Source organism: Arachis hypogaea, chromosome 4 (genome assembly GCF_003086295.3).
Source record: "Arachis hypogaea cultivar Tifrunner chromosome 4, arahy.Tifrunner.gnm2.J5K5, whole genome shotgun sequence".
NCBI lineage: Eukaryota > Viridiplantae > Streptophyta > Magnoliopsida > Fabales > Fabaceae > Arachis > Arachis hypogaea.
In genome coordinates this window covers 16,961,115-17,033,203 of record NC_092039.1, presented here as the reverse complement: position 1 = coordinate 17,033,203, position 72,089 = coordinate 16,961,115, and the positions used below count along the sequence as shown (strand labels likewise).

General features: G+C 38.7%; 2 protein-coding genes and 1 non-coding gene across 3 annotated transcripts; 1 reads left to right on the top strand and 2 right to left on the bottom strand.

Annotated features, from left to right (window-relative positions):
* Positions 1-45,145: 45,145 nt before the first annotated feature.
* On the bottom strand, positions 45,146-45,253 carry LOC112798448 (small nucleolar RNA R71). The gene has a single exon (XR_003200059.1). It is a non-coding gene; the product is annotated as a small nucleolar RNA R71 (small nucleolar RNA).
* A 12,149-nt stretch (positions 45,254-57,402) lies between these two features.
* Positions 57,403-58,215, bottom strand: LOC140184060 (uncharacterized). Its single transcript, XM_072234343.1, has one exon. It carries the CDS (start codon positions 58,213-58,215, stop codon positions 57,403-57,405), a length of 813 nt encoding a protein of 270 aa, XP_072090444.1.
* A 10,609-nt stretch (positions 58,216-68,824) lies between these two features.
* On the top strand, positions 68,825-70,963 carry LOC112794698 (pectinesterase-like). Its single transcript, XM_025836678.1, has 2 exons — positions 68,825-69,863; positions 70,245-70,963. The coding sequence occupies exons 1-2, from the start codon at positions 68,825-68,827 to the stop codon at positions 70,961-70,963; spliced, it is 1,758 nt and encodes a 585-aa protein (XP_025692463.1).
* The last annotated feature ends 1,126 nt before the right edge of the window (positions 70,964-72,089 follow it).

Here is a 72,089-nt window from a genome sequence, read left to right as displayed (position 1 = left end):
CGTAACTCTCTGGACCAAACTTTAGGATCCTCCATCGAACCATGGTGCACCAGTTCTTCGGGTCGGAGTTCACACCCTTGACATGCGTGTAAGTCACTTAAGCATTGGCGTAAAACTCCCTGACCATCAGAAGACCTACTAAAGTCATGGGGTTGCACAGAATCCCCCAACCGCTCCTCTGAATCTGCTCTCGTATCTCTGAATACTCATCCGGCTGTAAATCAAATCCCACTTCCAAGATCACTTTCTTCTTGCTCACAATCTCATAAAAGTGATCCTCATGTATCTTGGAGTTGAACCGGTTGTTGTCAAGAGGACCGATTGCAGGAGCCTTTTTCTTTCTCTTCCTAGAGGAGGACTCGCCAGTGTTAGGTGCCATATGGATGATTTATAGAAAGAGAGAAGCGAAGCACCCCAACACCAAACTTAGAAGTTGTGCTCATCTCAAGCAAAGAGAGAAGAAAAAGAAAAATTTAGGAAAAAGATAAAAAAATAGAGAAGGAAATTAAAGAAAATAATTACGTGAAATAAAATTAAATAGGAAAAAGAGGAAAAGAAAAATAGTGGGAAGGGGAGTGAAAAGTAAAGTGTGGAGGTTGAGGGTTGCTAATAGAAAGAAGAAAGGGGAGATTGTAAATTGTGTTGTGGTAAAAAAGTTAAAATAAAAGGGCATTTATAGATGAGGGATGGGGGTTCGGTTGGTTTTATGGAGGGGTGAATGGATTAAATTAGAGTTATGGGGGTGGGGGGAGGGGGTTGGTTGGAGTTGGTTAATGGGAAATGAAGGAATAAGAATAGGGAAGGGAAAATCAAAGGAGAGGGTTAATGGGGGGTTAATTGTGTGTGTGTAAAGGTAAGATGAGAGAGAGGTGTGGGGAATGTGGGTCGAAATTTAAAACCCCTTCCGTATTGACCGTGTCTGCACTGCTGACGTAAACGCCAGCTTCGGCGTTTAGCACTGCAGTGTTTTCAAATTTTTTTGTACGAGGGCGCGGTGCTAAACGCTCAGGCCCACACTTAGTGCTGAGTGAACAAAAGCACTCACTCTTTTGTTGCAATTTCTGGCGCTATGCACCTACCCATGCATTTAGTACCCTACGAGGCAGTGGGCTTGTCTTGGGATTCGTGTACGCTGGCTTTAAACGTCCAGGTCTGCGTTTAGTGCTAGTGTCGACGTAAATGCTCCTTGAAATTCGTGCTCCTCGGCGCTAAACGTCCAGCCTGGAATTTAGCGCCACCCAATAGAGAGCTATCTTGAGGTTTGTGCCATTTCTAGCGCTGAACGCCCAACCTGGTGTTTAGCATCAGAGCATCGGAACGAACTCCTCTCCAGAGTATTATGATCTTCCTTCAGATTCCTCATGTTCCTGTTTTAAACACTTTGCATGACCACAAACATAAATAAACTAAAGAAAACTATGAATAAAAATCATAAATAAATGAAAATAAAAATGAACATAAAATCAAAAGATACTAAGGATTGGGTTACCTCCTAACAAGTTCTTTAACGTCACTAGCTTGACAGTCAGATATGCTAAGTAAGCAGATGAGCTGACCTCTGACGATCAATCTCGCCTCCAAGCTAATGCTTCAACCTCTAGCCATTGACAATGAATCTTCTATCTGAGTTTTCTTCCTGAAGTTCCACATGACCATACGATGACACTCTGGTTACCACAATGGGTCCTGACTACTCGGACTTTAGCTTCCCGAAAAAGAGCTTGAGCCTTGAATTGAATAGTAGAACTTTCTGGCCTGGCTCAAATACTCTTGTGGCTATTTTCTTGTCATGCCACAACTTGGTCTTTTCCTTGTAGAGCTTGGCATTCTCATAAGCAGAATTTCTGAATTCATCAAGCTCATTTAGTTGGAGCAGCCTCTTCTCTCCTGCAGCTTGGTATCAAAGTTTAGGAACCTTGTTGCCCAATATGCTGTGTGCTCCAACTCCACTAGCAAGTGACAGACCTTATCGTAGACTAACTGGTACGGCGACATCCCAACAGGAGTCTTGAATGCCGCCCGGTATGCCCAGAGACTATCATCAAGCTTCCTAGCCTAGTCCTTTTAGGAAGTACTAACGGACTTCTCTAGAATCTTCTTGAGTTCTCTATTGAAAACCTCCACCTGTCCACTTGTCTGAGGGTGATAAGGGATTGCCACCTTATGATGAACTCCATATCTATGTAAAAGTGAGTCCAACTGTCTGCTACAAAAGTGGCTCCCTCCATCACTAATTAGTGTCTTTGGGACATCAAACTGACTGAAAATATACCTCTAGAGAAAGCTCAGTACCACTTTAGCTTCATTAGTGGGTAAAGCCACTGCTTACACCCAGTTAGACATATAATCCACTGCCACCAAGATGTAAGTATTTGAGTATGATGGTGGAAAAAGACCCATGAAATCAATGCCCCACACATCAAATAACTCAGTCTTTAGAATCCCTTGCTGTGGTATATCATGATTGTGGGGAAGGTTCCCTACCATCTGGCACTTGTCACAATTCCTCACAAATTTTCAAGAGTCTCTAAAGAGAGTCGGACAATAAAAACCGCTCTGAAGGACCTTAGTAGCTATCCTTTCACCACCAAAATGGCCTCCATACTCGGAACCATGACAGTGCCAGAGAATCTACTGTGATTCCTCATCTGAGACACAATGCCGGATTATACCATCTGATCATCTCTTAAAAAGATAAGGTTCTTCCCACAATTAATACTTAGCATCATTTAAAAGCTTTTTGACTAGTTGTTTAGTGTATTCCTTGGGGATGAACCTCATGACTTTATAGTTTGCAATATCCGTAAACCACGGAACCCTCTAAATCATAAAGAGATGCTCGTTTGGGAAGGTATCAGTCACTAAAGTGGATTCTTGCTCTCCTTCGTCAGGCTCAATTCTTGAAAGATGGTCAGCTACTTGATTCTTTGACCCCTTCCAGTCTCTTATTTCAATATCAAACTTCTGAAGAAGGAGCACCCACCTGATCAATCTTGGTTTAGAATCCTACTTGGTTAGAACGTACTTAAGAGCAGCATGGTCAGTATAAACAATAACCTTGGAACCAATTAAATAGGATCTAAACTTATCAAAAGCATAAACTACAGCCAGTAATTCTTTTTCTGTAGTTGTGTAATTTTTTTGAGCGTCATTAAGTACACGACTAGCATAGTAAATGACGTGCATAAGTTTATCTTGTCTCTGTCCCAATATGGCTCCAATAGCATAACCACTGGCATAACACATTAATTCAAATGGTAAATCCCAATTGGGGGAGCTATAATGGGAGCAGAGACAAGCCTAGCTTTCAGAGTTTCAAAGGCATGCAAACAATCATTATCAAAATTAAAAAGAATGTCCGCAACCAAGAGATTGCTCAAAAGTTTAGCAATCTTAGAAAAATCCTTTATAAATCTCCTATAAAATTCTGCATGTCTCAAGAAACACCGGATTGCCTTAACATTAGTGGGTGGTGGTAATTTTTCAATTACCTCCACCTTAGCTTGATCAACTTCAGTTCCTTTACTTGAAATCCAGTGCCCAAGAACGATACGTTCAGTGATCATAAAATGACATTTTTCCTAATTTAAAACAAGATTTGTTTCTTGGCACCATTTCAAGGCTAAGGAAAAATGCTTAAGGCATGAATAAAAAGAATTACCGAAATTAGAAAAATCATCCATAAATACCTCAATAAACTTTTCAACCATGTCTGAGAAAATAGAGAGCATACACTTCTGAAAAGTTGCTGGGGCATTACAGAGTCCAAACGGCATCCTCCGGTAAGCAAATACTCCAAAGTGATATGTGAATACCATCTTCTCTTGATCTTGAGGGTCCACCATAATTTGATTATAGCCAGAATATCCATCTAGAAAATAGTAAAAAGCATGGCCGGCTAACCTCTTAAGCATATGATCAATGAAAGGTAGGGAAAAGTGATCCTTTCTTGTAGCATTGTTGAGCCTCTTGTAATCAATACATATGCACCATCCCGTGACAATTCTTGTGGGAATAAGCTTATTCTTCTCATTCTTGATCATTGTCATCCCTCCTTTTTTGGGAACCACTTGCACAGGACTTACTCATGGGCTATCAGAAATAGGATAAATAATCCCGGCTTTCCAAAGTTTCATTACTTATTTCTGGACCACTTCTTTCATGGTTGGATTTAGTCGCCTCTGTGGTTGCACAACTGGTTTATCATCATTCTCAAGCAAGATCTTGTGCATACACTTGGCCGGACTAATCCCCTTCAAATCACTAATGGTCCACCCAAGAGCCATTTTATGACTCTTGAGCTCTTCAAGTAATGCCGCTTCCTCCTCATACCTCAGAGAGGAGCTAATAATCACTGGATAGGTAGCATGCTCACCTAGGAATGCATATTTTAGAGAGAGAGAGGCAAGGTATTCAACTCAAGCTTCGGGGGCCTTCCTCAGTACTAGGCGTGTGAGGCTTTTTCTCTTGAGGTGCTGAATCATCAATCTCAAACAAATCATCCTGAGAAGGGGATTCCAGAACATCTTCAAGCTCTTTTGCTTCAAATTCCTCTTCAATCAAAGGCTCAATTAGATCAACTCTCATGCACCCTTCAGAATCATTAGGGTGGTGTAAAGCCTCTAGCACATTAAGGACTAATTTCTCTTCATTGACCCTCAAAGTTAATTCACCCTTTTGAACATCAATAAAGGCTCTTCTTTTAACTAAAAAGGGTCTCCCAAGAATAATAGAGGCATTTTTGTCCTCTTCCATGTCTAGTATGACAAAATCAGCAGGAAATATAAATGGTCCTACTTTCACAAGTAAATTCTCAACAACTCTGAGAGAAAATTAAATGGAATGGTCTACAAGTTGAAGAGAAACACGAGTGGATTTTACCTCATCAATCTGGAGCTTTCTCATCAAAGAAAGTGGATCTTGCAATGAATAGTGATGTCTCCAATGGTGCAAGGAATAAAAAAGCTCCCTGGATCTTGCATCTTCTCTAGGAGATCCTGTTGTATAATTGCACTGCATTTCTTTGTTAGCACCACAGTTTTACTTTCTTTCTAATTCCTCTTGTTACTCAACAACTCCTTCATAACCTTGGCATAAAGAGACATTTGCTCAAGGGCCTCTGCAAAAGAAATATTGATCTGAAGCTTCCTGAAGACCTCTAAAAATATGAAAAATTATTTGTCCTTGGAAGCCTTCTGAAATATCTGAGGATATGACATCTTAGGCTTGTACTCAGGAGCCTTAGGCAACGCCAGATGTGTCTCAAGAGTGATCGAAAAGGAGTTGTCTAGGTGTCTAGAGGGGGCGTGCTCTACCTCTTCATTCTTCTTCTCTGGGGCTCTTTTTTCAATCGGATCCTCACTAATCTTAGCTTCTGAACCCGCCACCTTACCACTTCTCAAGTGTATGGCCTTGCATTTTTCTCTTGGATTAGGCATTGCGTCACTAGGAAAAGCATTAGGAGGCCTTTCAGGTGCTTGCTTGCTCAACTGACATACTTGAATCTTCAAGTTTTTTAGTGAAGCTCTGGTTTCTTGCATAAAACTATGAGTATTCTTGGAGAGTTTTGCAACTATAGACGCCAAGTTAGGAGAATTATGAGACTGAGAAGGTGCTTTCTGTGGCTGAGAAGGCTAAAACTAACGATTGTTAAAGTTGTTCTTATTAAAATTGCCCTGAGAATTATTGTTGAAATTCGGTTGCTTCTAAGGTTGATCTCTCCACCCAAAGTTTGGGTGATTCTTCCACCCTTGATTGAAAGTCTTGGAATAAGGATCATTGTTGGGATTTCTAGAGGAATTTCCTATGTAATTGATCTGTCCAGGAGAAAATTTAGCATAATCATAACTCTCACCTTGAGGGAAGCCACCACTCATATCATAGGATATATCTTGAGTATTAACAGCTGAGACTTGAATTCCACTCAAGTGCTGAGTAATAGCATTAACCTGTTGAGACATGGCCTTGTTCTGAGCAAGAATAGCATCCAAAGCATCTAATTCCATAACTCCTTTCCTCACAGAGGTCCTCTCATAAGAATACAAGTACTGGTTGTTAGAAACCATTTCAATTAACTCCATAGCCTCATCAGGTATTTTTTTCATGTGAAGAAATTTGCTTACAGAATTATCCAGAGATATTTTGGCAGTCTCAGAGACTCCATCATAAAAAATCTGTAACTGAATCTAGTCTGAGAACATATCAGGAGGATATTTCCTGAGCATCAACTTATACCTCTCCAGTCTGAGAATTCACCCTCTCTTTGCCTGAAAGTCTGAACATCCATCCTTAGCTTTGACAACTTCTGAGGTGGAAAGAACTTGGTCAAGAGCCTATTGACCACCTTATCCCAAGTATCCAAGCTTTCCTTGGGTTGTGTGTAAAGCCACTACTTTGCTCTAACCCATATAGCAAATGGAAAGAAAAGCAACTTATAGACATCAGGATGAACTCCATTAGTCTTCACAATGTCACAAATCTGCAGGAAAATTGAGATAAACAGGTTTGGATCTTTCTGCAGGAGTTTGTGAAATTGGAAATTCTGTTGCACTAGAGAAATCAGCTGAGGCTTCAGCTCAAAGTTTTTAGCAGCCATAGGGGGTATAACAATGCTATTTCCATAGAAACCAGGGTTAGGAGCAGTGTATAAGCCAAGTGTTCTCCTAGGTTGTTCAGGCATATTTGGAGGATTAACAACATTAGGATTAACCACATTGTTATTGTTACACTCTATAGTGGACTCTTCAACTTCCTTTTCAAGGTTGTCCTTGAGGTTCTCGGTAGCTTTATAAGCTCTAGCCTGCTGTAAACGCCTTCTCAATGTCCTCTCAATATCAAGATCAAAGTTAAGAAGAGGTTCTTTGTTCCTGTTCCTACTCATAAACAAACAGAAAACAAGAAAAGGCGGGATTCTCTACGTCAGAGTGAAGAGAATTCCCGTTGAGGTAACTTGAGTAAAAGAAATAACATAAAATAACTAAATAAATTAAATAGAAATTTTGAACAACTAATAGGAAAAATGGAACACAAGATTCAAACTTAATAAGGGAAATAACCAGGAAAAAAAATAAAATGACTAAGGGAACACCAAATTTAATTTCAGAAACTAAGAAAAATTTTAAAGAACTTAAGACTTAATTTTTGAAAATTAAAGAACAAGAATAAATAAAAATTAAAAATAAGAATGCTTAATCTAAGCAATCAAACAACGGATAGTTGTCAATCACAGTCAATCTCCGACAACAGCGCCAAAAATTTGGTGTGGATTTCAAAACCACAAACTAACCGGCAAGTGTACCGGTTGTACCAAGTAATACCTCAGGTGAGTGAGGGTTAATCCCACGAGGATTGATGGACCAAGCAACAATAGTTGAGTGATTCACGTAGTCAGACAAGCAGACAATGGTGTTTTGAGGTTCAAAAGCATTAAGCAGAGAATCAGGGATTTGGAAAGCAAACAGTAAATGGGTTGTGAGAATTATGTGAGAGAAGAGTTAAGGTTTCAGAGATGTTTATTTTTTTGGATTTATATTTCTTACCAACTATTTTAAAATATGCAAGATTCAATTCATGGCAAACTGTAATTGACTAAACCCTAATTCCTTAGTAATTTAGTCTCCTCTAACCTAATCAACCGCCAATTCCTTGGTCACTTAAAATAGATTAAAGGTTAGGTTCAATTCTAGTTTACTAGCCACAAAAACCCTAATCACCCAAATATAAGAGGATTATATGTCACGTATCCCATTAAGTCCAGGCAATTAGTGATTTAGGAGAAATTTACTTTCAAGCTCATATTCAGGTGAGATAACTTTTCTAAGAATCAATAAGAATTCATGTAGAACAAGAGTTATTTTCCAATATACTCAAATTCATAAAATGAAGAATGAAAGTAATCCTTGAATTTAAATCAATACATTAATTAAAATAGAGTGACAATAGTTTTATTCCATAGAATAAATAGAACTCCTAACCTTAACAATGAGGTTTAGTTACCCATGGCTCAGAGAAAAGCTAGGGTTTCAAAAAATGTGTGAAAACTAGAATGAAATAGAAGAGAAAAATGAGCCCGAAGGGATAAATCTTTTTCCTTTTATTTCTAACCTAATTTGATTTGAAAATAAAACAAAACAATAATTATTAAAGCCCAAAAGATTGTGTGTGGGAATAAAAATAACCAAAACGAATTAAAATATAATAAAAATAACCCAAATCTAACTAATGAAGCCTCTTCATAAAAGTGGATCCGTGCTTGATCACTACTATTTTGTGGTACATCTTGTGCTTAATTGAGTGGATTTTATCCACTATTCTCACATTTATTCATAGAATTCGCATGTTTTACATACATTTTCCTTCCTAATTTTGTGCCATGATTGAAAACATGCTTCTTTGGCCCTAAATTTGCTAATTTTAATCCTCTCTTATTACCATTTGATGCCTTGATATGTGTGTTAAGTGATTTCAGGGTTTATAGGGCAGGAACGGCTTAGAGGATGGAAAGGAAGCATGCAAAAGTAGAAAGAATACAAGAAATTGAACGAATTGCAAAGCTGTTGGTGCACGAAATTGTGATCATCAATGGTGCCATCAACATGGTACACTCAATTGCAATCTCAACTCTTTATCACAACTTCGCACAACTAACCAGCAAGTGCACTGGGTCGTCCAAGTAATAAACCTTACGCGAGTAAGGGTCGATCCCACGGAGATTGTTGGTATGAAGCAAGCTATGGTCATCTTGTAAATCTCAGTCAGGCGGATTCAAATGGTTATGGAGGATTAATAATTAAAAGATGAATAAAACATAAAATAAAGATAGAGATACTTATGTAATTCATTGGTGAGAATTTCAGATAAGCGTATGGAGATGCTTTGTCCCTTCCGTCTCTCTGCTTTCCTACTATCTTCATCCAATCCTTCTTACTCCTTTCCATGGCAAGCTGTATGTTGGGCATCACCGTTGTCAATGGCTACAGTCCCGTTCTCTCAGTGAAAATGTTCAACGCGCTCTGTCACAGCACGGCTATTCATCTGTCGGTTCTCGATCATGTCGGAATAGAATCCAGTGATTCTTTTGCGTCTGTCACTAACGCCCCACAATCACGAGTTTGAAGCTCGTCACAGTCATTCAATCCCTGAATCCTACTCAGAATACCACAGACAAGGTTTAGACCTTCCGAATTCTCAAGAATGGCCGCCAATAGATTCTAGCTTATACTACGAAGATTCTGATTAAGGAATCCAAGAGATACACACTCAAGCATTGTTTGCATGTAGAACGGAAGTGGTTGTCAGGCACGCGTTCATAAGTGAGAATGATGATGAGCGTCACATAATCATCACATTCATCATGTTCTTGGGTGCGAATGAATATCTTAGAACACGAATAAGCTGAATTGAATAGAAGAACAATAGTAATTGCATTAATACTCGAGGTACAGTAAAGCTCCACACCTTAATCTATGGTGTGTAAAAACTCCACCATTGAAAATACATAAGAACAAGGTCTAGAATTGGGCTTCTGTAGCTCCAGAAAATCCACTTCGAGTGCAGGGAGGTCAGAATCCAACAGCATCTGCAGCCCTTTTCAGCCTCTGAATCAGATTTTTGCTCAGGTCCCTCAATTTCAGCCAGAAAATACCTGAAATCACAGAAAACACACAAACTCATAGTAAAGTCCAGAAAAGTGAATTTTAAATAAAAACTAATAAAAATATAATAAAAACTAACTAAAACATACTAAAAGCATACTAAAAACAATGCCAAAAAGCGTATAAATTATCCGCTCATCAGTTGTCAAGCCTGACCTCTTCATACTAAATCAGACATAACTTGAGCTACAGAGGTCCAAATGAGACGATTTTAGTTGCGTTGGAAAGCTAACATCCGAGGCTTCGAAATGATATGCAATTTGCCATAGTTGCCTTGTTGTTAGGTGACACGTACGCGTGGATGACGCAAACGCGTGGATAGTGCGGCAGACAAGTGATGCGTATGCGTAACGGAGCCACGTGCTGGACGTATCAGAAATTACTGGGGGGATTTTTGGGCTGTTTTTGGCCCAATTTCAAGCCTAAAAACACAGATTAGAGGCTGGGAGTGGAGTAGAATCAATCATTAACTTCTCATTATTCACAATTTAGGTTTTAGATGTAGTTTCTAGAGAGAGAGAGAGAGAGAGAGAGAGAGAGACTCTCTCCTCTCTCTAGGTTTTAGGGTTTATCTTAGTTTTAGATTTATTTCTTCTCAAATCCACGTTCAATGTTCCTTTAATTTAGTTTTCTTCTACTTTTATTTATTCTATTACTTTAGTTTATCTTCTTCTCTTGTTAATTTCCCTTTTCCACCATTTTTATGTTTATGATCTCTTGTTACATTTGGTTTCTTTTAATGATATTTATGTTCTCTATGTTTATTGTTATTCTCTTTAATTGTTAGTCATTTATGTTTGCAATTGGTTGTTTAGATTTATTTTCCTTGTTAGTTTTCTATGCTTTTATTTTGTGCCTACCAAGTGTTTGACAAAATGCTTGGAAGGATGTTAGATTAGATTTTTCTCCTCTTGGCTTTGGTTGAGTAATTGGTGACTCTTGAGTTATCAAACTCCTTTGTTGATTGATAATTAGAAGTTGCTAATTGATTTGAATTCTACTAAAGCTAGTCTTTCCTTAGGAGTTGACTAGGACTTGAGAAATCAAATTGATTTATCTACTTGACTTTCCTTCATAGTTAGAGGTTAACTATGTGGGAGCAATGAACAATTCTCATCACAATTGATGACGATAATAAGGATAGGACTTCCAATTCTCATTCCTTGCCAAGAGCTTTTCTAGTTGTTAGTTTAATTCTTGCAATTTACTTTTCTTGTTTCCTATCTCAAAACCCCAAAGATACTTCATAACTAATAATAAGAACACTTCGCTACAATTTCTTGAGAGACGACCCGAGGTTTGAATACTTCGGTTATTATTTTTAGGGGTTTGTTACTTGTGACAACCAAAATTTTGTATGGAAGGATTATTGTTGGTTTAGAAACTATACTTGCAACGAGAATTTATTGTAAAACTCTAGACCATACAAAAATTCGTTCATCAAAATGGCGCCATTACCGGGGAATTGCAAACGTGTGCCTTATTATTGGTTATTGTAAATATTTGCTTTTTGTTTGTTTGTTAGTTTTTAGGACTTAGTTGTTTATTTTTATTAGTTTCTGTTTTTATTTGCTACTATGAATTCTCACCCCCTTGGCTATGAGAGTGGTTACAATTATGTTGTAGGAAGTGAAGATTACAATAAAGGCTTGTATCAAGGATGGGACAATCAAAGATGGGAGGAGCCTCAAGCATATGCTCAACCTTCTTGGCAACAACCCCCTCCGGTCTCATATAGGTACAACTCCAATCCTAATGCATACCAATCTAATGGATGTGGTAGTCCTTCTTGTACGTGTCAACAACCACCACCACATGCCTATGAACTACCTCCTCAACATAGCTTTGAACCACCCTACTGACAAGCCCCTTTTTACCATTCACCTTCATATGACCCCAACTCATATCCATCATACCAACCACCTTATGAGCCATATGAACCATACATAGAACCACCACTTCAATATACACCATCTCCATATCCTTGCCAAAATGAACACCTTCGTATCATGAACCCTTCCTCCCAAGTAATGAACCCTCATATCCACCCCAATCTCCAACGAATGAAACCCTTGGTGTACGTCTTCAAGGGCAAGAAAAGATTAATAAGAAGGTACTAGAATTCACGGCTACCTTGACCGAGATAGTAAATCAATTAGCCTCCCAATGCTTGAATATTCTAGATACAACCATGGCCACTAGTAGAGAATCAAGTGAGGATGTAACACCCTACCATATAAAGTCTTATGCTTAAGTCATAATTCAGAGGTGGCAAGGTATTACGACCTCTAAAATAAAAATTTAGTACATATAGTAGTAGGAATGATTGATTATAACTAGGAGCCTTTGCAGAAAAAGGGGTAAACAAAAACCATCGCAACTCTAAACGCAACACTCCGATCGATAACGTAACGAACAAGGATAACCAACACGTAATTATATATATACAAAGGAGTGTCAAAAACAGGAATATCAAGACTCAATATCCGGCTGCGAAGATAACCGGTCCGAGCATAACAATATATACATATGATAAAAATAAGGAAAACCCCAAGGAAACCCAAAGGGACACCAAAACATAAAACCTATTCTCCAAAATTCCCCCATAAGAGGAGTCATCACAGTTTGTATTATTTAATGGAGATAAAAGTATCTAAGCAAAACATATAAACCAAAACATAGCCCCGAGAACAAAGGATCTTCGCAAATCTAGAAGTCTCCAGCATGCATCAGCGGGACACCTCACGTCCTGCATCTGAAAACCACAAAATCCGCATGGGTGAGAACCAGAGGTCCCCAGCATGGTAACAGCTTCCACATATATAATACATAATAATGGAGGAAAGCCAAAGGCAATCCTAGAACTTCCTCCAGATAATATCAAAGCTTATAAACAAGCTAAACCATAAAAGGGCATCTGACTAAAGATACTTCAGTCTAACTATTACTTCCCTTTCCAATTCCTTCAAACCTCCCAACCACCAACAGGAGTATAATGTAGCAAACACAGTTATATCAAGCAAGAAATATACAATTAGGAACAAGTAAGGCATTTAGACAATTAGCAAATAATATGCAGTCAAATAGGCAATCTCAAACAATTCATATAGTATGCATATGATGAATGCCTGTCCCTAGTGGCTGATGATATCATCTTGTCGGTTATAGAGCCAACCCGACAAGTCCTGGTCGCTAACCATTAGACTGTCCCTCTGTCATGCATCCCCAACTCGAGTTATACTCGTCATAAACTTGATCATAATCATGATCTATATCCATCACCTTCACTGGTGAATATATACGGGGGCGAGCTCATCCGGGTCTTTCACAGTGCCCGGCCACACTTACGACATAGGGTCAGCAGAGTATCAAGTCTCAACCTGGAGCACGTGGTGGCTAGCCACTGCTACTACCCAGGGAAACTCGTATCTCAGATAGTGGAAGTGCAAATCACAATTATCAATAATTCAGCATAAACATGCATGAATTCTCATCCATGGATCAACATCCATATCAGCCATCCGGCTCACGGTTAAATCCATAACCAGCCAATATTCATAGCATACACAGCTATTCCGGCTCACGGTTCAATCCAGAACCAGCCAATATATAAACAATTACGGCCCTTCGGCCAATGGCATAACCAGCACTTCCACAACCATCCTCCACATCTCACATAATCATCAATGATCCTCATTGATTAATCATTTTCCCTTGCTTCACTCGTAAGTTACCACATCCACTAGCTCCTTCTCTCATAGCTAGGCATATCATAATGGTTTAAGATATAAGTGGTGAGATCGGAGGCTTAGAAGTATGAAATTTGGCTTTTAAAACTCAAAAATCAACTTTGGGATGAAAACAGGGCCACGCGTACGCGCACTCCACGCGCACGCGTGGATGGCCTCAAAAACTTCATTGACGCGCAAGCGTCATGCACGCTAACGTGTGGATTAAACATTTGCCAATCGGCGCGTACGCGTCAACCACGCGTACGCGTGGGCGTTCTCGTGCCCCAGGCACAACACTGGCACAGTTCTGGCATAACTCTCTGGAAAATGGCTGGGCATTGGGTGCAGCACAATCGGCGCGCCCGCGCACATCACGCGCACGCGTGGGTGACGCTTTCTGGAAGATCGGCGCATACGCGCCAGGTGCGCCCACGCGCAAGGGGTCATTCTGCTAAAAATTTTCTAAGTTAAAATCTGCAGAATTCACATATTTAGACCCCAATCTTCCGACGGACATAACTTCCTCATTTTAAATCATTTTTCGCCCGTTCTTTGAACGGCATGGACATCCCGGATCCAATTTCATTTCTAAATAGATTTGGCACAAAACCGAGATCCGTAGTCCAAGTTATGTCCCACCAAAGTATGCCCAAAAACCATATTTTTTATAAAAACCACAAAGTGCCATTTTTAAAACAAGTCATTTCCAACCCTTTTCAAAATCAATCAAAACATGCCATTTTCATCCCTTTTCTTTGAAATCAATTGCCCCACCCATGAGTAAATATTTCGTAGTAGCCTCATTAGACCGTACATCTTTCTTGGTATATCCAGAAAGTAGATAGGAGCATAGACTGAAACATTCTGGAGCTACAAAGATAGTTATTAAATCGTTAGCGCCGCATAAAAACATTCCTCCTAGAGTAGCTGTTAATACGAATAACAGAAACTCTGTTAGAGCCATTTCTGTACATTCGATGTACTCTACGGATAGAGGAATACATAGAGTTGAACATAGTAAAATAAGAAATTGAAAGATTTCGTTGAAATTGTTCGTTTGGAAATTTCCATTTTCCGCAAAGTGGTGACGAAGGGTATAACTTGTACAAATCTTTCCATTTTCCAATTCGATTCGATCCATTCGTTCGTAGAGCTATTTACTCGATCGCAGACATTTCGGGAACACCTCTAACAGAGGGACAAATAGTCAATTTTGAAAGAACTTATTGTAAACCTCTTTCAGATATGAATCTACCTGATTCAGAAGGGAAGAACTTGCATCAGTTTTTATCGAAAATGAGTAACCGCGGAACCCCCTTTAACACCCCTTTTCCCTTTTTTCCCCTCTTTTCAAAGTTGGATTTCTAAGTTCTTTATTGAACTCATTTATTTGCAATCATGGTTAAAATGTAAAAAAGATTGGGGTTGACTACCAATCTTTTCAAAATACAGAAAAAGCTTCTCGTAGAAACTACCGATCATTTGTTAACTATTACAACTATTCCAACTATTTAATCAATTACTTCTTGGAAATGCTAAAAGTATCAAAATATATCAATTTCAACATCAAGCCTCCTCAACTCACACATTGACACTTTACCACAATATACAAAATCACTATCTCATCATTCTAACCCACTTCACCCAAGTGGCTCAAACTCAAATATATTGACATATCATATACTCTTACTCATGCCAATTCTCAACAACACCAATTCCAATAAATCATCATTGTACACAATCAATATCATACTCACCATCAACATAGTTCAACCCATAATTTAACCATAACCAATCATCAAGCATATACCACAACATGCATATTTCTCATACATCATACCATCAAGGCATCATTAATCATCATCACATATATGACCACATCATATATCTCAATCATTCAACAACATCAACCATTCAATGCCTATCTTAGGGCCTCTAGCCTAAGTATTTCCTACCACATTACATATTAGATACGGGAAACCGAATCCATACCTTAGCCGATTTTCCCAAGCTCCACCGGAGCACTTCCAAACCACTTATCCACAAGCTCTCAAGGCCTCAATACCTCCAAGAACAGATTTTTCACCACCAAATTCCTTTTTCAAGCTTTTCAAAATCACCAATCAAGCTCCAATATCCACACACACACAACCTAAGCCACAACCATCATACCCATACACAACATCTCAAAACCCAAACATCATAAAACAACAAAATACACTAGGGTTGAGAATCTTACCACACCCAAGGTCCAAGGAGACAAGATTAACCTTCTCCTTCAAGAGAGTTGGATCCTATAACATCAAAGAACCCAAAATCTCAACATTTCACCCATGAAACTCGAAAATAAGGGCTGAGATTTCGAACAGAAACACGTGGCTTACCTCAAGATTGGTTGTATGGGTTTTGTAGAGCTCTCCACGGTGAACGCGTGGCCGCAAACGGAGCGGCAATCGGAGCTCTAGATCAAAAGTTATGATGGTTTGAAGATCAACCAAGGGAGAGAACTTGAGAGAATGTTCTTCCTCCCTTTCTCTCTAATTTCAGCTTGTGTGTGTAACAAATGAGGAGAGAGAGTGCTGAAAATTAGGGTTTTGGTTAAGTTATGTTGGGCCAAGGGCCCACTTTGGGTCCAATTGGCCCGGTTTGGCCCGTTCGGTCCAATCTTGGTCCGAATTCTATAAAATTGGTACCAAAATTCTCGTCTCAATCTCCTCTATCACATTTAGCCATAAAAATCACATTTTAGGCTTTCTAGAATAAATTCTCATTTATGGGTTAATTAGCCGTTAATTAACCGGGTTTTACATTCTACCCACCTAATTGGGAATTTTGCCCACAAAATTCAAATGCAATTACCTGAGAATAAATGCGGGTAATCCGTTCGCATCTCCGACTCAAGTTCCCAAGTGTGTTCCTCAACACCGCCTCGACTCCATGCCACTTTGACTAATGAAACCTCTTTTCCACGCAACCGTTTGATACTAGTATCATCAATTTTGACCGGAGCCACTGGAAGCGTCAAATCTTCCCTTAACTGAACCGACTCAGGTTCTAACACATGGCTAGCATCAGGGGTGTACTTCCGAAGCTGCGACACGTGAAACACATCGTGCAGATTCGAAAGATGAGGTGGTAGAGCCATCCGATACGCCACCGGCCTAATCCTTTCCAGGATCTGAAATGGACCAATGTATCGAGGATTCAACTTCTTTGCCTTAATCGCCCTACCTACTCCCGTGGTCGGAGTAACCTTAAGGAAAACATGATCTCCTTCCTCAAATTCTAAGGGCTTTCGCCTCTGATCGGCGTAACTCTTTTGACGACTCTGCGCCGTAAGCATCCTATCACGGATTTTCTTGACTTGTTCAGTAGTCTCAGCTATCATTTCCGGCCCCAACAAGCTTTTCTCTCCAGTTTCATACCAACATAGCGGAGATTGACATTTCCTCCCATACAAGGCCTCAAACGGAGCCATTCCGATGCTCGCATGATAACTATTATTGTATGCAAACTCCACTAATGGCATATACCGATCCCAACTCGCCGGTTAGTCCAAAACACAAGCTCTCAACATATCCTCCAGTGTTTGGATCGTCCTCTCGGATTGACCATCTGTTTGAGGATGGTAAGCCGTGCTCAAGCTTAATCGGGTTCCAAAAGCTTTCTGAAATGCACCCCAAAACCTCGAAGTGAAACGAGGATCTCTATCAGAGATTATAGTAGCAGGTACACCATGAAGTCTCACAATCTCCTTTATGTATAACCGTGCTAGCTCCTCAAGGGTGTAAGTCATACGAATGGGTAAAAAGTGAGCTGACTTCGTCAGTCGGTCCACAATCACCCAAATAGCATCAAAACCAGCCCTAGTCCTTGGCAATCCCGACACAAAGTCCATTGCAATACTTTCCCACTTCCATTGTGGAATCTCTAAAGGTTGCAACATCCCGGAAGGTCTTTGATGTTCAATCTTTACCTTTTGACAAGTTAAGCACTTTGAGACATATTCCGCCACATCATTCTTCATTCCCGGCCACCAGAACATTGCCTTTAAATCATGGTACATCTTAGTACTTCCCGGGTGAATGGAGAATCCGCTTTTGTGTGCCTCCTTTAAAATGTCTTGCCTCAAAGTGCCAACATTCGGCACAATGATTCTACCCTTGAATCTCCATAACCCATCTTTTTCTTCCGACACTCTCCACCATTTTCCTTGCTCAATAGCCGGTAACACCTTCCATAACGCTTCATCATTTTGATGAGCCTTTAGGAGTTCGGACTTAAAATCACTTGAGATCTCTAATCGGCTCAAACACAAAGTTCCGGATACTTCTTGAGCACCAATTTTCAGACTCTCGAATCCCTTGAGCAACTTCTCCTCTTGAAGCATCATCCAAGCCGCATATAACGACTTCCGACTTAACGCATCCGCCACTACGTTCGCCTTTCCCGGATGGTAATGCAACTCAAAGTCGTAGTCTTTCAACAATTCCATCCACCTTCTCTGTCTCATATTAAGCTCTTTCTGATCAAAGAGGTACTTCAAGCTCTTATGATCAGAGAAAACTTGGAACTTAACCCCATAGAGGTAATGCCTCCACACCTTCAAAGCAAACACAACCGCAGCAAGTTCCAAATCGTGCGTAGGGTAACTAACTTCATGAGGTCTCAACTGTCGTGAGGCATACGCCACCACATTACGATGCTGCATCAGCACGCACCCTAGACCCTTTAATGAGGCATCACAATACACCTCAAATGGCTCATCCGGCTCGGGTAACACTAACACAGGTGCAGTGGTCAACTTTTTCTTCAATGTCTGAAAGCTCTCCTCGCACTCAGGAGTCCAAACAAATGGAGTGTCTTTGCGGGTTAACTTTGTCATTGGCAAAGCTATCTGTGAAAAGCCTTTGATAAACCTTCGGTAATAGCCAGCTAAACCCAGAAAACTCCTTATCTCTGTTACGGTGGTTGGTTGCTTCCAATCCATCACAGCCTCCACCTTAGTTGGATCTACGGCTATTCCCTTCTTACTCACCACATGGCCCAAAAACTTCACCTCACTCTTCCAAAACTCACACTTCGACAGTTTGGCATAGAGTTTCTTCTCTTTTAGAATCTGCAACACGGTCCTCAAGTGTTCCGCATGCTCTTCTTCAGTCTTGGAATAAATCAGTATGTCATCAATGAAGACAACAACGAATTTATCCAAAAACGGACGGAAAACTCTATTCATGTAATCCATAAACACTGCAGGAGCATTCGTCAACCCAAAAGACATTACAGTGCACTCGTAATGACCATAACGAGTCCTAAAAGCGGTCTTAGGGATATCCTCACCCCTCACCCTTATCTGGTGATAACCGGATCGCAAGTCGATCTTGGAGAAAACTCCAGCTCCTTGTAACTGATCCATGAGATCATCAATTCTCGGCAATGGGTACTTATTCTTTATTGTAACCTTGTTCAGTTGCCTGTAATCCACACAGAGCCGCATACTCCCATCCTTCTTCTTCACCAGTAACACTGGAGCACCCCACGGAGAGACACTTGGTCGTATAAAATTCTTTCCCAACAAATCCTCTAATTGAGACTTTAGCTCGTTCATCTCTAACGGTGACATCCTGTAAGGAGCACTTGAGATTGGTCCCGCTCCGGGCACCAATTCAATAGCAAACTCAACCTCTCGGTTAGGTGGAAACTCATCAATATCATCAGGAAACACTTCCGGAAACTCACACACAACCGGAATCTGTTCCAACCTTTGATCATCACCCGAAACACCCGCGGTTAACAACATGATACCCTGACATTCGGTTCCGGAACAGTTCACCATCATCGAATTCAAGTAATAATTATTCACCACGACCGGCCCTTCAGTATCTTCCGGCATAAAGTACACCGACTTTGTAGAACAATCTAGCAGAACATGGTTCTTAGATAACCAGTCCAATCCCATGATAAGATCAAGACCAATCATCGGTAAGCAGACTAAATTATGAACAAAATCACGCTGCTTGAACCTAAAGGAAACTTCCGGGCATCCTAGCCTAGTTACCATGGCTTCATGGGTAGCATTGTACACTCTTAGATCATAACCTAAAGTTACAATCTTCAGTCCTAACTCATGGGCTTTCTCAAATACAATGAATGAATGTGATGCTCCCGAATCAAATAAAGCATTTAAAGTTTGTCCAGCCATTTCACAGTTACCTCGAATAAGTGTCTCAGATCCCTCAGCTCCTACAGCTGAAGTGGTGAACACCCGACCAGTCTGTTGTGCCTTTCCAGCACCTTGTTTCTGCTTCTCAGGACAATTTGCGGCTTTATGCCCTGCCTTTCCACAAGTGTAGCACAAACCCCATCCGGCCTTGCATGGTGCTCCCGGATGGTGACCCCCACATCTAGTACAAGCTTGATCATTCTGAAGCTGCTTCCCAAACTTCCTCCCTTGGGAGTTGTTGTTGTTGTTGGGCCTCCTAAAAGAGCTTCCCTTCTTGAAAGACGGACCTCTAGGTGCAAAGCTCTTCCCTCGGTTCTGTGGGAATGATCCTTTTTGACTCCCTTTCTCAGCGGTTGCCCTCTTCACACACTCTTCAGTAACCCTACACTTGTTTACCAACTCGGAGAAAGTCCTAATCTCCATTGGTCCCACTGAACTAAAAATATCGCTCCGGAGTCCTCCTTCATACTTAACACACTTCCATTCCTCATATTCCACCGGAGTCCCTTGGCACATACGAGAGAACCTGAATAGCTCCTCAAACTTGTCAGTATACTCTGATATGGACATAGTACCCTGTTTCAGCTGTAACAATTCAAGTTCCTTAGCCGTCCTAGCAGAAGTCGGAAAGTACTTCTTATAGAACTCTTCTTGAAAAACATTCCAGGTGATATAGTCATCACCCTGCTGCAGAAGACGTTGGATACCTTGCCACCAATGGGACGCTTCACCGACAAGCATATAGGTAGCAAACTCGACACGTTGCCCTTCAGGCACCACTTGTGCTTGCAGCGCTCGCTCTATAGCCTGAAACCATGTATCAGCCTCAGTCGGACTAGTAGTCCCCTTGAACCTAGGTGGATTAACCTTTAAAAAGTTTGCCAGTGTCATCGGGCCCTGAACTCCACCTCCATCATTACCATGGTTGTTCATCTGTTGACCAAGAGCCTCAGCAGTGGCTTGCATAGCAGCAGCCATGTTCTCCAACGCAGTCATAAAGTTCACCGGGTCATTAGGGTTATTCTCCGGTGCACGAGCATTCGTACAACCTCTCACACTACCTCTACCGCGTCCACGAGGCGCCATCTGGTCCCTATACATACCAAACAATCGATATTAAGTTGATCAGTCTCAATATCGGAAGTCTAGTACTTCAAAGTCCCAAATGCATGCTCATGAATGTTTATGCCAATTATATCAAGCAGATATACTAATAGCACATAACACACACACAGAGAATGCACAAAAGCATAATCAGTCCATTCCTCAGGCTCTACAGGAACGAACTGCTCTGATACCATAATGTAACACCCTACCATACAGAGTCTTATGCTTAAGTCATAATTCAGAGATGGCAAGGTATTACGACCTCTAAAATAAAAATTTAGTACATATAGTAGTAGGAATGATTGATTATAACTAGGAGCCTTTGCAGAAAAAGGGGTAAACAAAAACCATCGCAACTCTAAACGCAACACTCCGATCGATAACGTAACGAACAAGGATAACCAACGCGTAATTATATATATACAAAGGAGTGTCAAAAACAGGAATATCAAGACTCAAGATCCGGCTGCGAAGATAACCGGTCCGAGCATAACAATATATACATATGATAAAAATAAGGAAAACCCCAAGGAAACCCAAAGGGACACCAAAACATAAAACCTATTCTCCAAAATTCCCCCATAAGAGGAGTCATCACAGTTTGTATTATTTAATGGAGATAAAAGTATCTAAGCAAAACATATAAACCAAAACATAGCCCCGAGAACAAAGGATCTTCGCAAATCTAGAAGTCTCCAGCATGCATCAGCGGGACACCTCACGTCCTGCATCTGAAAACCACAAAATCCGCATGGGTGAGAACCAGAGGTCCCCAGCATGGTAACAGCTTCCCCATATATAATACATAATAATGGAGGAAAGCCAAAGGCAATCCTAGAACTTCCTCCAGATAATATCAAAGCTTATAAACAAGCTAAACCATAAAAGGGCATCTGACTAAAGATACTTCAGTCTAACTATTACTTCCCTTTCCAATTCCTTCAAACCTCCCAACCACCAACAGGAGTATAATGTAGCAAACACAGTTATATCAAGCAAGAAATATACAATTAGGAACAAGTAAGGCATTTAGACAATTAGCAAATAATATGCAGTCAAATAGGCAATCTCAAACAATTCATATAGTATGCATATGATGAATGCCTGTCCCTAGTGGCTGATGATATCATCTTGTCGGTTATAGAGCCAACCCGACAAGTCCTGGTCGCTAACCATTGGACTGTCCCTCTGTCATGCATCCCCAACTCGAGTTATACTCGTCATAAACTTGATCATAATCATGATCTATATCCATCACCTTCACTGGTGAATATATACGGGGGCGAGCTCATCCGGGTCTTTCACAGTGCCCGGCCACACTTACGACATAGGGTCAGCAGAGTATCAAGTCTCAACCTGGAGCACGTGGTGGCTAGCCACTGCTACTACCCAGGGAAACTCGTATCTCAGATAGTGGAAGTGCAAATCACAATTATCAATAATTCAGCATAAACATGCATGAATTCTCATCCATGGATCAACATCCATATCAGCCATCTGGCTCACGGTTAAATCCATAACCAGCCAATATTCATAGCATACACAGCTATTCCGGCTCACGGTTCAATCCAGAACCAGCCAATATATAAACAATTACGGCCCTTCGGCCAATGGCATAACCAGCACTTCCACCACCATCCTCCACATCTCACATAATCATCAATGATCCTCATTGATTAATCATTTTCCCTTGCTTCACTCGCAAGTTACCACATCCACTAGCTCCTTCTCTCATAGCTAGGCATATCATAATGGTTTAAGATATAAGTGGTGAGATCGGAGGCTTAGAAGTATGAAATTTGGCTTTTAAAACTCAAAAATCAACTTTGGGATGAAAACAGGGCCACGCGTACGCGCGCTCCACGCGCACGCGTGGATGGCCTCAAAAACTTCATCGATGCGCAAGCGTCATGCACGCTAACGCGTGGATTAAACATTTGCCAATCGGCGCGTACGCGTCAACCACGCGTACGCGTGGGCGTTCTCGTGCCCCAGGCACAACACTGGCACAGTTCTGGCATAACTCTCTGGAAAATGGCTGGGCATTGGGTGCAGCACAATCGGCGCGCCCGCGCACATCACGCGCACGCGTGGGTGACGCTTTCTGGAAGATCGGCGTGTATGCGCCAGGGGCGCCCACGCGCAAGGGGTCATTCTGCTAAATATTTTCTAAGTTAAAATCTGCAGAATTCACAGATTTAGACCCCAATCTTCCGACGGACATAACTTCCTCATTTTAAATCATTTTTCGCCCGTTCTTCGAACGGCATGGACATCCCGGATCCAATTTCATTTCTAAATAGATTTGGCACAAAACCGAGATCCGTAGTCCAAGTTATGTCCCACCAAAGTATGCCCAAAAACCATATTTTTTATAAAAACCACAAAGTGCCATTTTTAAAACAAGTCATTTCCAACCCTTTTCAAAATCAATCAAAACATGCCATTTTCATCCCTTTTCTTTGAAATCAATCAAAATATATCAATTTCAACATCAAGCCTCCTCAACTCACACATTGACACTTTACCACAATATACAAAATCACTATCTCATCATTCTAACCCACTTCACCTAAGTGGCTCAAACTCAAATATATTGACATATCATATACTCTTACTCATGCCAATTCTCAACAACACCAATTCCAATAAATCATCATTGTACACAATCAATATCATACTCACCATCAACATAGTTCAACCCATAATTTAACCATAACCAATCATCAAGCATATACCACAACATGCATATTTCTCATACATCATACCATCAAGGCATCATTAATCATCATCACATATATGACCACATCATATATCTCAATCATTCAACAACATCAACCATTCAATGCCTATCTTAGGGCCTCTAGCCTAAGTATTTCCTACCACATTACATATTAGATACGGGAAACCGAATCCATACCTTAGCCGATTTTCCCAAGCTCCACCGGAGCACTTCCAAACCACTTATCCACAAGCTCTCAAGGCCTCAATACCTCCAAGAACAGATTTTTCACCACCAAATTCCTTTTTCAAGCTTTTCAAAATCACCAATCAAGCTCCAATATCCACACACACACAACCTAAGCCACAACCATCATACCCATACACAACATCTCAAAACCCAAACATCATAAAACAACAAAATACACTAGGGTTGAGAATCTTACCACACCCAAGGTCCAAGGAGACAAGATTAACCTTCTCCTTCAAGAGAGTTGGATCCTATAACATCAAAGAACCCAAAATCTCAATATTTCACCCATGAAACTCGAAAATAAGGGCTGAGATTTCGAACAGAAACACGTGGCTTACCTCAAGATTGGTTGTATGGGTTTTGTAGAGCTCTCCGCGGTGAACGCGTGGCCGCAAACGGAGCGGCAATCGGAGCTCTAGATCAAAAGTTATGATGGTTTGAAGATCAACCAAGGGAGAGAACTTGAGAGAGTGTTCTTCCTCCCTTTCTCTCTAATTTCAGCTTGTGTGTGTAACAAATGAGGAGAGAGAGTGCTGAAAATTAGGGTTTTGGTTAAGTTATGTTGGGCCAAGGGCCCACTTTGGGTCCAATTGGCCCGGTTTGGCCCGTTCGGTCCAATCTTGGTCCGAATTCTATAAAATTGGTACCAAAATTCTCGTCTCAATCTCCTCTATCACATTTAGCCATAAAAATCACATTTTAGGCTTTCTAGAATAAATTCTCATTTATGGGTTAATTAGCCGTTAATTAACTGGGTTTTACAGAGGAGCGTAGTATGAAAGAGATATTAGAAACTCTGGTGGAAAATGAGGATTGTGATTTTGTACTAGAATAATTGGAGGAAGCCGTAATTATCGAAGAAAAAGAAGTGGTTAAAGACCTAGGAGATCCTAATTTTGTGCCATGATTGAAAACATGCTTCTTTGGCCCTAAATTTGCTAATTTTAATCCTCTCTTATTACCATTCAATTTCTTGATATGTATGTTAAGTAATTTCAGGGTTTATAGGGCAGAAATGGTTTAGAGGATGGAAAGAAAGCATGCAAAAGTCGAAAGAATACAAGAAATTGAAGGAATTGCAAAGCTGTCAAGCATGACCTCTTCGTACTAAATCGACATAACTTGAGCTACAGAGGTCCAAATAAGGCGGTTCCAGTTGCGTTGGAAAGCTAACATACGGGGCTTTAAAATGATATCTAAGATGCCATAGTTTCCATGCTGTTAGGTGATGCGTACACGTGGATGACGCGTACGCATGGATAGTGCGGCAGACAAGCGACACATACGCGTGGGCGACGCGTACGCGTGACGGAGCCACGTGCTGGACGTATTACAAATCGCTGGGGCAATTTCTGGGCTTTTTTTGGCCTAATTTCAAGCCCGAAAACACATATTAAAGGCTGGGAGTGGAGCAGAATCAATCATTAACTTCTCATTATTCACAATTTTGGTTTTAGATGTAGCTTCTAGAGAGAGAGGCTCTCTATTCTATCTAGGTTTTAGGGTTTATCTTAGTTTTAAATTTATTTCTTCTCAAATCCAGGTTCAATGTTCCTTTAATTTACTTTTCTTCTACTTTTATTTATTTTATTACTTTAGTTTATCTTATTCTTCTCTTGTTAATTTCCCTTTTCCACCATTTTTATGTTTATGATCTCTTGTTACATTTGGTTTCTTTTAATAATATTTATGTTCTCTATGTTTATTGTTATTCTCTTTAATTGTTAGTCATTTATGTTTGCAATTGGTTGTTTAGATTTATTTTCCTTGTTTAGATTTATTTTAGTCATTTTTATGCCTACTGTAAGAACCCGCATTTTCACGTAAAATCATTTTAATAAAATAATTTTAGTGCCCGAAATAGATTTAAAATTTAGACATTTTAATTAGAAAATATAAATGTGAAATTTGGTTTCAGTGAAATTTTCTGAGTCAGAAAATGTATTTCTGAGAAAAATCGAGAAAAGCCGCGAACCGATAGCCGAACCGGTTTAAGTCTGTCCGGTGCTATGTTTTTAGAAAAATAAAATTTTGGAAAATTGTTTTATTGTTTTGAAAGGACAAAAAATAATTTTGGAATTTGAAACCGGGCACTAATCTTAAAGGTTTTAATCCAAAGTAGGCCAAAAAGACCAAAAACGCTAACGGGTTTGACTCGGCCAAAATCGGGCCCAAGACCCAACATATATAAGCTCATTTAATGACCTTTGACTTATTTTGACCTAACTTGAAAGAGGGGGCCGCGGTTTTGAGATAAGAGGAGAAGAGGGGAGTGGTTACTTTTCACCTCCACTTTCCGGGAGCCATAACTTTTGATCTGGAGCTCCGATTGACGAGCCATTTGCGGCCACGCGAAGCTCTTGACGAGCTCTTCCTTTATATCTAAGTTTTCTGGTAAGAAATCGCTGTTCACTCTCCAGTTTTGTGCCCTAGCAGTTCTGCATTTTTAAGTTTAGTTCTTGAGCAAATTTTGTGATTTTGCTTATTTAGGTGATCTCTAGTAGCAAATAAATATTGGATTTTACCTCTAATCACATTGGGTAAAGTAAGGTTTCACTAAACCCTTGTGTTTAGTTATTTTGTGTATCTTAAATTTTGATATTGGTATGTATATGTGATACTAGATTGAGTTTTAGTGTTTATTGGAGTTGATTGAGGCTTTGGAACAAGCTTGGTGGCTTTGTTTTGATGTTGAACACATTTTGGGAATCGGTCAAGGTATGGTTTCGGTTTTCTTTATGTAATATGTAATGTTCATGGACACTTAGGCTAGTGGCCCATAGGATAGGATTGAATTGGATGTATGGTTGTTTGAATTAATATTGTGGTGTATGCATGTTGATGGGGATTGAAGAAATTGTATATGTTGAAGTGGGATTTATGTTAACTGATGATTGATATTGATTATTGTGGTTGATGAGGATTATTGGGAATTGTGGTGTTAATGAGTATTGATGATTAGTGTTGTTGATGAAGTTGTTGGTATTTAAGGATTGATGATGAATAATGATATTGTTGGTATTCAATGATTATAAAGGTTGATGAGGAATATTGAGTGTGGTAATATGAATATGGATAATGACTGATAATGTTGAGATTAAGTGACGGGAATTTGAAGTAGTTGTTGATGTTTGAGGTTGGTTAAAGATTATTTATGATGGTTTTGGATGTTGATGAGTAAGGAATTTGATGGTATTGAGTAGTGTAATTGGGATTATGGATGGTTGAGTTGAAAAAGGAAGGGCGTGGGCATTTACGTTATTTTGGTAATGTTTGGGTTGTGGTTGGTTTGGTTTGAATTGTGAGTTTTGGAAATTGGAGTTTTGAGGCCTTTGGTAAAAATGAATTTTTGGTGAACTTTGTCTGATCATAACTTTTTCCTCGGTTTTCAAAGTCTGATTAAACTTGTCTAGGATTAAAGATCTTTGAAACCCATTAAATCGATATAAAGTTTGTGAAATTTCGAATTCTGTAGAGGAAGTTACGATCATTCAAAGTTGGTGTTAAAAATCTGAAATTCTGTAGAGTTGCAGAATTTCAGGATTTTTCTTATATGTGCGCACGCACAGCCTTGTGCGCACGCATAACCCTGCGAAAAGTTAGACCTGTGCGGGCGCACAGACCTATGCGCATGCACACGCAAGGGAAGACTTACTATTTTGAGCGCTGGCATGACTAGTGCGCGCGCACATCAATGAAGGATTACGACCTGTGCGGATGGACAGCCCTGTGCGCATGCACAAGTCGGGAAGAAACGTCTGTTAGGGGCGCTTGCACAGCTTTTGCAAGTGAACAGATTTTATAAATTTTAGTACATGTGCGTGCGCACACCCCTGTGCATACGCACACCCCTGTGCATACGCACACTTTCAAAATCTTCCTGGGCGTGCGCACGCACACACCTGTGCGGACGCACACGCCCTATTTTATAATTTTAAATTTTGTTTTCAACTATTTCACCTTCCCGACAAGGTTGTAAGCTTCTATAACACTATTTCAAGACTCTTGGGCTTATTTTTAGAGCATTGATATATGGGAAAGGTCATAGGGGTTTAAGTTAGGTTTTCCTTTGAAAAGTTAGCAAATTGAGGTTTAGATTTCTGGTGTATTGCGGATGAGTTAGTTGAGGGAGAAGGAAGAGTAATGCATATAGTGATTGTTGACAATGAATTGGGAAGTTGATGAACTAATGAGCTCGGAATGGAAGTGATGAATTGATGATGGTTATGATGAGTTGAAGACTCAATGAGGAATGATGAACTTTGATATTTGAAAAACTGAGTTATGAATGGACAGTGGTTAAGATGAGTCGAGGACTCGGATTGAGATGATGGATTTATGTATACTGAAAGTGTTTTCTAAAACCACTGATATATTGTTTTTACTGTGTTTATGAGACGCTATGTGCCCGGCAGGGACGGTGGTTAATCCTTCCTGTCAAGGTAGCGGCGGTGGTGTAAGGACGGTGGTTAATCCCGCTTGCGCTTAGATGTGAGGACGGAGGCAAGAGATCCCGCTCGCATCCCTTCGGATCTATAGGCCGTGCAGGCACCGGTACCTGGACAGTGATCTGAGAACTATATCTCGGGGGTTCCCATATGAGAAAATTCGAAAGGCGATGTCTCCATGGAGATGTATCGGGTTGGCAGTTGAACCGACAATGTGATATCACAGCCAGTAGGGCAGGCATTCATCATATGCATTTTCTATCTGTTTGTATGCTTTGTTTACTTGTAATGGTTTGCCTAATTGTATACCATGCCTATTTGCTTACTTGAACTACTTGCTTTATATGCTTCTACTTGTGTTTTACTTGTTTGTATTAACTATGATTGACTGGTGCTTAGGAGGTTAGGTAGGCGGTGGTGATGGGATCACACGGAAATTAGGTTGGCGAAGGCTGTGGGATACAGCGGTGTGATTAGTATTAGTTAGAATCCTCCTAAGTTTAAACAACCCTGGTTTATGGTTTAAGTTCTTATTATATTTATTTATTTTGTTCTAAGCTTGAATATCAGTATGTGATGTAGAGTTCTAGGATTGCCTTTGGCGTCCTGGGGCCTTACATCTTACATCATTGGGCACTGTTACCATACTGAGAACCTCCGGTTCTCATTCCATACATTGTTGTTATTTTTCAGCTGCAAGTTGTAATCTACTTCATTGAGATTGTGGACATGGTGACAGAGTGGAGTATGGTTCGTTCCTTGTTTATTTTGGTTTTACTTTTGTCGTAGTAATCTCTCATCTTTTGTATATTTATCTTTATGGCCTTAGAGGCTTACTTGAGAGATAGGTGTATAAGCTGTTTTGATTCTAAAACTCTGTATCTCTCTATTTGTAACTAGTCAGCTTAAACTCTGTAAGCTGCGGCTAGTTTCCTATGTTTATATTACTATATCTATACATTTGTTCTATTCTCTTGCACCTATATCTTGTATCTTGTGCTTTAGTTTCGTGTGGACATTTCGCACTTCTGAAATACTATTTTTGAGCTCACTCATTCATCAGGCTTCTAGATAATATTATTTCTTTCTATATATAAATATGTATAAACCCTAGAATTGTCGTAACCTCTGATTAACCTTTGCCTTACCACTAGAGGTAAAGCTTAGGGTAATTGGGCTGTTACATTTAGTGGTATCAGAGTGGTTCGTCCTCGTGAGCCAGAGGGATGGACCGATTGTGCTTCAATTGCATACTCTGAGTGTTTGTCATGTATTAGGTCTTGTCGAATGATGAGAATTAGAGCTTTATGCACATGACGGTCTATTGTTTAATGCCATTAGTCTTGCGTTGTGTAATTCCTGATATTAAGTTTGGCCGGCTTAATACTAGTGAATTATGTATATGAAAGCACTGATGAGTTATCATAGATGATACACGAGTCTTGAGTAAAGTAAATTGCGGGTTTTGAGAACATTAGAAACTATTTCTCTAGGTTGCTCAGTTATGTGCTTTGGATTCTGTTGGATGTCATGTGACTTATTGTTTCTTAACTTATCTTGATGTTCTTGTTGCCATTTCTTTTGGGGAGCAGTTTGGTGTTTTCAATCCTATTTTTCTGTTCATATGCATTCTTCTTTGATCCTTAATTGCATATGTGATGCGGTTTTTATTAGCCACACTTACTAACCGGCAAGTGCATCGGGTCGTACCAAGTAATACCTTACGTGAGTAAGGGTCGATCCCACGAGGATTGATAGATTAAGCAACAGTTATTGAGTGATAAGCTTAGTTAGGCAAGCAGAAATTGGTTGTGAGATGTTCAAAAAGTTTAAGTGTAAATTCAGAATATCAAAGACAGGCAGATAAATAAGTTGGGAATAAAATATTTGAGAAAACAGTTAAGGTTTCAGAGTTATCTATTTTTCCGGATTTATTTTCTTACTAACTATTTTAATCATGCAAGATTTAATTTCATGGCAAACTATATATGACTAGATCCTAATTCCTTAGACCTTCCTCTAGTCTCCTCTAAAATTCATTAATTGCCAATTCCTTGGTCAATTAATTCCAATTAGAGGGTGATGATCAATTTCTAGTTTATATGCCAAAAGAATCCTAATTATCCACAAATAAGGGGATTATATGTCACGTATCCCGTTAAATAAAAACAATTAAAAATTTAGTATAATATGTTTTCAAGCTGTTGTTCAAATAAAGAGCTTTTCCAAGTTTTACAAGAACTCAATTAGAATATGGGTCATATTTCCGTTCCACCCATATTCATAAAATAAAGAGCGAAAACAATTATTGAAATATAAATCTAAACATGGATTAAATTAGAAAGATCAAACGAATAAATCCATATAGATAGACAGAGCTCCTAACCTTAACAATGGAGGATTAGTTGCTCATGATTGAGAGGGAAAATAAGGATTCTGGTAACAATGTGTTCCCCTGTCTAAATGTACAGAGTTTCTATTTATAACTAATCCTAATAAATCTAAAATCTAATTATCTAAAACTAAAAATAATATCTTTTCCTAAAAGATAAGATTTGAATTTAAAATTGAATTAATTAACAGATCTTCAGTTGATGGGTGGGGACTACTTGATTTGTCCATTCTGTAGCTTCTAGTCTGTGTTTTCTGGGCTAGAAACTGGGTCAAAACAGCCCAGAAATTGCCCCCAGCATTTTCTGTATTTTTGCAGATCGCGCATGTGACGCGTCCGCGTCGTTTACACGCTCGCGTCATTTGTACAGATTCCAGTCCATGCGTTCGCGTCAGGCACGCGATCGTGTCATTGCGATTTCTCCATTCCGCGCGGTCGCGTGAGCCATGCATCCGCGTCTGTCTTCGCTGGTCATCTCTTTGGTTTCTTCTTTTTCTTTGCATAAACTTCATCAAATCCCTCCGAATGCTACCTAAAATAAATAAAATTTTCACAAAACTCAAAATAGCATCCATAGTGGCTAAAATATAATTAATTCTTAATTAAACTCAACAAATTAGATGCAAATTCACTAGGAAAAGATAGATAAGATGCTCACGCATCACAACACCAAACTTAAACTGTTGCATGTCCTCAAGCGACCAAAACTAATATAAGCTCAGGATGTGAATTTGCATGAGAATGAGAGTTCGATTAAGCTCATGTCTCTTTTCATAGTGGGGTTTATAACTGTAATCCTGAATAGGTTTGGAATCTCACTCTCCTTTGTATCAGAAGAATGTTAATGTCATTCGGAATTAGAATTCGGATAATATTATGAATTATCTGATCTTTATATTTCAGTTTAATCCTTGAACACAACAAAATTTACTTTGATTTGTTTTTCTTTAGTGCTTTGCACCTTGAGCCTAGCCATGACTTTAAATGTTTTGTCTCAAGAGTTACTTGACACAAAAACACCACAAGCACTTAATTGGGAAACTCTCTTTGAGTTCTGATTTTTCTTTCCGTTACTCCCAGATAGTGGTGCTCAAAGCCTTTAGCATACTCTGTTAAACGTGCTTGGTCTCGACTTTAAGTGTTCTGTCTCAAGGATTACTTGACACAATCACACCACAAGCATATGACTAGGGAAACAACTCTTTGAGCTTTTAATCATGTCTGACCTCCCTAGTCATTGATGCTCAGAGCCTTGGACTTTGCTTTTATTTATTAATTATTATCTATTTAAATTTTTTTTGCTGTTTCTTTTGCTTCAAGGATTAAATTTTTCTAAATTTCAGAGAAGTCATAATAATTCTCTAAATTCCTGCTCCTTATACATCAACATCCCTTGATTCAAATTCAAATATGCACTATTCAGATCATGCATTCAGAATTACCATTAATACCACCACATTTAAGTAAATAAGACTATTCTTAAAATTAAACTCAATTTCTTATGCAATACATCACTTCTTTTTCTTTTCTTTTTAGATTCAAGTTCAGTGAGTGGTACATGAAACATCTTTTCAGCATTAAAGCAATTAAAAGAAAACTAATCCTAGGATTCTAACTAATAAAAGATCATGCAACATACAAAGTAAAATAGCAGAAAACCAGAACATAACATAGAAAAAGAAAGGAGGAATAAAAATGAAAGGAACTCAACCACCTTAGTTATCCTAGTTGTCGCTTTATTCTTCAGGTTGTGCTCCTCAATGAAGATGATTTGCCTCCCTTTTGTGCCAGAAAACCAATAAGCGCAGCATCAACACCAAACTTAAAGGTTTGCTTGTCCTCAAGCAAAGAAGAACTGAAAATAGAAGAGACAAATATTATGAGGAGAGAAAAATAAAAGGATAAAAGAATAAGAGAGAATTAGGATTAGGAGAGAGAGAGAAAGAAAACTGGGCGGCGCAAGTGACGCGTACGTGTATGGCACGCGTACGCGTGGGTCGCGCATTCTTCATAAGGACGCGTTAGCGTCAGGCACGCGTCCGTGTGCCCTGGTTTTTGTGCAATTTGCGCGAAGCCTGCCGCGTACCCATGTGACTCTCTGTTCACATGGCTTTGGAGCCAATTATTCATACGACCCGTTCACGTCATGCACGCGCTCGCGTGGATGGCCATATGTGTGACTGACGCGAACGCGTCAGTCACGAGTCCGCGTGCCCAAGTTTGTGCTTTTAGCACACTTCCTGCCCCAAACCAGCACAACTCTCTGCCCAAACACTCTTTTACATCGAATTTATAGGTCACGCATTCGCGTCAATGACGCGCCCGCGTGAATGGCGAAAATCACAAACGATGCGAACGCGTGGGGTACGCAAATGCGTGGGATCGTTTGTGCGAAAGGCTCCATTATGGCGCCACTCCTACGCAACTCTCTGTTAAATTTATTTTTTCACTCACACATGATCGACGCGTTTGCGTTAGTGACGCTTGCGCATCATATGCGCTCTTTTTTTCTTTTTTTTTTCTTTTTTTTTGAATTATATATAGAGCTTGAGGTGTTCGGTTCCTGTGATAAAATAGCAGCATGATCAGAAAATTAGTAAGAACCCAATAAAAATCAAATAAGAAAATTACTACTACGAAAATTAAAAATAGCTTAGGATACGAAATTATCGGGTTGCCTCCCGACAAGCGCTTCTTTATCGTCACTAGCTTGACGGTCAGCTCCTCTAAGGAGGAGGATCATAGGGGCTCAGCTCTTCACCCCTTACTTGAACTTTTTTCCTGTATCTCCATAACGTAGCTCAGTATGCTCCAGAGAGAGGATTCTGATTACTGTATAAACCCATGCTGGATTGCTGGTCAATACTACCTTCATTCCTGGGGAGAAACCTTCAGTGGGGATCTTTTTGTTTCTCCATCCTCTGGGTACTTTCTTCTTTTTGGGAACCTCTTCCTTGGTAGATGATGCATTCCCAACACCAAACTTAGGTTTGATGTCAGGAGGAATTTTATTGACTGTTACCAAGGGAGGTTTGAGTTGCAGATTCTGCTGTGTATCATCAGGCGGTTTTTGAAGGTTTGAATCAATAAGGTCAGCCTGCATGCACCTCTCTTCTTCACCTGTTGGATGTATATCTTTGAAGACATGAAAGATCAGTTACTCATTATGCACTCTAAGCACTAATTCACCCACTTCTACATCAATCAGAGCTCTTCCAGTGGCTAGGAATGGTCTTCCTAGAATTATAGAGGCATTCTCATCATCCCCTGTGTCCAGAATCACAAAGTCTGCTGGGAGAAAGAACTTACCCACTTTGACCAAGATATTCTCCACTAATCCCTATGCATGCTTCATAGATTGATCTGCCATCTGCAATGCTATCTTTGTGGGTTGTGCCTCTTGGATTTGCAGCTTCTTCATCACATATAAGGGCATTAGATTTATGCTTGCCCCCAGATCACATAGGGCTTTCTCAAAGGTTGTGCTCCCAATGGTGCATGGAATTTGAAAGCTCCCTGGATCTGGCATCTTCTTTGGTAAGTTATTCTGAATTACAGCACTACATTCCTTAGTCAGGACTACTATCTCATCTCCCTTTAAACGCTTTTTCTTTGACAACAGCTCCTTCATGAATTTGGCATAGATAGGCATTTTCTCCAAAACCTCAGCAAAAGGAATATTGATTTGTAATTTTCTGAAGATTTTCAAGAACTTTGAGAACTGTTTGTCCTTAGTCTCCTTTTGAAGTCTCTGAGGATATGGCATCTTAGGCTTGTACTCAGGAGCCTTTGGCAGTGTAGGATAAGTGTCAAGAGAGTCTGGGAATGGGTTGTCTGCACGCTTTAGAGGGGCGTGCTCTACTTCTTCCTTCTTCTCCTCTGGAGCATTCTTTTCAACTAGCTCTTCATTGACCTTGGTCTCAGAACCATCTACTTTACCACTTCTTAATTGAATAGCCTTGCAATTTTCTCCTGGGTTCACCACTGTATCACCTTGAAATGTACTTGCGGACCTCTCAAGTATTTGCTTGCTCAGTTGACCCACTAGCACTTCTAAATTTTTAATGGAGGCTCTGGTTTCCTGCATAACTTACGCTTCTACACTTGCCACTTGTCCACTTATCACAGTGATAGCCTTGCATTCCACTCTTGGATTTGGAATTGTGTTACTAGGAAGGCTATTAGTGGTCCTCTGATTAATTTCATTAACTTTGGTGGCTATTTGACCCATTTGAATCTCCAGGTTCTTGATGGATGCTCTGGTTTCCTGTCTAAAACCTGTCAATATTGCTTCCAAATCATTGTTCTGTTGGAAACCGCCCTGAGAATTATTGTTGAAGTTCTGAGGTCTCTGAGGTTGATCCCTCCATCCAAAATTTGGGTGATTCCTCCATCCCTAGTTGTATGTCTTAGAATATGGGTCATTGTTAGGATTCCTAGGACCACTCTCCATGTAATTCACCTGTTCAAAAGAAGGTTGAGCATAATCATAATTATCATTTTGTACAAAATTACCTGCCATGTCATAGGAGACTTCCTGTGGTGGATTTTGGGTGTTGATAGCTGAGACTTGCATGCCACCCATCTGTTGAGTAAGTAGATTTATTTGCTGAGACATCAGCTTGTTCTGAGCAAGAAGAGCATTAATAGCATCTACTTCCAACACGCCTCTCTTTTGAGGGGTTTCAGAATTCACAGGATTCCTGTTAGAGGAGTATAAATATTGGTTGCTTGCAACCAATTCAATCAGCTCAATAGTCTCCTCCGGTGTCTTCTTCTTGTGCAATGAACCTCCTGCAGAATTATCTAAGCACATTTTGGACATTTCACCCAAGCCTTCATAAAATATGTCTATTTGTGTCCATTTGGAGAACATGTCTGGAGGGCATTGCCTAGTCAGTAGCTTGTATCTCTCCCAAGCTTCATACAGAGTCTTACCATCCTTCTGTCTAAAGGTCTGAACCTCCATCCTAAGCTTAGTCAGCTTCTTTGGTGGGAAAAATTTTGTGAGAAATTCAGTAACCACCTTGTTCCAAGTATCCAAACTGTCCTTGGGTTGGGAATCTAGCCATAACTTTGCTCCATCCCTCAGAGCAAACTGGAAGAGCATGAGTTTGTACACATCTGGGTTCACTCCATTTTTTTCACAGTATCACAGATTTGCAGGAAGCTAGAAATAAACTGATTTGAGTCTTCGTGGGGAAGACCATGATACTAGCAGTTTTGTTGCACTAGAGTGACCAATTGAGGCTTCAACTCAAAGTTGTTCGCAGTAATAGGAGGCACCACGATGCTCTTTCCATACAAATCTGCAGTAGGAGCAGAGAAAGAGCCAAGGACTCTCCTTTGTTCATTCTCATTCGGGTTTGCCTCATTGATATTCTCAGTATTAGTCGGATCCATAGTGGATTCTGTAGCCTTATAAAGTCTTGCTTGTTGTAAACGCCGCCTGAAAGTCCTTTCAGGTTCAGGATCAAAGCCTAAGAGATGTTCTTTGTCTCTGTTCCTGCGTATAAACAAACAGAAAACAAGAAAGAATGGGAATCTCTACGTCAGAGTGCAGAGAATTCCCAGTGAGATAACCTGTGTAAAGAGATAAAACTATTGAATAAAATAAATAGAAGAGAAATAATAAATAGTCAACACCAAACTTAATTTCAGAAATTAAGAACAATATTGGTGCTATTTATTTAAAAAAATTTTTTTGAAAATTTGAAATTTAATTAAAATATTTTTATTAATTTTTTTTAAAATCAAGTAATAATAAAAAAAATTATTAGAACAAAACAGGGGGAGGGTGCTGAACGGAAAAGAAGAAAAAAATTAAAAAAGGAAATAAAATGAAAAGAAAAAAAATAAAAAAGAAACGAAAGTAAAAGAAATAAAAAGAAAAAACGGGGTAGGGGAGGGTTGAACAAAAACGAAGAAAACAAGGAAAATTTTTAATTTTTTTTAAATAATTAAATAATGTTTAAATAAAATTAAAATTAAAATTAAAATGCCTAATCTAAACAATCAAACAATTATTAGTTGTTAATCACTATTAATTCCCGGCAATGGCGCCAAAAACTTGGTGCGGTTTTTATTAACCACACTTACTAACCGGCAAGTGCACCGGGTCGTACCAAGTAATACCTTACGTGAGTAAGGGTTGATCCCACGAGGATTGATGGATTAAGCAACAGTTATTGAGTGATAAGCTTAGTTAGGCAAGCAGAAATTGGTTTTGAGATGTTCAAAAAGTTTAACTGTAAATTCAGAATATCAAAGACAGGTAGATAAATAAGTTGGGAATAAAATATTTGAGAAAACAGTTAAGGTTTCAAAGTTATCTATTTTTCCGGATTTATTTTCTTACTAACTATTTTAATCATGCAAGATTTAATTTCATGGCAAACTATATATGACTAGACCCTAATTCCTTAGACCTTCCTAGTCTCCTCTAAAATTCATTAATTGCCAATTCCTTGGTCAATTAATTCCAATTAGAGGGTGATGATCAATTTCTAGTTTATATGCCAAAAGAATCCTAATTATCCACAAATAAGGGGATTATATGTCACGTATCCCGTTAAATACAAACAATTAAAAATTCAGTATAATATGTTTTCAAGCTGTTGTTCAAGTAAAGAGCTTTTCCAAGTTTTACAAAAACTCAATTAGAATATGGGTCATACTTCTGTTCCACCCATATTCATAAAATAAAGAGCAAAAACAATTATTGAAATATAAATCTAAACATGGATTAAATTAGAAAGATCAAACGAATAAATCCATACAAATAGACAGAGCTCCTAACCTTAACAATGGAGGATTAGTTGCTCATGATTGAGAGAGAAAATAAGGATTCTGGTAACAATGTGTTCCACTGTCTAAATGTACAGAGTTTCTATTTATAACTAATCCTAATAAATCTAAAATCTAATTATCTAAAACTAAAAATAATATCTTTTCCTAAAAGATAAGATTTGAATTTAAAATTGAATTAATTAACAGATCTTCAGTTGATGGGTGGGGACTACTTGATTTGTCCATTCTGCAACTTCTAGTCTGTATTTTCTGGGCTAAAAACTGGGTCGAAACAGCCCAGAAATTGCCCCCATCGTTTTCTGTATTTTTGCAGATCGCGCATGTGACGCGTCGTCCACGCGCTCGCGTCATTTGTGCAGATTCCAGTCCATGCTTTCGCGTCAGGGACGCGATTGTGTCATTGCGATTTCTTCATTCTGCGCAGTCGCGTGAGCCATGCGTCCACGTCGGTCTTCGCTGGTCATCTCTTTGGTTTCTTCTTTTTCTCTGCAGAAATTTCATCAAATCCCTCCGAATTCTACCTAAAATAAATAAAATTTGAACAAAACTCAAAATAGCATCCATAGTGGCTAAAATATAATTAATTCTTAATTAAACTCAACAAATTAGATACAAATTCACTAGAAAAAGATAGATAAGATGCTCACGCATCAATATGCCGGTTGATTTCCTTGGTGTATCTGTCGTCCTCTGTTTGAACTCTTTTTCTTGATCCATGTAATTTTTTGACATGACTTTGAACTTGTCTTGATGCAGTGTGCCCTTTTTATGTCCTTACTCCTAGTCCCTTTTTTTTAAAAAGAAATGGATTCAGTTTTTCTCTTAATTGACTATATTTATAACCAATTTTCAAACTTTTATAAAATTGTTTTTGATTTGATATACACCTATCTATATAAAACTTTGAAAATTCCTTATGCAATTTAAAAACTATTTATTTCTAATACCTCTCATGTTCTTTTACTGGTTTACAGAACTACACTTACTTTAAGTACAATTTGACTTTTCAAAATAATTTTATTACAATTCCTATACATAACTCTACTTGATTATGTCTTAGGTATTTTTTAAATTCTTAAAGGAAAGGCTTTTCGCTTTCATTCCAATTAGTTTTCGTTTGACAAATTGACTTTAATTTAGCATGATGCATTATTTACGCATTTGTTGTTCTTTTGAAAATATTGGGTTCATACCTTTCCTCTCAAGTACGGGCTAGTTCTTTAAGCTTTTGTTTCTATGGTTGTGATACTTGATTTTGTTTTTAACTAATCTTTTTCTTTTATGAACACCACCAGTAGTCTCAGTTTTCCTTCTCTTGTGAATTTCATACTCCTCTAAGTCAGCGTGGATTTGTTTCTATCTAGTGTGTTGTTTGTCCTCTTAAATGTCCTTCTTTAGTCAAAGGTTTCTTCTTGAAACTTCACTGTCGATTGAGTTGTCTTTCCTTACGAGTGTTGCATTCTTTTGGACCAATGGAAAACTTGTTTGGTGTCCCATGCTTCGTGGATCTCGTTTGAACTCCCTTTATTTAAGATCTTTTCTTGTTTGGTCTGATTTCTTTTAAGTACATCTTAAATATTCTTGAATGTTCTTATGTGATGGCAATTTCAAATGTATTCTTAGAGTTTTGATGTGAACTTTTGAAACAAGTTTTGGATTCTCTTAAGAAAATTAAATCAATTCTTCTTGCTTAAAATTGCATCCATAGCTATTCTTTAAATTGACAAAGTTGTTTTGAAGTTAGCATGCACTATTTTAAATAAAGTTTTGAAATCGACTGATAAGCAAATTTTTACCTCGAAGTTTCCTTTTCTAAACAGAGTTTAACTTGTTCATATTTGCTATAAAATTTTATACACGCTTGTTTGAATTTAAACTTTGAGAGTTCTTGAACAAACTTTTGATTTTCATACAACCTTGCCACAATATCAGTGTATACCTTTATCTGACTGAGTACCTAAATGTCTTTCAGGATTTTCAAAAAAAAAATTGTTTTGGCCTTAACCCAATTGACTTTCATTTTTCAAACCTCACCTATTCACTCTTTTACTTGGAAACTATTTAGACAAAATGCAATTTAGTTTCTTTTAACCATATTGCTGTTTTGATATATGTTTCTGTCACCCTTCTGTGAAATGCGAGTTACATAGCTTTCTTTTAGCACATGAGATGATCTTCTCACAGTTTTTCGTTTTTATATTCAAATGTATTATGTGTACTTAATCATAAATTTTAAACCTTGAGAGTGTCATCACTAGCTTTAGTTAACCTTCTTCTATGATTTCATACTTGTTAACTCAGCTTGATTTAGTTCCAAACTACTGCCTTGCTTATCCTTTTTGTGTTCCTATCAGTTATCTCTGATTCAGGAGTCATCCTTGAGGTTGTTAAACTGAATTTCTCTCCAATACTCTTCATCGATTGTACATCTTGTTTACTTGTAGATTCACTAGTTCTTTTAAAACTCTTGCGGAGAGTATCCTTGCTGTTTGTCCTTCTTTTTCAAAATCTTTTATCTTTCTGAGTAAACTCGAGAATTATTTTGATGTCACGTGCGATCTTTTGGTATAGTAATGCGATGTGTTAGTTCTTTAAAACCTGTTTGTGGATACAGAAGGTGAAGCGGTAAGTGTGTAACGTTATGAGAAGTTGTGGGAGTTTCATTTCTCGTGGAAGAGTCTGCAGATGTTAGGTTTGTGACCAGTTCATGGAGTTGCGGCATACCGGTTGATGGGTACTGTTCAACACTGGTGGCAGGAGAACTACCGACTGTTTCTTTTGCGGTTTTTACTTATGATTTTTAGTTTCTAACTAGTATGGTTTTGAACCATGTTAAAAAGGGCTTTAAAGGCTAATATGATTTTCAAATTTGGATTGAAAACTTTTGGTTTAAATGTTTTGCTTTTGAAATTAAATAAAAACTCTTGGTCTGAATAATATGGTTTACAAAAAAAGTGAGTTTTATGATTTTCTTGATTTGTGATTTGGTTTATAATTTATCTTATCAAAATGAGATTCAAATTGAAAGGTTTTGATTTAAGAACAAATGAATTTTTGAGCCTTTTGAAAAAGCTTTCATAATGAACTGGTTTAGATTGAACTTATTTTTACCGCTTTGCAAAATGTTACAAAAGCAGTCTTTGGTTTTGAAACTACGTCAGAAATTCTTGGTTTGGAGGATATTGTTTAAAAAGAAAAGTGAGTTCTCCAATTATAAAATCTTCATTTGTGAATTTGGTTTCCAAATTATCTTATCAAAAGAAATTCAAACTGAGAAGTTTTTATTTACGAACAACCATGATTTTAAGTAGTTGACTTTCGAATAAACGATTTTTGGCTCTTTTAAAAAAGTTTTAACAATGAACTCATTTATATGGAACTTGATTTAAAGGTTTTAAAAAGTATTACAAAATTGGTAATTTTTTTAAGAAAAACTTCGGATGCGTAATGACGATAATCAGAGTGACGCAACAGAAGGAGAAAGGGAACATCGAACGGTAGGGCATTTTGATAGGGATATGTCACGTAATTCGGATTTTCGAGGGCGAAAATCTTTTTAAGGAGGGGGGATGTAAGAACCCACGTTTACACGTAAAACCGTTTTAATAAAATAATTTTAGTGCCCGGAATAGATTCAAAATTTAGAAGTTTTAATTAGAAAATATAAATGTGAAATTTGGTTTCAGTGAATTTTTCTGAGTCAGAAAATGTATTTCTGAGAAAAACAGAGAAAAGCCGCGAACCGACAGCCGAACTGGCCGAACCGATTTAAGTCCGTCCGGTGCTGTGTTTTTAGAAAAATAAGATTTTGGAAAATTGGTTTATTGTTTTGAAAGGACAAAAAATAATTTTGGAATTTGAAAACTAGGCACTAATCTTAAAGGTTTTAGACAAAAGTGGGCCAAACAGACCAAGAACGCTAACGGGTTGGACTGGGCCGAAACCGGGCCCAAGACCCAACATATATAAGCTCATTTAATGAGCTTTGAGCTCATTTTGACCTAACTTGAAAGAGGGGGTGATGAGCGGATAATTTATACGCTTTTTGGCATTGTTTTTAGTATGCTTTTAGTATGTTTTAGTTAGTTTTTATTATATTTTTATTAGTTTTTATTTAAAATTCACTTTTCTGGAATTTACTATGAGTTTGTGTGTTTTTCTGTGATTTCAGGTATTTTCTGGCTGAAATTGAGGGACCTGAGCAAAAATCTGATTCAGAGGCTGAAAAGGGCTGCAGATGCTGTTGGATTCTGACCTCCCTGCACTCGAAGTGGATTTTTTGGAGCTATCGAAGCCCAATTGGCGCACTCTCAATTGCGTTAGAAAGTAGACATCTAGGGCTTTCCAGAAATATATAATAGTCAATACTTTGCCCGAGATTTGATGGCCCAAACAGGCGTTCCAAGTCAGCTTCAGAATTCCCGGCGTTAAACGCCGGAACTGGCACAAAAATGGGAGTTAAACGCCAAAACTGGCACAAAAGCTGGCGTTTAACTCCAAGAAAAGTCTCTACACATGGAAGCTTCAATGCTCAGCCTAAGCACACACCAAGTGGGCCCGGAAGTGGATTTTTACGTCATTTACTCATTTCTGTAAACCCTAGGCTACTAGTTCTTTATAAATAGGACCTTTTGCTATTGTATTTGGGGGGGAATCTTTCAATCTTCGGATCATCTTTTGATCATATTTTTATGATTGAACCTTCTTTGGGAGGCTGGCCATTCGGCCATGCCTAGACCTTGTTCTTATGTATTTTCAACGGTAGAGTTTCTACACACCATAGATTAAGGTGTGGAGCTCTGCTGTAACTCGAGTATTAATGCAATTACTATTGTTCTTCTATTAAATTCAGCTTATTCTTGTTCTAAGATATCACTTGTTCCTCAACTTGATAAATGTGATGATCCATGACACTCATCATCATTCTCACCTATGAACGTGTGCCTGACAACCACTTCCGTTCTACCTTAGATTGAGTGGATATCTCTTGGATTCCTTAATTAGAATCTTTGTGGTATAAACTAGAATCCATTGGCGGCCATTCTTGAGAATCCGGAAGGTCTAAACCTTGTCTGTGGTATTCTGAGTAGAATTCAGGGATTGAATGACTGTGACGAGCTTCAAACTCGCGATTGTGGGGCGTTAGTGACAGACGCAAAAGAATCACTGGATTCTATTCCGACATGATCGAGAACCGACAGATAAATAGCCGTGCTGTGACAGAGCACGTTGAACATTTTCACTGAGAGGAAGGGACTGTAGCCATTGACAACGGTGATTCCCAACATACAGCTTGCCATGGAAAGGAGTAAGAAGGATTGGATGAAGACAGTAGGAAAGCAGAGAGACGGAAGGGACAAAGCATCTCTATACGCTTATCTGAAATTCTCACCAATGAATTACATAAGTATCTCTATCTTTATTTTATGTTTTATTCATCTTTTAATTATTAATCCTCCATAGCCATTTGAATCCGCCTGACTGAGATTTACAAGATGACCATAGCTTGCTTCATACCAACAATCTCCGTGGGATTGACCCTTACTCGCGTAAGGTTTATTACTTGGACGACCCAGTGCACTTGCTGGTTAGTTGTGCGAAGTTGTGATAAAGAGTTGAGATTGCAATCGAGCTTACCATGTTGATGGCGCCATTGATGATCATAATTTTGTGCACCAAGTTTTTGGCGCCGTTGCCGGGGATTGTTTGAGTTTGGACAACTGACGGTTCATCTTGTTGCTTAGATTAGGTAATTTTATTTTATGTTTAAGCTTTTTACTTTTCGAAAATTTTTCAAAAATACAAAAAAAATATTTCTATTTTGTTCTTCAGAATTTTTAAGAATGGATTCTAGAGTTTCATGATGATTTGTTGAAGTATGGCTGGCTGTGAAGCCATGTCTAATTCCTGGACCGGAGTCTTAGACTAGCATTGCAATGATTCCTGGAATTCTCATTAAGAATTTTGAACCCTTGTTTTTCTTTTCCACTCAATTTTCGAAAAAGCACAAAAAAATTTATAAAATCTTAAAATCAAAAATATTTTTATGTTTCTTGTTTGAGTCTAGTGTCTAATTTTAAGTTTGGTGTCAATTGCATGTCTTTATTCTTCTAATTTTCGAAAAAAATTACATGCATTATGTTCTTCATTGATCTTCAAGTTGTTCTTGATGATTTCCTTGCTCTGATCTTTAAATTCTCTTGTCTTGAGTGCTTTGTTGTTTCTCATATGCATTCTCAATTTGTTAGTGTCAATAGTATACAAACTTCTAAGTTTGGTGTCTTGCATACATTGTTTATTTGATCTTAGTTTCATTTTGATTATTCCTCGTCATTAAAAATTCAAAAAAAAATTTAATTTGTGTCTTTTCAATTCAATAATACAGAGAATTGAAGATTCAGAACATGCAGCAGAGGAATTACACAGAAAAAGCTGGGCGTTCAAAACACCCAGGGAAGAAGGAAAACTGGCGTTTAAATGCCAGCCAGGGTACCTGGCTGGGCATTTAACGCCCAAAAGGGTAGCATTTTGGGCGTTAAACGCCAGAATAGATAACATTCTGGGCGTTTAACGCCAGGATGATACAAGAGGGAAGATTTTGTTTTTAATTCAAATTTTTTTCAAGTTTTCATAATTTTTCAAAATCAAATCTTTTTCAAACCATATCTTTTCAATCATATAATTTCAAAATCAATTTCTTTCCATCCTCAAAAATACTTGCCTACAATTAATGATTTGATTCAATGTTTCAAGTATGTTGCCTTTTCTGTTAAGAAAGGTTTAATGTTTGAATCATATCCTTTAATTTCTTGTTAGCCAAGTCATTAATTTTAAAAAAATCAAATCTTTTTAAATTGTTTCTCAATCATATCTTTTTTTAAAACCATAACTCTTCAATCATATCTTCTTAATCACATCTTTTTCCAAATAATTTTAAATTTTTTTTATTTCTAATTTCAAATTTTTTTCAAAAATCACTTTATTTCTTTCCCAACTTTAATTTTCGAAAATCATTCTTCAATTTTTCAAAATTTCTTCAAAATCTTTTAATTTATTTTCGAAAATTCTTCCCCTCTTCTCACATCCTTCTATTTAAGGACTAACACTCCTCCATTATTAACAATTCGAACTCTATCTTTCTTGATAAGTTCAAATTCTTCTTATTCTACCTCCTCCTTCTATTCTTCATTTCCTCTAACATCTCAAGGAATCTCTATACTGTGACATAGAAGATTCCATATTTTTTTGTTCTCTTCTCTTTCATATGAGCAAGAGCAAAGACAAAAGCATTCTTGTTGAGGCTGACCCTGAACCTGAAAGGACCTTAAAGCGGAAGCTAAGAGAAGCTAAAGCACTACTCTCTGTAGAGGACCTAACAAAAATCTTCAAACAAGAAGAAGACATGGCAGCCAAAAACAACAACAATGCCAACAATGCAAGGAAGGTGCTGGGTGACTTTACTGCACCTACTCCCGACTTCTATGGGAGAAGCATCTCTATCCCTGCCATTGGAGCAAACAACTTTGAGCTTAAGCCTCAATTAGTTTCTCTAATGCAACAGAATTGCAAGTTCTATGGACTTCCATTGGATGATCCTCATCAGTTTTTAGCTGAATTCTTGCAAATCTGTGACACTGTCAAGACCAATGGGGTTGACCCTGAGGTCTACAGACTTATACTATTCCCTTTTGCTGTAAGAGACAGAGCTAGGATATGGTTGGACTCACAGCCTAAAGAAAGCCTGAACTCTTGGGAAAAGCCAGTCAATGCCTTCTTGGCAAAGTTCTTTCCACCACAAAAATTGAGTAAGCTTAGAGTGGAAGTCCAAACCTTCAGACAGAAGGAAGGTGAATCCCTCTATGAAGCTTGGGAAAGATACAAACAATTGATCAGAAAGTGTCCTTCTGACATGCTTTCTGAATGGAGCATCATAGGTATCTTCTATGATGGTCTGTCTGAACTGTCCAAGATGTCATTGGACAGCTCTGCTGGAGGATCTCTTCATCTGAAGAAGACGCCTGCAGAAGCTCAAGAACTCATTGAAATGGTTGCAAATAACCAATTCATGTACACTTCTGAAAGGAATCCTGTGAACAATGGGACGAATCAGAAGAAAGGAGTTCTTGAGATTGATACTCTGCATGCCATATTGGCTCAGAACAAAATATTGACTCAGCAAGTCAATATGATTTCTCAAAGTCTGGCTGGAATGCAAGCTGCACCAGACAGTACTAAGGACGCTTCATCTGAAGAAGAAGCTTATGATCCTGAGAACCCATCAATGGAAGAGGTGAATTACATGGGAGAACCCTATGAGAACACCTATAATCCTTCATGGAGAAATCATCCAAATCTCTCATGGAAGGATCAACAGAGACCTCAACAAGGTTTCAACAACAATAATGGTGGAAGAAACAGGTTTAGCAATGGCAAGCCTTTTCCATCATCTTCTCAGCAACAGACAGAGAATTCTAAGCAGAGCCACTCTGACTTAGCAACCATGGTCTCTGATCTAATCAAAACCACTCAAAGTTTCATGACTAAAAAAAGGTCCTCCATCAGAAACTTGGAGGCACAAGTGGGTCAGCTGAGTAAGAAAGTTACTGAACTCCCTCCTAGTACTCTTCCAAGCAATACATAAGAGAATCCAAAAGGAGAGTGTAAGGCCATCAACATGGCCGAATTTGGAGAGGAGGAAGAGGCAGTGATCATCACTGAGGAAGACCTCAATGGACGTCCACTGGCCTCCAATGAGTTCCCTAATGAGGAACCATGGGAATATGAGGCTCACACTGAGACCATAGAGATTCCATTGGATTTACTTCTGCCATTCATGAGCTCTGATGAATATTCTTCCTCTGAAAAGGACAAAGATGTCACTGAAGAGCAAGTTGCTAAGTACCTTGGAGCAATCATGAAGCTAAATGACAAGTTATTTGTTAATGAGACTTGGGAGGATGAACCCCCTTTGCTCACCAAAGAACTGGATGACTTGACTAGGCAGAGATTACCTCAAAAGAGACAGGACCCTGGGAAGTTCTCAATACCTTGCACATTAGGTACCATGACCTTCGAGAAGGCTCTGTGTGACCTAGGGTCAAGCATAAACCTCATGCCTCTCTCTGTAATGGAGAAGCTAGGGATCTTTGAGGTACAAGCTGCAAGAATCTCACTAGAGATGGTAGACAATTCAAGAAAACAAGCTTATGGACTTGTAGAGGATGTTCTGGTAAAGATTGAAGACCATTACATCCCTGCTGATTTCATAGTCCTAGAGACTGGGAAGTGCATGGATGAATTTATCATCCTTGGCAGACCCTTCCTAGCCACAGCAAAGGCTGTGATTGATGTTGACAAAGGAGAATTGATCATTCAAGTGAATGAAGAATCCTTTGTGTTTAAGGCTCAAGGATATCCCTCTGTAACCATGGAGAGGAAGCATGAAGAGCTTCTCTCAAAACAGAGTCAAACAGAGCCCCCACAGTCAAACTCTAAGTTTGGTGTTGGGAGGCCACAACCAAATTCTAAGTTTGGTGTTGAACCCCCACATTCAAACTCTAAGTTTGGTGTTAGGAGGTTCCAACATTGCTCTGAACATCTGTGAGGCTCCATGAGAGCCCACTGTCAAGCTACTGACATTAAAAAAGTGCTTGTTGGGAGGCAACCCAATGTTATATTTATCTATTTTTCATTGTTATTTTATGTTTTCTATAGGTTGATGATCATGTGAAGTCACAAAAATAATTGAAAAAGCAAAAACAGAATGAAAAATAGAAAGAAAAATAGCACACTCTGGAGGAAAAGCTTGCTGGCATTTAAACGCCAGTAAGGGCAGCAAATGTGCGTTTAACGCCCAGTCTGGCACCATTCTGGGCGTTTAACGCCAGAAAGGGGCACCAGATTGGCGTCTAACGCCAGGAATGGGCAAGAAACTGGTGTTTAATGCTAGAAAAGGGCAGCAGCCCGGCGTTTAACGCCAGGATTGGCAGAAAGGGCGTTTTGCACGCCACTTGGTGCAAGGATGAGCTATCCTTGACACCTCAGGATCTGTGGACCCCACAGGATCCCCACCTACCCCACCACTCTCTCTCTTCTTCACCCATTCACCAATCACCTCAATACCTCTTCCCCAAAAAAACCCCTCACCTATCAAATCCCACCATTCTCTTCACTACTCACATCCATCCTTCATAAAACCCCACAAACCCCACCATCCAAATTCAAACCACTTTCCCTCCCAAACCCACCCATAATGGCCGAACCCTACCCCTCTCTCCACCCCTATATAAACCCTTCTTCTCCTTCATTTTCACACAACCTAAACACTACTTCTCCCCCTCAGCCGAACCACAAAAGCCCCCTCCATCTCCTCTATTTCTTCTTCTTCTACTCTTTTCTTTCCTCTTTTGCTCGAGGACGAGCAAACCTTCTAAGTTTGGTGTGGTAAAAGCGTTGCTTTTTGTTTTTCCATAACCATTTATGGCACCTAAGGCCGGAGAAACCTCTAGAAAGAGGAAAGGAAAGGCAAAAGCTTCCACCTCCGAGTAATGGGAGATGGAGAGATTCATCTCAAGGGTGCATCAAGACCACTTCTATGAAGTTGTGGCCATGAAGAAGGTGATCCCCGAGGTCCCTTTCAAACTCAAAAAGAGTGAATATCCGGAGATCCGACATGAGATCCGAAGAAGAGGTTGGGAAGTTCTTACCAACCCCATTCAACAAGTCAGAATCTTAATGGTTCAAGAGTTCTATGCCAATGCATGGATCACCAAGAACCATGATCAAAGTGTGAACCCGGACCCAAAGAATTGGCTTACAATGGTTCGGGGGAAATGCTTAGATTTTAGTTCGGAAAATGTAAGGTTGGCATTCAACTTGCCCATGATGCAAGGAGATGAACACCCCTACACTAGAAGGGTCAACTATGATCAAAGGTTGGACCAAGTCCTCATATACATTTGTGAAGATGGCGCTCAATGGAAGAGAGATTCAAGAGGGAAGCCGGTTCAACTGAGAAGGCATGACCTCAAGCCCGTGGCTAGGGGATGGTTGGAGTTTATCCAACGCTCAATCATTCCCACTAGCAACCGGTCCGAAGCTACTATTGACCGGGCTATCATGATTTGTAGCATCATGATTGGAGAGGAAGTAGAAGTTCATGAGGTTATATCCCAAGAACTTTATAAGGTGGCGGACAAGTCCTCTACCTTGGCAAGGTTAGCCTTCCCTCATCTCATTTGTCACCTCTGTAATTCAGTTGGAATTAACATAGAGGGAGACATCCTCATTGATGAAGACAAGCCCATCCCTAAGAAGAGGATGGAGCAAACAAGAGATCCCACTCATGGACATGAGGAAATTCCTCATCATGAAATCCCTGAGATGCCTCAAGGGATGCACTTTCCTCCACAAAACTATTGGGAGCAAATCAACACCTCCCTAGGAGAATTGAGTTCCAACATGGGACAACTAAGGGTGGAGCACCAAGAACATTCCGTCCTCCTCCATGAAATTAGAGAAGATCAAAGAATCATGAGAGAGGAGCAACAAAGTCAAGGAAGAGACATTGAGGAGCTCAAGCACTCCATAAGATCTTCAAGAGGAAGAACAAGCCGCCATCACTAAGGTGGACCCGTTCTTTAATCTCCTTATTCTTTATTTTTCTGTTTTTCGAAAATTATGCTTTATGTTTTATTTATGTTTGTGTCTTATGATCATTAGTGTCTTAGTGTCTATGCCTTAAAGTTATGAATGTCCTATGAATCCATCACCTTTCTTAAATGAAAAATGTTCTTAATTGAAAAAGAGAAGAATTGCATGAATTTCGAATTTTATAACAGATTAATTATTTTGATGTGGTGGCAATACTTTTGATTTCTGAATGTATTCTTGAATAGTGCATATGTCTTTTGAATTTGTTGTTCATGAATGTTAAAATTGTTGGCTCTTGAAAGAATGATGAAAAAGGAGACATGTTATTGAGGATCTGAAAAATCATAAAAATGATTCTTGAAGCAAGAAAAAGCAGTGAATTCAAAAAAAAAAGAGAGCAAGCAGAAAAAGCCAATAGCCCTTTAAACCAAAAGGCAAGGATAATAAAAAGGATCCAAGGCTTTGAGCATCAGTGGATAGGAGGGCCTACAGGAATAACATCCTGGCCTAAGCGGCTAAACCAAGCTGTCCCTAACCATGTGCTTGTGGCGTGAAGGTGTCAAGTGAAAACTTGAGACTGAGTGGTTAAAGTCATGATCCAAAGCAAAAAGAGTGTGCTTAAGAACCCTGGACACCTCTAATTGGGGACTTTAACAAAGCTGAGTCACAATCTGAAAAGGTTCACACAGTTATGTGTCTGTGGCATGGATGTATCCGGTGGTAATACTGGAAAACAGAGTGCTTTGGGCCACGGCCAAGACTCATAAAGTAGCTGTGTTCAAGAATCATCATACTTAACTAGGAGAATCAATAACACTATTCGGATTCTGAGTTCCTATAGAAGCCAATCATTCTGAACTTCAAAGGATAAAGTGAGATGCCAAAACTGTTCAGAGGCAAAAAGCTAAAAGCCCCGCTCATCTAATTAATACTAATCTTCATAGATGTTTTTGGAATTCATTGTATATTCTCTTCTTTTTATCCTATTTGATTTTCAGTTGCTTGGGAACAAGCAACAATTTAAGTTTGGTGTTGTGATGAGCGGATAATTTATACGCTTTTTAGCATTGTTTTTAGTATGCTTTTAGTATGTTTTAGTTAGTTTTTATTATATTTTTATTATTTTTTATTTAAAATTCACTTTTCTGGACTTTACTATGAGTTTGTGTATTTTTCTGTGATTTCAGGTATTTTCTGGCTGAAATTGAGGGACCTGAGCAAAAATCTGATTCAGAGGCTGAAAAGGGCTGCAGATGCTGTTGGATTCTGACCTCTCTGCACTCGAAGTGGATTTTCTGGAGCTACAGAAGCCCAATTGGCGCGATCGCCATTGCGTTGGAAATTAGACATCCAGGGCTTTCCAGCAATATATAATAGTCAATACTTTGCCCGAGATTTGATGGCCCAAAGAGGCGTTCCAAGTCAGCTTTAGAATTCCCGGCGTTAAACGCCGGAACTAGCACAAAAATGGGAGTTAAACGCCTAAACTGGCACAAAAGCTGGCCTTTAACTCCAAGAAAAGTCTCTACACATGGAAGCTTCAATGCTCAGCCCAAGCACACACCATGTGGGCCCAAAAGTGGATTTTTATGTCATTTACTCATTTCTGTAAACCCTAGGCTACTAGTTCTCTATAAATAGGACCTTTTGCTATTGTATTTGGGGGGGAATCTTTCAATCTTCGGATCATCTTGTGATCATGTTTTTATGATTGAACCCTCTTTGGAAGGCTGGCCATTCGGCCATGCCTAGACCTTGTTCTTATGTATTTTCAACGGTAGAGTTTCTACACACCATAGATTAAGGTGTGGAGCTCTGCTGTACCTCGAGTATTAATGCAATTACTATTGTTCTTCTATTCAATTCAGCTTATTCTTGTTCTAAGATATCACTTGTTCCTTAACTTGATGAATGTGATGATCCGTGGCACTCATCATCATTCTCACCTATAAACGTGTGCCTGACAGCCACCTCCGTTCTACCTTAGATTGAGTGGATATCTCTTGGATTCCTTAATCAGAATCTTCGTGGTATAAGCTAGAATCTATTGGCAGCCATTCTTGAGAATCCGAAAGGTCTAAACCTTGTCTGTGGTATTCTGAGTAGGATTCAGGGATTGAATGACTGTGACGAGCTTCAAACTCGCGATTGTGGGGCGTTAGTGACAGACGCAAAAGAATCACTGGATTCTATTCCGACATGATCGAGAACCGACAGATGAATAGCCGTGCTATGACAGAGCGCGTTGAACATTTTCACTGAGAGAACGGGACTGTAGCCATTGACAACGGTGATGCCCAACATACAGCTTGCCATGGAAAGGAGTAAGAAGGATTGGATGAAGACAGTAGGAAAGCAGAGAGACGGAAGGGACAAAGCATCTCCATACGCTTATCTGAAATTCTCACCAATGAATTACATAAGTATCTCTATCTTTATTTTATGTTTTATTCATCTTTTAATTATTAATCCTCCATAACCATTTGAATCCGGCTGACTGAGATTTACAAGATGACCATAGCTTGCTTCATACCAACAATCTCCGTGGGATCGACCCTTACTCGCGTAAGGTTTATTACTTGGACGACCCAGTGCACTTGCTGGTTAGTTGTGCGAAGTTGTGATAAAGAGTTGAGATTGCAATTGAGCGTACCATGTTGATGGCGCCATTGATGATTACAATTTCGTGCACCAGGGGGCCACGGTTTTGAGATGAGAGGAGAAGAGGGGAGTGGTTACTTTTCACCTCCACCTTTCGGGAGCCAAAACTTTTGATCTGGAGCTCTGATTGACGAGCCGTTTGCGGCCACGCGAAGTTCTTGACGAGCTCTTCCTTTATATCAAAGTTTTTTGGTAAGAAATTGCTGTTCACTCTCCAGTTTTGTGCCCTAGAAGTTCTGCGTTTTTAAGTTTAGTTCTTGAGCAAGTTTTGTGGTTTTGCTTGTTTAGGTGATCTCTAGTAACAGATAAATGTTGGATTTTACCCCTAATCACGTTGATTAAGGTAAGGTTTCACTAAACCTTTGTGTTTAGTTGTTTTGTGTATCTTAGGTTTTGATGTTGGTATGTATATGTGATATTAGATTGAGTTTTGGTGTTTGTTGGAGTTGATTGAGGCTTTGGAGCAAGCTTGGTGGCTTCGGTTTGATGTTGAAAACATTTTGGAAATTGGCCAACGTATGATTTCGATTTTCTTTATGTAATATGTAATGTTCATGGACACTTAGGCTAGTGGCCCATAGGATAGGATTGAATTGGATGTATGGTTGTTTGAATTAATATTGTGGTGTATGCATGTTGATGGGAATTGAAGAAATTGTATATGTTGAGGTGGGATTTATGTTAATTAATGATTGATATTGATTATTGTGGTTGATGAGGATTATTGGGAATTGTAGTGTTAATGAGTATTGATAATTAGTGTTGTTAATGAAGTTGTTGGTATTTAAGGATTGATGATGAATAATGATGTTGTTGGTATTCAATTATTATAAAGATTTATGAGGAATATTGATGTTGTTGGTGCTAATTATAAATTATGATGTTGGTTGATGTTGGTGAGTGTGTATGTTGAGTGTGGTAATATGAATATGGATAATGATTGATAATTTTGAGGTTAAGTGACGGGGATTTGAAGTAGTTGTTGATGTTTGAGGTTGGTTAAAGATTATTTATGATGGTTTTGGATGTTGATGAGTAAGGAATTTGATGGTATTGAGTAGTGTAATTGATATTATAGATGGTTGAGTTGGAAAAGGAAGGGTGTGGGCTTTTACATTGTTTTGGTGATGTTTGGGTTGTGGTTGGTTTGGTTTGAATTGTGAGTTTTGGAAATTGGAGTTTTGAGGCCTTTGGTAAAAATGGATTTTTGGTGAACTTTGTCTGGTCATAATTTTTGCCTCGGTTTTCAAAGTCTAATGAAACTTGTCTAGGATTAAAGATATTTAAAAACCCTTTAAATCGATATAAAGTTTGTGAAATTTGAAATTTTGTAGAGGAAGTTATGATCATTCAAAGTTGGTGTTAAAAATCTGAAATTATGCAAAGTTGCAGAATTTCAGGATTTTTCTGATATGTGCGCACGCACAATCCTGTGAAAAGTTAGACCTGTGCAGGCGCACAAACCTGTGCACATGCACACACAAGGGAAGACTTACTGTTTTGAGCATTGGCACGACTGGTGCGCGCGCACATCAATGAAGAATTACAACCTATGCAAACGCACGCCTTGTGCGCACGCACAAGTCGAGTGAATAGATTTTATAAATTTTAGAACATGTGCGTACGCACACCCCTATGCATACGCACACTTTCAAAATCTTCTTGGGCGTGTGCACGCACACCCCTGTGCGGACGCACACGCCCTATTTCATAATTTTAAATTTTGTTTTCAACTATTTCACCTTCCCAACAAGGTTGTAAGCTTCTATAACAGCATTTCATGACTCTTGGGCTTATTTTTAGAGCATTGATATATGGGAAAGGTCCTAGGGGTTTAAGTTAGGTTTTCCTTTGAAAAGTTAGCAAACGGAGGTTTAGGTTTCTAGTGTATTGCAGATGAGTTAGTTGAGGGAGAAGGAAGAGTGGTGCTTATAGTGATTGTTGACAATGAATTGGAAAATTGATGAACTAATGAGCTCGGAATGGAAGTGATAAATTGATGATGGTTATGATGAGTTGAAGACTCAATGAGAAATGATGAACTTTGATATTTGGAAACTGAGTTATGAATGGACAGTGGTTGAGATGAGTCGAGGACTCGGATTGAGATGATGGATCTATGTATACTGAAAGTGTTTTCTAAAACCACTGATATGTTGTTTTTACTGTGATTATGAGACGCTATACGCCCGGCAGGGACGGTGGTTAATCCCGCCTGTCGAGGTAGCGGCGGCGGCGTAAGGACGGTGGTTAATACTGCTTGCTCTTAGATGTGAGGACGGAGGCAAGAGATCCCGCTCGTATCCCTTTGGATCTATAGGGCGTGCAGGCGCCGGTACCTGGACAGTGATCCGAGCACTATATCTCGAGAGTTCCCATATGAGAAAATCCGAACGGCGACGTCTCCATGGAGATGTGTCGGGTTGGCAGTTGAACCGACAATGTGATATCACAGCCAGTAGGGCAGGCATTCATCATATGCATTTTCTATCTGTTTGTATGCTTTGTTTACTTGTAATTGTTTTCCTAATTGTATAACATTCCTATTTGCTTACTTGAACTACTTGCTTTATATGCTTCTACTTGTGTTTTACTTGTTTGCATTAACTGTGATTGACTGGTGCTTAGGAGGTTAGGTAGGCGGTGGCGATGGGATCGTACGGAGGTTCGGTTGGCGAAGGCTGCGGGATACAGCGGTGTGATTAGTATTAGTTAGAATCCCCCTAAGTTTAAACAACCCTGGTTTACGGTTTATGTTCTTATTATATTTATTTATTTTGTTCTAAGCTTGAATATTAGTATGTGATGTGGAGTTCTAGGATTGCCTTTGGCGTTTCGGGGCCTTACATCTTACATCATTGGGCATTGTTATCATACTGAGAACCTCTAGTTCTCATTCCATACATTGTTGTTATTTTTCAGCTGTAGGTCGTAATCTACTTCGGTGAGATTGCGGACATGGTGACAGAGCGAATTATGGTTCGTTCCTTGTTTATTTCGATTTTACTTTCGTCGTAGTAATCTCTCATCTTTTTTATATTTATCTTTATGGCCTTAGAGGCTTATTTGAGAGATAGGTGTATAAGCTGTTTTGATTCTAAAACTCTATATATCTCTATTTGTAACTAGTCGACTTAAACTCCGCATGCTGTGGCTACTTTCCTATGTTTATATTACTATATCTATACATTTATTCTATTCTCTTGCACCTATATCTTGTATCTTGTGCGTTAGTTTCGTGTGGACGTTTCGCGCTTCTGAAATACTGTTTTTGAGCTCACTCCTTCATCAGGCTTCTAGATAATATTATTTCTTTCTATATATAAATATGTATAAGCCCTAGAATTGTCGTAACCTCTGATTAACCTTTGCCTTACGGCTAAAGGTAAAGCTTAGGGTAATTGGGGTGTTACACCTACCAAGTGTTTGACAAAATGCTTGGAAGGATGTTAGATTAGATTTTTCTCCTCTTGGCTTTGGTTGAGTAATTGGTGAATCTTGAGTTATCAAACTCCTTCGTTGATTGATAATTAGAAGTTGCTAATTGATTTGAATTCCACTAAAGCTAGTCTTTCCTTAGGAGTTGACTAGGACTTGAGGAATCAAATTGATTCATCCACTTGACTTTCCTTCATAGTTAGAGGTTAACTAAGTGGGAGCAATGAACAATTCTCATCACAATTGAGGACGATAATAAGGATAGGACTTCCAATTCTCATTCCTTGCCAAGAGCTTTTCTAGTTATTAGTTTAATTCTTGCAATTTACTTTTCTTGTTTCCTATCTCAAGACCCCAAAGATACTTCATAACCAATAATAAGAACACTTCGCTACAATTCCTTGAGAGACGACCCGAGGTTTGAATACTTCGGTTATTATTTTTAGGGGTTTGTTACTTGTGACAACCAAATTTTTGTATGAAAGGATTATTGTTGGTTTAGAAACTATACTTGCAACGAAAATTTAATGTAAAACTCTAGACCACACAAAAATCCGTTTATCAGTGCTATTGGTGCTAAACGCCAGGTTTGGTGTTTAGCTCCCCACGAAGCAAGAAGCTTCATTTCGTTGCTATCTTCCTGGTGCTAAACGCCAGGCTCGGTGTTTAGCACCCCACGAGGTAGTGAGTCATGGAGCACCTAGAGCTAAACACCCAGGTCTGCGTTTCTCGAACAGAATCAAATTGTGAAGTTTCAGGTGTCTTGACGCTAAACGCCAGGTTCGACGTTTAGCACTGCCTTTACAGAATGATTCCACATGTTACGAGATACTTGGGCGCTACACGCCAAATGCAGCATTTAGCACCAGCTCAGCAGATTCAAAATTCTTCTCTTTTCTTGCACACGAACTCTGCCAAAACGATCCAAACTTTACCTGAAATAATTAAAACAATAGAGCAACTCAAAGTAGCATCCAAATAGGCTTCAAACACTAAAATCTCAGAAAAACTCAATAATTTCATATCTAAAATAATAAAAAAATAAAGCAAAGATGCTCACGCATCAGCACTCTAATGTTATCTTTTAGTGAGATTCCAGCTCCACACCCGCTTTCATTTAATGCTCCATCTACGTATAGCTCCCATTTGGGGGATAGTCTTTCAGGATTGGTGAATTCTGAGATAAAGTTGGCCAGTGCTTGTGCCTTGGGTGATCATCGTGATTGATAGCAAATGTCAAATTCCAAAAGTTCTATTGACCACCTTGTGAGTCATCCTGCTAGATCTGGTTTTACCAATATCTGGCGTAATGACTGACTGGTCCAAACTATTATCTAGTGGGTTAGGAAATAATGTCGCAATTGCGAGCTGTAATTATTAAGCCAAATGCCAGCTTCTCTATTGTTGGATACCTTGTTTCTGCGTTCTGCAGGACTTTGCTCACAAAATATACTGGATGTTGTTCTTTTTCAATTTCTGTTACAAAACTGACCGTGTTAGTTGAAAATGAAAGGTATAAGTAAATGGGCTTACCTTGCTCAGGTTTCTGTAGTATAGGTGGTGAACTGGGGAGGTTTTTGAATTTAGTAAAAGTTCTTTCGCATTCATCTGTCCAGGCGAACTTCTTGGCTTCCCTCAGGGTATTGAAGCAATGATATAACTGCGGCCGCCGCAGGCAGGAAACATGACAGTGCCTCTAGGTGGCCTGTAAGTTGTTGTACTTCCTTGATTGACCGAGGTGACTCCATTTGTATCACAACCTGACATTTGTCAGGGTTGGCTTCTACCCCTCTGTGTGTTAGCAGGAATCCAAGGAATTTACCTTCATGTACCCCAAATGCATATTTTTCTGGGTTTAACCTCATATTGTATTTTCGTAGTTGTTGGAAGATTTCCGTAAGGTCGGCTTTATGTTGTTCCTCTGAACTTGATTTGACTACCATGTCATCAACATATATTTCAACATTTCGGCAAATGTGGTCCTTGAAGACTTTGTCCATCAGTCGCTTGTAAGTAGCCCCTGTATTTTTCAACCCAAAAGTCATGACTTTATAACAAAAATTACTGTGATCGGTTATGAATGCTATTTTGTCCTCATTATCTAGATGCATTAGTATCTGATTATAGCTGGAATAGGCATCCATGAAACTGAGCACTTGAAAACCTGAGATATCATTTACTAATCTATCAATATTTGGAAGTGGATAGGAATCTTTCGGACATGCTTTGTTCATGTCCGTAAAATCCACACACAAACGTCATTTTCCCAAACTTTTTTTTACCATAACCACATTTACTATCCATGATGAGAATCTAAGTTCTCGAATGAATCCTGCATCGAGCAATTTTTGAGTCTCTGCTACTACTGTGTTTCTCCTTTTTGTACCCAAGTTCCGTTTTTTGTCGCACAGGGCGGACATTGAGATTAACTGTCAGCTTGTAGCATATAAAGTTCGGATTGATTCCTGGCATTTCTACAAGAGTCCATGCAAAAAGGTCAGAGTTGAATCTTAATAGCTCAACAAGGTGTTGTTTTGTTCCTGCAGAGAAAACTGAACCGATGTTAGTAAATTGGTCGGCTTCTACTAGTTGTACCTTTTGTAGGTCACCCGTTGGAGCAGGTCGACTAGTATTATTCCGAGGATCCAACTTGGATAGAGTTGGGATGTTCTCTGTATTGTAGACAGAGTTGACTCTTGGGATGATTTCCTTTAGTATGGTATTTAAGCCTGCATTGTAGCATTGTCGAGCTTCCTTATGCTCGGCATGTACTGTTTCCAATATATTGTCCTGCACAGGAAACTTTACACGAAGGTGAACTATTGAAACAATATCTCTAAAAGAGTTAAGAGATGGGAGTCCCAAAATGATATTATAGGAATTAGCAGAATCAACCACTAAAAATTGGATATCTAGGGTTTTTGAGTTCAGAAACTCCCCTAGTATTGTTCTTAACCATACATAACCTGATATGGGTACCCTTTTTCCAGAGAATCCTACCAATTCTTTGGTTGAGGGTTGTAGGGCCTTGTCCCTAAGTTGTATCTTTTTGAAAGTAGAGTAGAACAACAGATCGGCACTGCTCCCAGGGTCAAGTAGGACCTTTTTTACTGTCGGTTCTCCCATGTGTGTCGAAATTACCACTATGTCATCTAAGTTCAGACATTGCGACTTGAAGTCGAATGCGTTGAAGGGAATTTATTTTGTTGAAGGTGAAGCATGTGTCTCTTGGCATGATCCGTCCATTGTCATCATGTCTCGGTAATTCCTTTTCCTGGCCATATTGGTTGCTCCTCCTCCTGCAAAGCCTCCCGAAATAAAATTTATTACTCCCGAAATAAATTTATGCCAAGTTCCTTTGTCTTTGTAATCTAAACTATAATTCAGCTTGTCAGTGTCTCTTGTGGTTTCTTTTTATTTTCTGGAGGTGACATATTTATTTAGTAGGCCCTGTCTAGCTAATATTTCCAACAGGTCCTTGGCCACTATGCATTCATCGATGGTATGGCCATATTTTTGTGTGGAATACACAGTGTTTGCTTCTGTCTACATACTTCTGGTCCTAATACATTTTGGATTTGCTTGGCGGCTTTATAAGTTTGTTATGTAGGATTTCTCTAATTATATCCTCTCTCTTGGTGTTGAACTTAGTGTACGAGTCAAATTTTGATGTCAACTTGAAAGGTTTCTTGAGGTCCTTGTTTTGAGATCTGTGTGGCCTATCTTCTTCTTTTTGAGATAGTGGCTTTTCAATTCTTTGGGACTCCCTTAGCTCCTCGATCTCAATTTGTCTGGTTGATTTGTCTCTGAATTCGGCCAATGTCTTTGGCTTCACTACCGTTATTACTTCCTAGAACTTTCTAGGTCGGAGGCCGCATTTTAAAGCATGTAGGTGTACCTCTAAGTTGAAATCTGGGATTTCCATGGCCGCTGTTGCGAATCATGTCATGTAATCTTTTAGGCTTTTGTGTTGCCCCTGTTTGATTGTACTAAGATAGTCTATATCTCGTACGTAAATTTTGGATGTTGCAAAGTTGTTTATGAATAGCTTGGCAAATTCGTCAAAGCTTGAAATTGAACCTGCATGCAAATTAGAAAACCAAAGTAAAGCATCTCCATCCAAAAAAAGTAGGAAATGATCGGCACAAAATAGAGTCGGAGTTACTGTTAAAAAACATCATAGACTCAAACTTAGTAACATGAACTTTAGGATCTCCGATTCCTTTATTTGGTGCCAATGTCGTTGGAAGCGTAAAATTTGTAGGCATTTCAAAGTTCATTATTTCTTCGTAAAAAGGGCTGATCCTCCCCGCCTTTCCGTTTTGTGGGGTGCTCCATTCGTCTTCGTGTTTGGCTCAGAATAATATTCTTTGAGAAGGTCATCATTAGCCTTTTTATGGTCATCCTTTTCATTGTCGTCATTCAACTTTGCCGCTAGTACCTCAGCCCTTCGTTGGACTTCTGCTTGTAGAGCGGCATTCACAGCCAAAAGCTCAGCATTGGTTGGAGGTGGTTGAGGGGTTACGAAGTGGTTCGTTGGTGCGATTATTTATAGCCACAGACTAACCAGCAAGTGCACCAAGTCGTACCAAGTAATACCTTACGTGAGTAAGGGTCGATCCCATGAGGATTGATGGATCAAGCAACAATGGTTGATTAAATTACTTAGTTAGATAAACAGAATAGTATGTTGAGTGTTCAAAGAGCATTAAACAGCAACTCAGAATATCAAAAGAATAGACAAATAATTAAGTTGGGAATAAAATATGGAGAAGATAGTTAAGGCTTCAGAGTTATCTATTTTTCCGGATTAACTTTTCTTACTAACTGTTCTAATCATGTAGGATTTAATTTATGGCAAACTATATGTGACTAGACTCTAATTCCTTAGACCTTTCTAGTCTCCTCTAAAAATTCATTAACTGCCAATTCCTTGGTCAATTAATTCCAATTAGAGGGTGAAGTTCAAATTCTAGTTTATATGCCACAAAAATTCTAATTACCCAAAAATAAGGGGATTATATGTCACATATCCCGTTAAATCCAAATAATTAAAATTTAGAAGAAATTGTTTTCAAGCTGTTGTTCAAGTAAAGAGCTTTTCCAAGTTTTACAAGAACTCAAATAGAAAGAGGGTCATACTTCTGTTCCACCCAAATTCATGAGATAAAAAGCAAAAACAATTCTTAAATTATAAATTCACACATGAATTAAAATAGAAAAAGTAATAAAATCAATCCATACAAATAGACAGAGCTCCTAACCTTGACAATGGAGGATTAGTTGCTCATGGTTCAGAGAAGAAAATAAGGATTCTGATAAAATGTATTTTGGTAGTCTCCCTTTGATGGCATGTAAAATTCCTTTTTATAACTAATCCTAATTAATTTAAAATCTAATTATCTAAAATTAAAAATAATATCTTTTTCCTAAAAATAAGATTTGAATTTAAATCAGAATAATCAGCAGGTCTTCGGTTAATGGGTGGGGACCACATGTTTTGTCCATTCTGCAGCTTCTAATATGTGTTTTCTGGGCTGAAAACTGGGTCAAAACAGCCCAGAAATCGCCCCCAGCATTTTTCTACATTTTCTGCACGTGGCGTATGTCACGCGTATGTGTCAGTCACGCGTACGCGTCGCTGATCTTCTTCGCAAGTCACGTGGACGCGTCGGTCACGCGCACCTATTGATGGTCTTTTCGCAAGTCACGCGGATGCGTCGGTCACGCGCACACGTCGCTGAGCAAATTTTCAAATCACGCGTACGCGTCAGTCACGCACATGCGTCACCATGGAAAGTTCCAAATCACGCGTACGCATCAGTCACGCGTACGCGTCGCTCCTTGCTGCCATCTCCTTTGATTCTTGTGCTGCAGAAACTCCATCAAATTCCGCCAAATGCTACCTAAAATAAACAAAATTGCAAAAAACTCAAAGTAGTATCCATATTGGCTAAAAGATAATTAATTCTTTATTAAACTCAACAAATTAGATGTAAATTCACTAGGAAAAGATAGAAAAGATGCTCACGCATTATTCGTCATGACTCAACCTATGCAAAGAAAAGAATTACAAGAAAGAACTGGTAAAACGTTAGGTCAAACTAAAAATGAATATGGGCTCCACGGTGGGCGCCAAATGTTCTAGCAAGGATACTCCTCCGTGCTATAGGTTGTCTCTGTACTATTCTACGAACTCTTAAAGCCTCTTGTCCTGCAAGAGGTAGCCTCGTGAACTTAGACCCAAGCATGGTACCTGCAAAAAGGACTCTGACACTCAAGTCAGTGAAATACCTTAAAAAGGGTGAATATTCGTAGCTGACTAAGTGCGAAATTTGGGAAAGAAGTTTGTTATGATAGAGAGTTATTTATTTTGATTTTGTTTGATCCTGTCGATGTATAATCCGGTTTTGCTGATGTATTAAGGATATAGTAGAATTACCAACAACAACAAAAACAACAACAACAAAGCCTTGTCCCACTATGTGGGGTCGGCTACATGAATCAAACGACGCCATTGTGCTCTGTCATGTATCATATCTACAGAGAGACCGTTTACATGTAGATCTCGTTTGACTACCTCATGGATGGTCTTCTTAGGTCTTCCTCTGCCTTTCGCCCTTTGTCCATCTTCCATCTCATCCACCCTCCTGACTGGATGTTCTATCGGTCTTCTTCTCACATGTCCAAACCACCTGAGACACGATTCAACCATCTTTTCCACAATGGGTGCTACTCCAACTCTCTCCCTTATATCTTCATTCCTTATTTTATCCAATCGCGTATGACCACTCATCCATCTCAACATCTTCATCTCTGTCACACTCAACTTATGTTCGTGCTCCCCTTTAGCCGCCCAACACTCCGTACCATACAGCATAGCCGGTCTTATAGCGGTGCGATAGAATTTACCTTTAACTTTTAAAGGCACTTTTTTGTCGCATATAAAACCAGATGCACTCCGCCATTTTGACCAACCTGCTTGGATCCTATGATTTACATCCTGTTCAATCTCTCCATTATCCTGTATGATGCACCCAAGATACTTAAAACTTTTAACTTTTTCTAGGATGTTTTCTCCAATCTTCACCTCTATATTGGGGTTTTCCCTTCTCAGACTGAACTTACATTCCATATATTCCGTCTTGCTACGGCTTATGCGCAGACCATACACTTCTAAAGCTTCTCTCCATAACTCCAACTTCTTATTTAGGTCTTCCCTTGACTCTCCCAAAAGGACGATATCATCGGCAAAAAGCATGCACCATGGCACAGCCTCTTGAATGTGCTCTGTGAGTACTTCCAAGACTAATGTGAAAAGGTATGAGCTCAAGAATGATCCCTGATGTAATCTTATACCAATAGGAAATTCTTTCATCACACCACCTTGAGTCTTCACACTAGTTGTGGCCCCATCATACATGTCTTTAATTGCCCGAATATATGCGATCCTTACTCTCCTCTTTTCTAAAACCTTCCATAAGACCTCCCTTGGTACCCTATCATACGCTTTTTCCAAATCAATAAACACCATATGTAGGTCCCTTTTACTACTACGATACCTCTCCATCATCCTTCTTAATAGGTATATCGCTTCAGTGGTAGATCTTCCTGGCATAAATCCAAATTGATTCTCTGTTACTTGTGTCTCTTTTCTCAACCTCCGTTCTATCACCCTTTCCCATAACTTCATAGTATGACTCATAAGCTTAATCCCTCTATAGTTTCCGCAACTTTGTATATCCCCCTTATTCTTGTAGATAGGTACCAAGGTGCTCTTTCTCCACTCATCAGGCATCTTCTTTGACCTTAAAATCTCATTAAAAAGCTTGGTTAACCAGTTGATGCCTTTTTCTCCAAGACATTTCCAAACCTCAATCGGGATATTATCAGGTCCTACTGTCCTGTCATTTTTCATCTGCTTTAAAGCCTCTTTTACCTTGAAGTCTCGAATCCTTCGATAGTAGTCAAAGTTTTGATCTTCTTCCCTTGTGCATAATCGACCAAAGCTCGGAAGAGTCTTCTGTCCCTCATTAAATAACTCGTAGAAGTAACTCTTCCACCTTTCATTAATCTTCTCCTCTTGAGCCAACACCTCTCCATCCTTATCCTTTATGCACTTAACCTGATCCAAATCTCTCGTTCTTCTTTCCCGACTCTTTGCGATTCTATATATACCTTTTTCTCCTTCTTTCGTGCCCAAAGACTGGTAGAGACCCTCATATGCTCTTGTTTTTGCTTCACTTACAGCCACTTTTGTCTTTTTCTTTGCCGCCTTATATTTTTCCCAATTATCTGCATTGCGGCATAAAGACCACTCTTTAAAGCATTCCCTTTTTATCTTTATCTTTTATTGTATACTCGCATTCCACCACCAGGACTCCTTGTCTCTTGGTCCTATTCCTTTAGATTCACCAAAACTTTCTTTTGCTGTTCTTCTAATAACTTCTGCCATCTCCCTCCACATCTCTTCCGCGCTTCCATTCCCATCCCACTTTGCCTCTTCTCCTACCCATCTTAGGAAGTTTCTTTGTTCCTCACCTTTCATCCGCCACCACCTCATCCTTGGGTTCTTCGTATAATGTCTTTTCCTCAACTTTTGCTCAACGTGAAAATCCATGACGAGCACCCTATGTTGTGTTGTCAAACTCTCTCCCGGAATAATTTTACAGTTAATGCAAAATTTCCGGTCGACTCTCCTCAACAAGAAGAAGTCGATTTGAGAGCTTGTCATGCCACTCTTATAGGTTATAAGATGTTCGTCTCTCTTTTTAAAACATGTATTTGCGATGAGAAGATCAAAGGTTGAAGAAAAGTCCAAAATAGTTTTACCCTCGGCATTGATCACCCCGAAACCATGGCCTCCGTGAATACTCCCATATCCAGTCACTTCTCTCTCAACATGGCCATTTAAATCTCCTCCTAAGAAAATCTTATCTCCCAAAGGTATGCCTTGAACCAAACTCTCTAGATCCTCCCAAAACCTTATCTTGTGTTGTTCGTCCGAACCCACTTGCGGTGCATAGGCGCTAATCACATGGAAAGCACCTCCCTCCACCATAAGTTTGATAGAGATGATCCGATCTCCCACCCTCTTGACATCCACTACGTCCTTCTTCCACTGCTTATCCACAATTATTCCAACCCAATTCCTATTCTTCACCTTTCCTGTATACCAAAGTTTGAAACCAGAAGTATCCAACTCCCTAGCCTTTGCACCAACCCATTTCGTTTCTTGTAGGCACATAATGTTAATCTTCCTCCTTGTCATGGTGTCCACCACCTCCATGGACTTTTCTGTTAGAGTGCCTATGTTCCATGTCCCAAATCTCAACCTTCTGTCGCTTCGACCTTTACCTTTTACTTTGTGAACTAGCTTATTTACCCTCGTCCGTTCACGAAAATGCGAGAACCCTTACTCATTTAACACTACATCCGGGTACCGATGCAGCGGCTATTGCTTTGACACCGTACTCGAGCCATATGGCGCGTTGCTTCCAGGTAACGACCTAGCTTTAGCGCAATAATGTTTTTGATTTATGTCATAGGGGTTCGGCTATATTTTTATGTTGGTTGCCGAAGACCTAACACAACCCTCCTCTTTTATCCGGACTTCGGACCGGCTATGTACCGCAAGTGTAACATAGGCGGAGTTAGTAGAATTACCAACAACAAGAAAAAAAATCATTTGGCAAATCTAACCTGAAATAAATTACTTTATTTTATCCAGAATCTACCGGATTGAATAATTCTTAATTAGCTTGGGCTAAACAAATTATATTAAATTAGTTAAAAGTGTTGCATCAGTGCCTACATAGTATAAGAGAAGCTAAAGAACCAGTTTTTGCTTTCTATATAAACAAAAGGGACTCAGGTATCTTAACTTGTACTGAAACAAGAAACAACAAAGAATAAAACTGTAGTGTTATATATCTTGTTGAGAATTACCCATTGTGGTTCCATCAAAACAGAAAGAAGAGATTATTGAAATGAAAATAAGGCCTATTGCGAAGAATAGGAATGGAGATGGAGTGTATCCTGCAAAATAAGGACATTGGGTGGTTGAGGTTCCATGTCATGAGATGATAGAGCTTCTCATCATACTCTATGCTTCCGAGAGCCTCTCATATTTTTTGTGTTGGAAGATCTTTTAGACCTTAAATCAGTTTAGTTTCAATATGTGTAGTGTTTTTAATAGAGTGACCAGTTTTGATCAATTTTTTTTTTGAGACAATGGACTATTTGTATAATATGTACAATGGGCTATTGAGTTATAAAATGAATATCCCTTATACTATCTAGAATAACCATCCGAGTACAAGGGATAATAAACATCTTTTCGAAAAATTAAACTAATTTTGGGGTTCACCAAGGATCGAACTCTTGACCTTTCGAATCTAGCGCTTTAATACCATGTCATGATACTACTCATCCTAAAAACTTCAGTTGATGAAAAAATGTAACACTAATGATTATATTTCTAATACTATATAAACCTCCATTGTATACATTATATAAATATTTCATTCGCTCCTCATACTTTCCCTAACTAATAATACAAGTCGGTAATCTTTTGGTAATGTTTTATCCATCTTCTCTATTCATGAATGATATCATTGTTTGATGAAATTATTCTTTTATAAACTTAAACTGAAAAAAATGATTATATAAGTATTTTTTTATCTTATGCCGGTATGTTTTCTTTTAGAGTCTAATAAAAATCGAATTATTTTTTTAAAAAAAATTCTAATACCACAACAAAATTATTTCTCTAAAAAATTAAACAAATAAAAAAAATTACATAAATAACTATAGTTTTAATATATTATTTTTTACAGATGATCTTTTGTATAAATTGATAAATAACATGAAAAATCGTCTGAAATAGTTTAACAATGAAAGCACAAATTTTTTTCTGAAATAAATAAAAAAATATTATTTTTAAAAACAAATTATTTTAATTTTAATTTTTGGAATGCATTTTTTTCGGTTTAGGATAAGTTTGCTGCACCCACCGCAAACTTTTATAATTTTACAAAATTTGCCGCACTCCTGAAAAACTTCACCCAAAATCTCCCTAAAACTTGGATGAGAACGAAACTCAAATTTTTAAACAATTATCATCGTCTCCAAGAGTATATAGGAATACACAAAAGTACACAGACAACAAGCATGACTTCTTCAACATCACCGGTGACACGACAACCATTTCCATCGACTCCAGAAATATACAGGTACATAGGAATAAGTCATATTTAACAAGGATTTTTTTCTATTATAAACAAAAAAATCATTATTTTCTCAAAAAAAATACGACTTATTCCTGTGTGTGTAATCTTGTGTCACCGGAGGGTGAGGTGAACTCTATTAATATTATGGAGTTTGTGGAAGGATATGCCGAACATGCCTAAAATTAAAAAAAAAAAACAATCAGTATCCTTATATTTAAAGTCAAGGTTGCAAGAATCGAACCGGTCATTGAACCAGTCGAGTAATTGGTTCAATTGTTCAACAGTTCAACCATCGAACTGGTTTTAATAAATATAAAATAAAATTATTAAAAATACAATATAAATCTTTTAAAATTTAAATTCAATCATTCATATAATAATAAAATTTAAAATTTCATAATCCATCCACTAACTAAACTATATCTCATCACATCATTAAAATCCTACATTCGAATTCAAGCATCAAAATTTATAACTAAAAGAAATCATGGCACAAAATACTATATCCATATTCAATCAACAATCACCAATATCAATAATTACTTAATTAGACAAAACTCACTCAATTAATTCCAAATTACTAATTAGAAATAGCTATGAACAAATTTTAGTAGTAATTCAAGATGTGCAAAACAAACCATGCCCTGCCCCAGAAAATCCAACTTCATGCTTCAGCCATTACAGCAATTACAGTAAAATAAAATCTCAGCCATTACAACAATGACAGCAAAATTTAGAATTACAGCCATTCAAAATCCAAAATTATATCAATTCTATTCAGCATTATAAAATTATACCAAAATTCAATTCAGTATTCAAAATCCAGAATCCGAAATTATATCAAAATTAGGAGGATTATTAGAAGAATGCATTACAGAATATAGAATTCCACAATATGTGATCACTAGTTTTCAACATTTATTCTTTATACTCTGTTATCACTGGATTCCATTAACAGAAACATGAAGAAGATTACGAATTTTCATAAACAATGTAGTGAAGCAATGCATCATAGCACTATCAACTGATAATAAAAATAATCAGCAACAAGCAAGTGAAGCAACTCAGAAATCAGAATAAACAAAGTTAACAAATAATCAATGACTCTACAATAGAGGAAACAAATAAAAAACTAAAGTGAAAAAGGGAGGAAATCAATGAAAATAAAGAAGACCACCAAGAAGATATTGAAGGACGGTGAAGATTGAAGAACTCACGGCGACGGTGAAGAGTCCCCCGGCGGCACGGGTACGTTCACACTTCGCATATAGAGAGAGATGGCTCGGAGATAGAGGCATTTTTGGCGACGAAAAAGAGGCGGCCTACGATGGCGAGGACAAAAGCAGGGTTCACGAAGAGCACAGAGACGGTGAGGAGGAGAAGAGTGGCGGCGGCTGAAATGGAGAGTGAGAGACACTGCAACAATGAGAAGAAGCCATGCACATCATCCTCAGACACAACTCCACTTCCTCCTTCCTCCGCTGCTGTCGTGCTGTGATAAGGGCTCCGATGATTCTTTCGCTGCTCTCTAAAGCTGCCACCTTTGAAATTAGGGATTTTGTGCCATTTTGGTGAGTGAGACTGATGAGAGTGAGCGAGAAGGGAGAAGGGAGAGGGGATTAGGGCATTTGGGGGTCTTCACGCATTCCTTTATTTTAACAAAACGACACCGTATTTATGTTGAATGGAAGAACCGGACCTTTAAAAAAATCGGACAGTTCATCTAGTTCGTCGGTTAACCACCGGTTTGATCAGTTTTTCACCGATTTTTTGCAGACTGGTTTTGAACGCTAATTGAACCGACCAACTGACCAGTTCTTAATTAATTTGGTCAAACCACCTGATCCGATCTGGTTTTTAAAACCTTGTTTAAAGTTGAAATAATTTTTTTTAAATAATTTTTTATTTATTTTAAAAAAATTCCATGAAAGCTCTTCACTATAGATAGCAATAGTCTGACCAATCTAATTTTTCAGTTGATTGTTATATTGGTAGATAATTTTTTCTATAGTAGATATCAATTTAGCAACAAAAAATGTTTTAATTTTGGGTCATAGCAAATGTTTATCTATTACAAAATTAGTTGTATTATTGTGACTGAATTTGGTTAGCCGCCAAATCTGATAATTTTTACATTGAAATTTGTTGATTACATGACACTTTTGTAATCAAATAACATAAAAAAAAACTAACAATGATCAAAACTAATTAATTTCATATTGAATTGTTAACTACTATCGGATTTTCTATACAACAGTTTAATACTAAAATAATTTATATGGTAGGTCATACCATAATGCCAGTTAATCTAACCACAGTTGCAATGAAATGCCAATTAACTAACCTTATTAATAGACAATTGTTTCTAACAAAACGTGTCTGAACATAATCTTATCTGAACTAATAAGCTATAGTAGTTTCAACAAACACCTTGTGAGCGACTATAAATATTTGAAAATGTTGCAATGTTTTCCAATAACACAAAAAGAAGAAGATAAAAATAAATGGAAAAGAAGGGAAAAATCATAGTTTTAGTGGTTGTTTCGCTTTCGCTCATCCTTGTAGCGGGGGTTGCCACCGGGGTCATCATAGTCGTTAATAACAAAAAAAGCAATGGCGCTGAAGTGCAAAACACTAAAGAAAGATTCACGAGTCTCATGTGCCGCAACACACAAGAGGATCAAAACCTCTGTCGCGAGGTTCTAAGCCAAGTTGATGGTGCCTCTTCTTCCGACCCGAAAGCATACATCGACGCCGCCGTGAACGATATCAGAGATGGTGTCACCACCGCCCTAAAGATGATGACAACTGAGGAGGAGTTCTCCAAAGATGACAACGGAATCAAGATGGCCATTGATGGTTGCAAAGAAGTCATGGAGTCCGCATTGAGCAGCCTTGACCTTTTCAGCAACATGCTTCGCAGTAATCACGACATTAACTCCGTGCAAATGCAAAGCCCCGACCTCAGAAACTGGCTTAGCGCTGTTATCTCATATCAGCAATCTTGTGTTGACATTTTTGAGGATCAAAATGAAGGAGAGAGAAAAATCAAAGAACAACTACAAAGCAAAAGTTTGGATCGTGTTGAGAAGGTTTCCATCATAACTCTCGATATTGTTACTGGTTTGGCTAAGATCATTGAAGATCTTGGTCTGCATGTGGAAATAAAACCCATTGCTTCTTCTGGGCGTGTTCTTCGCGAAGAGGTTGATAACGAGGGGTTTTCCGATTGGTTTTCCTCTTCAGATCGCAAGCTGTTGGCGAAGGATGTGAAGTTTCATGTTCCAAATGTAGTGGTTGCTAAAGATGGTAGTGGGAACTTTAGGATGGTTCAGGATGCAATTAACTCGTATCCAAAGGCAAAGAATTTTCAGGGAAGGTACATTATCTATGTTAAGGCGGGGATCTATAAGGAGAATTGTACGGTTCCATCTCATGCAATGAACGTTTTCATGTATGGAGATGGCCCTACTAAGACCATTATAACTGCTAGTATGAGCAATGTCACCCACAACCTCAAGACCATGTTTACTGCCACTTTCGGTAATTCTCCATTTTCTCTATTTTATTATTATATGAATAAAGACTCACTAGTAATTTTCAGTAAAATTAATAATTAAGAAGAGTTAGGTTATAATTTAATTAAATATATTAAATTATTTAACCATTTTTAATTATTAATTTCATAAAAATAACTACATGTAAACCTTAATATTCTCGTAGGCACACATACAAGACAAATATTTGTATAAGTCATCTTTTATCTAATCACTTGAAACTCGACATAATATCCTATATGGTGGGAAAAAAGAAGAGTTGGCAAAAACAGAATAAAGCAAGTACACAATATATAATATGAGTCATACATAATATATAATGATTACTCTAATTAATATATAATAAAATAAATGTACATGCATGTAGTGAATAAAGCGGGAATGTTTCTTGCGAAGGACATGAGATTCGAGAACGCAGCTGGTGCAGAAGGGCACCAAGCAGTTGCACTCAGAAATGTGGGAGATTTTTCAGCTTTCTATAACTGCCACATACATGGTTATCAAGACACCTTGTATGTTCAAGCCAACAGGCAATTCTACCGCAATTATGAAATCGCTGGAACAGTTGACTTTATTTTCGGTACATCTCCCGCTGTGATCCAAAGAAGCAAGCTCATTGTGAGAAAGCCCTTGCCAACTCAGTTCAATGTGTTGATCGCAGATGGCACCGTCCAGAGGAACATGACTACTGGCATTGTGATTCAGGGATGCCAGATTGTTCCAGATCCAATGTTTGACCCTGTCAAGTACCAAATGAAGACTTATTTGGGTAGGCCATGGAAGGAAGGATCGAGAGTAGTAATCATGGAATCATATCTGGGTGACTGGATTAATCTGGAAGGGTGGGCCCCTCATGATGGCAATGAAATGAAAGGCTTCTTAGATATTTGTGAGTATGGAAATACCGGACCTGCTGCTTTAGTTCATGGAAGAATTAAGTGGAAAGGGTATCGTGGTATGATAACTAAGAATGAAGCCATGCGATTCACTGTTGCTGAATTCCTTAAGGGTGGACCTAACAATGGTGCTGACAGATGGTTGAACGCTCTTGGTGTTCCTTTTGACAGTGATTTTCTAAGACCATAACATTTGTTACTTTTTAATTATATTATTTAATCTTTCCTCTCTCAAGGAGATTACACATAACAGATATGACCGTTATAAATTGGTTATATATTATAACTCGGCTATGAACGTTATAAATCGGTTATCAATAACAAACATCAAAACAAATATCAAAACGCTCGAATAATATGCCATTACTCTTCGTTTAAAGTAAAATTACTCGGAAACATAACCGTTATCCTTTAATCCCGAAATATAAAAAGGAGGTAAGACATTGATTGGAGATACAGAAAAACAAAACATATTATTCACTTACTAACTTGAGCATCGGAGTACCTTTTACAGGTACCCACCCTCTTGTTCTCCTGCTGCCGAAGTATAACTCATTTTGACAGAAAGCTCATAATTATTCACCGGCGAACGAGCTATACAGCGGCCAACCTTTACAAGAATAATTGGCGCCCACCGTGGGCCTAGAAACAAAACCTTTTTTCTTTAGGTCCCAAAACTTTCAAGCTGACCAACCTTCCCCTACAGTTCGGATGGTAACAAAGTTACAACAGGCTAATCAGCACATGGTAGAAGAAAATCAAAGAATGACAAATCAAATAGCCGAGTTAACCAATGCTCGGATTGCTAATAATGGTGGTCACAATGAGCAAACAGATGACGAAGAAGAAAATTCTAATAAAATGCACGTCTCTAAAACTCAGCAACTAGAAGAAGATCAACCAGCCAATGAAGATGATGAATTGGATAACGCAGTCAGACCAAATCCAAAATCTTGGCCGAGTTTTGCGAGAAAGCCAAGGGTCAAATGGAGATTGAAGAGCTACGCCAAGCTCAGAAGTCGAAAAGGAGTCAAAACAATAAGGATGATGACAGCTCCAGAAAATAAAAAACCTTTCTAGTTAACACCGTGTTACGATTCTTATACCCAATTCAACACCAAAAGGGAGAAACTAATAAAAAAATATTGAATGCAAAACTAATCAAACCTCCTCGGAAGGCTGGAAGTTACCAAGATCTGAAGAATGTAGATAAGTCAAAGTATTGTGCCTTTCACCAAAAGCATGGACATAGCCAAAGACTTACTAGAGCGACTAGCTCAGCAAGGAAATTTAGATAAATACATCCGAGGGTCATA

Bases quoted from the DNA above. Each gene is read 5' to 3' on its own strand.
- LOC140184060 (XM_072234343.1), bottom strand. From the start codon at position 58,215: ATGGGAGAACCGACAGTAAAAAAGGTCCTACTTGACCCTGGGAGCAGT.
- LOC112794698 (XM_025836678.1), top strand. From the start codon at position 68,825: ATGGAAAAGAAGGGAAAAATCATAGTTTTAGTGGTTGTTTCGCTTTCG. The intron at 69,864-70,244 runs GTAATTCTCCAT...ACATGCATGTAG, and splicing joins CATGTTTACTGCCACTTTCG to TGAATAAAGCGGGAATGTTT.